At 40.1% G+C, this 63,752-nt stretch overlaps 1 long non-coding RNA gene across 1 annotated transcript; it reads left to right on the forward strand.

The window, feature by feature from the left end:
- Positions 1–2,638: 2,638 nt before the first annotated feature.
- On the forward strand, positions 2,639–29,594 carry LOC119779367. The gene is made up of 3 exons (XR_005280214.1): positions 2,639–2,832; positions 13,000–13,069; positions 28,683–29,594. It is a non-coding gene; the product is annotated as an uncharacterized LOC119779367 (long non-coding RNA).
- The last annotated feature ends 34,158 nt before the right edge of the window (positions 29,595–63,752 follow it).

The following is a 63,752-nucleotide window of genomic DNA, read 5'->3' on the forward strand; positions in this document are numbered from 1 at the left end:
ACACTACCAAGGCCTGTTGACCACACACCTCAGTTTACATTTCTTAATAAGGCTCTAAGATTTACACTGTAATAAAGCATCTGCTAACCTAGTAACATGCAGCCTAAGCCTGCCAATGGTGCTTTCATCACCACAGCGGCTCGTATTATGCAGTTTAGTTTTTTTTTTGATAAATTCAGCTCCTTAAGTGGTATTAGCTCTCTTTCTATAAGCTTCTCTCTCTGTCCTTCCTCTGCTTCTCATGGTTAGTCTTGCACATAGGTTTGTAAATTTTCAATCCTCAAATGATGACACTGTTTTCTTTATGCTGATCAACATTTTTTGATATCATGTATGGTTTGACTGTGCAGCTTTTAAGATGAGTTTGTTTCTGCCATTTTACTGCCGGATGTTTCTACCCTATAAAATCTTCAGATGATTCAATTGTTTTCTGCAGTTTGAAGTTTCTAATGACTTCCTATCACATTTTTATATGTTCTGCAGTTAATTTCAGCTTTTTTCATTCAGCAAAAGCATTCCCACTTTGATGTTTCTCCGAAACAGCTTTTTCTAGTTTAGATGGTTTTTCACTTGACAAATAATTAATATATAATTAAAAACAATGTTTTATATTTGCTGAGGTCATACAACTCTGAAGTGGGACCAAACAAAAGCAAAAACATGATGTATTTTACTTCTTACACTGCTGTGTAATGTGTAAGTTTCTCAGAATATATTTTTTACTTCTCGATAGTCGGATATTAGATTTCAGTTTAAGCTTTTAGCACTAAAGGAAAATGTTCCACTTTAATGTAGGGTGCCTGTTAGTTCCAGTACAATCATTTTACTTTATTTCTCTCTATTCTGTTGAAAATACCAGAACTCTTGAATGAATAATTTCAAGTGCTGTCCATCTTAGACCTTCACTTTGAATCCATTTATTTTCCCTTTCATTCATTGAAATCATTAATGAATAGTTTGACAAGTGAATCTTCTTCCTACTGACAAAAGAACATGTTTGTTTTAGTGTTCATCCCTCTGGTTAGCATATCGCTCTTCCCTGTATTTACAAAACACCACAGAAACACGCCTTTTCCCTTGCTCCCTTTCCCAGTGAAGTCACTTAAAGGCTGTAATATAGAGCAGTCTGTCAGAAAGCTAATTTTCTTCAAGCTAATGTTCCCTGACAAACTTCCTTAAGAATGCTTCACTAGTGATTAGCTGGCCAGCCGCTTGCTTTGGCAGAAAATGGCAACGTAAAACAAACTGAAAAGCACTTTTAATAGATGCAGGTTACAGCTACACCAGCCTAATTGCAATAACCCAAAAAATATACAGCTTGAGAGCTTCTAGACTTTTCTTCTAAACTAAAAGATGAGTATTTAAGAAACATACATCAATCTTCGATCCTTTAGCAGTGTAGCAGAGTGCTTCTGTCAGTATCTGATTAAGCATTTTATCAATCAGTTAATGGTGCACAAGGAGGCCTAAAGTTGGCTTTAGAAAGATTATCCTAATTATGACAGGAGAACTTAAAGACTCAAAGTTTTTCCTTGAAATGTAATAAACTGTTGCTTAGGTTTATTACATTTTAAGGTTAAACTCAAACTAGATCTTGTGAATTCAGTTCAGTTTACAGTTCACCATTCACCAGAATTATCTGCAGGACTCTTTAGTTTCTGTTATTGTTACTGATAAAACAGCCTAAGTGACTTCAGGTAGGTATTGCTGCAGTAGCTTGAAAAAAATTCTCAACACATTTTTCAGTAGAACCATCCATTGTCCACTGGCTGTGCATTAGGGTTATGGGGGACCTAATGTAAGGATTTAATGCAGAAAGACCCTACGCCAGGATTTGAACCCAGGACCTTCTGGCTGCAAGGCCACAGTGCTACAAAAAGCAAATCTACCAACCCATTGGGCTCTAGGGCTGGGGATGGTATTAATCAGAGAAACAGCAAAGAAGTCTGGGGAAAATCTGGAGGAGCTGCACAAAACCACCGCTCAGGTTTAGGGGACGAGATCAAAATAAAATGTTTAGGCCAAACATTACATCTCACCCTGAACATAACTTTCACATGCGAACATGGTGGTGGCAGCAGTATGCTGTGGAAATACCTTTCCTTAGCTTAGGCAAGGAAACAGATCGGAATTATGGGATGATAGATGGAGATAAATACTGAGCAATTCTGTAAAAAACCTGCTGGAGGTTAAACCAAAGATAAGAGGCTCAGGGGTTCCCCCTCCATCTGGACATCAAACTGAAACATACAGCCAGAGCTAAAATGGAATGATTTACATCATGGCATTTAATCATTTGTCATAACGGCATAGTCAAAGCTCAGACCTATATCTAGTTGGGTAGGAGAGGAAAAGTGAAGTTTACAAACATCCTCAAATTTAAGTCCCATTTTAGGTGATCATCACAAACTTAGTCGAGCCGAAAATGATTACACACTTTTCTGCATTTATATTTGTTAAACAATCTGTTTGTCATCCTTTAAAGCTACAGTAGTGATTTCAAAATAACTGTGGACTTAGCCTGAACTTTTTGAGCAAAGACACCTCCCAGATCATCCTCGGTCTCTGCTGTATTACAGTCCTTCATTCACAGCTCCTCTTTGACAAAGAAGCCTGCCGTAAAGATACATGGTAGTAAGCTAGGATAGTGATGGCGAAGGTTAACAGCTATGGAAAATTCATTGGTATGGAAGAAACAACGACATGCCTGACATTGACGCACAGCTGCAGCACACCAGTAATCTTGAGCTTGCAGTTTTCAGAGGAGGACTGTGAGCAGCGCGTACAGAAGCCTCACTGACATCGCTACGGCATTCCGTCTGGTTCTGAATGGTTGGTTCGGTTTATTTGCTCTAGTCTCAGGACAGAGTAGAAGCTTAAGTAAATAGTTGTTTGCAAAAGTTAACTACTGCACCTGTAAGATGAAAGTTTTGCGGTTTAAAATTGACGAAATGTAATATGTTTGCATGTATATTTTGCATGTATTGTATCATTGGTTTGTCTAACTGCTTAATTCCAGGTTTAGATCCATTACTGCCTGATCCACTTCATTCTCTGATGGGAACACATCCATTTATAATATTACTCTGAGTAGTCTGCCTCTCTGTCTGAGTGCTTTGTACAAGGTGGAAGCAACTAATTATGCTCTTTCTTTTCCATTTGCCTTCCATTTCTGTTAAATCCGTTATGAAGGATGTGGGAGAAGAAACAAGCAAAAAAACCATTGATAATTTCCTGACACACTACGTCCTGGTGGTTGTTGTCTTTAATCTGCGATATAGATGTTAACACTAGATATAAAATGGCCTCAGATTACTGCAGAGGAGCCAGCAGGGCAACGCCACAACCCCCATACTCCTGCAGGACCATTTTAAGGGTGTGTATGAGTTTCAAAGTCTCCACTTTGGGTTTCAATACATCCCCTTCTGCACTGAGCAGGGAAACGGTAAATGTAAATGCTTTACAGCTGTGCTCCCAGATTGCAAAAACAGATGGATTTTCAATGTGAGTGATGGGCAACCAGGAGCCTGCATGCACAGAATAGAAGAGATTGAGGAGCGGAAAGAAGCACAAAGAGCATATAGGGAGATATTGCTGATGCATGTTTTGGGGGTGCTTTTCTAAGAACCTAAAAAATTAACAGTTAAAGATTTGTGTTTGTGTTCTTTTTGTTTTTTGTTTTTTAACCAATAGTCTGCTGATGCAGGAATTTACTTATGAATCCTTCCTTCCTCAAAGATAAAAACATGTTTATTAGCTTGTGTGTGAGCGTGGTGTGTCCGAACCATTTTTTGGTTTAGAGAAGTTCAGTTTCTTTAACTCTTTGACAGCAGCAGGTTTTCTTCTGGCTTTGTTCTTTTTCACTTAAGTGTTTTTGTTTTTTTTGTTGCTTTTTCTGCATCTGTACACCCTCTGTGCCATCTACTTTCTCTGAATAATTCACATCCATGGAGGTGCTGGGTTTTGATTGCACCTCTGCTGCAGTTCAACCAGAGATAATATGCACAAATAAACTTATATGCAAGGCAGATGAAACTGAGTATAAAGATTTGTCTTTACAAGGATTTTCCTCTCTGCCTCACTGCTGCCACGATGGTAAGCAATTTGTCTCATTTGTTAGTATGCCATAGATTAAAATTTAAAGAAAGGCACAACTTGGGAGAGTTTCTGTGCTTGCTTCCATTCTCCTTATTTGCTTGAGGTCTTGTTTGCCTGCTTCTTTTTAGGTTAAAGCTTCTCCTTAAGTATATCTGGGCCTCATTATAAGCCATGCTTTTATGAAAAAACAGTAATTATTATTCATCATCTCTGCAGAGGTCAACAATTTTTTTAATAAGCAAAGACTAAATTCTGTTCAAGATTGCAACACATGCCTTTGGAGGTTATTCATATCCCTTGGTCCCCCCCCCCCCCCCCCCCCCCCCCCCCCCCCCCCCCGCCCCTCACACACACATTTTGTTGCATTATAACTAAAAAAAATGTTTCATTCAGATTTATGTTATCAATTAACATCAGGAGCTGCAAATATTATAGAATTAAAGGAGAAAAAAACATAGTTTGAGGACCCTTTAAAAGTAACATAATCTGAAAAATGTGGTGTGCATTTCTATTAAGTTCCCCTTACTCTGACACCTAAAAATAAAGACATAATTTGACATCACATCTTAAAGCTCCTTTCTATTCCATGGAATTTCAAAAAAGCTCTGACTCTGTAAAGTTCCTGTCCTGTGTTTTTTACAGTTTTCTTTGTTTTATTCAAATATTAATAATGCATTGATGATTTTATGAAAACTGTAGGCAAGGCAGGTTAATGTATATAGCACAATTCAGTACAAGGACAATTCAAAGGCCTTAAAAGGCATTAAACAATAAAAACAGAAGGAAAATAAAAGCGACTGTACGGTGGCGCATTTTTTCTCTCTGCATGTAGTTCGCATGTCCTCCCTGTGTGTGGGGGGGTTCTCTCTGGGTACTCCGGCTTCCTCCCACAGTCCAAAAACATGACTGTTAGGTTAATTGGATTCTCTAAATTGTGAGTGTGTGAGCACATGGCGCCCTGCCCATGAGCATAGGCACTGACCCCACCATGACCCTGGCAAATAAATGGTAGAAAATGGATGGATGGATGGATTTATGGATGGATGAAAGCAGAATATAATCAAGTCAAACCTTGGTTAACAATTTAACTCTTACAGTCAAAAGGCAGTTCTAAACAAATGGCTTTTAACTTGACTTAAAGAATTATAATCAAATTTTCTGCTTTTTTTAAAGTCTTCTGGGACTTTTTCCCAAATAAGTGGAGCTAAATTTTGCTTCTCCATGTTTGGTTCTAGTTCCGGGTGTATAAAGTCGGTTTGAACTTGAACAGTGGTCCTCAAGTACCACTGCTCTGCATGTTTTAGATATCTCTCTGTTGCAGCACATATGCTTTAAATGTTTGCATGAGCTCCTCAGTAGCCATCAGTGCCTGTTAATCTTCCCCTCATACAAGTCAGGTGCCGGACTTTAAAGAGATACCTAAAACTCACAGGACAGTGGTGCTTGAGGACCGGGACTGAGAATCCCTGAACTAGAGGACCTGGGTGGTCTGGGAGGTTGATGACAGCTGACAACAAATCTGTGTATTTATTTAGGTGCTGATTTATTCAATGTACAGCACTTTAATTCAGGTACAAGCTGTGTGTAAAGGGCTTTATTTAAAAAATGGACATTAACATTGACACTGGCATTGATAAAAGGCCACATGTGGCTAAAAACTACAACTTTAATTTCCCTGCAACAGATCACCTCTGTAGTGATAATTAGTGGTGGTAATGACATTATCCTTAGCTGTATCCTTTCGTCAACAGGTACAGGAAAGGTGGCTAGAGTGGAAGAAACCAATTAGAACTAAATTTAACTCTGTGAAATTTAAATTAACTTGGCTAGACTAAGTTGGCGTAGAGCAGCTGACTTTCTTGACATAGACATTGCCTTTTAAATGGCTTTAAATTAAATAATTTGCACTCTGGTATTGAGCTTTCCTCTTCTTTTTATGTTACATTTAGATCTGTTGGGTGTTTGTAGATTTTGTAACCTTATTTGGTCATTTTTTTGGTCAACTCATGTCTGTTTTGTGCAGCTGGTTGTCTAGACATAGAATATGTGGCTTTATTTAAATTCAGTGGATGGGCCTGAAGAAAAAAACAGAAACATAGAGGGACTTCCACAGTTGTAAAATAGTTATTTCACTAAACCAAAAAAAGGGAGAATATCCATGAAGACTGACACCTTAGCTCCTCCCGTATCAGCTGCTGGTTAGGTTGTATGGTTTTTCTGAATGTTCTCCGGGAACCTGACTGATTTAGAGTGTAGCTCACCTTAGGGCCCTGAGGCTGTCGGAATGTTAATATATAGCTGTCTGACATTCTGCTGCTTTCGCCACTGGATTGTGGTTGTCCACTGAGAGTAGGGTCAGGAGCTGGAAAGAGACCTAAGAGTTGCCCAGGGGTGGATGTGACAAAGAGCCAAAGACAAAGTTTGAATAGTTAGTGATGAGAACATGTGGTCGAAAAAAACAGAAAAGTTGAGTAAAGTGAATTGCTGAGGGAGGAAACAGCATAAATATGTTTGAATTTACAAGTGATGGGGGGAGTGGAGCATGTGGCTGTAACTTCAGAGCTTCAGCAGTGATGGAGGGAAATGACCTGCCTCAGACCACTGGACCAAAACCTTTACTCTGTGGAGATGTGTGTCAGTTGAATTGGAATAAAGTTTTGCTTCAGAGCCAAAGGCCTACTAGCCAAACAACTCTCGATCTCTGTTCTACTGTTACCTGCATGATAAGGTTTTTTATTATATAACAATAGTTGAAAGAGTGAACTTTGGCTTTGGTATTTTCAGACAACAAACACCGCACACATAGATTATGGACTTAATCAGCTTCTTTCAAAATACAACATAATCCATAAACTTTATGTTTAACCAACCCTAATTACATTTTCAAACTTCATAATATTTTCATAACTTTCAGATTATACGTCAATAATTAGTTAAATGACACCTCTGTCATGGCCTAAGAGGGTATGTATCACTTTCACCGAAACTAACAACAACTTTGAGAAAGGTGGCAGTAACTCTAAAAACATCTACAAATGTGCAGACTGCTTTATGCTATACCTAACTTCCCTCTTCCCCCATTTAGTTATAAAGACGGAAGCAGTGTCGAATGAATTTCTCTGAGATATTCTTGATATTCATATTTTCTTATTGACATTGTTTTGCCACAGTTAGATTCATTACGTTATCGCTATTCATCTGTCACATAGCCACTGGAAATAGAAATTTAGTTGTATCTAACCGCATGCGAGTGGGAGATCCAGATTTTACCACACATTATGCTGCTCCATATGGAAAATGCTGGAAAAATATTAACCCCTCATTACTACTGTCGTTGACTATTATGTTCTGGTTGTGGGAAAAGGATTAATGACTTGATCAACCCTTCCTAATATTGTACACTACCAAATGAGTACTAAAAGTATGTATGATTCATGCTGATATCATATTGGGTCAATGTTGCAATATTGGATATTGTATCAGGGATCAGAAAGTTTATCGGGACATCCATATAAGTTATTGTTAGGACTGTTCATGATTTGGCATTTTTTTGTCCATTGTTTGGCCTCATTGTTATCTGGCATGAGCCTCAGCGCTGATCTTTATTACATTCTTCTGCCTCAGAAAAAAACAAGTTACAGTTTTCCCCTCAGAGCACAGATGTCAAACTCCAGTCCTTGAGCCATTGTCTGGCCCAGGTTTGGGTTTAGTGTCAGGCAGCTTTTAGATGTGTCACTGTTTCAACACACTGAGCAAATAATCGGGTCATTTTAGAACTCTGGAGAACTTTACTACCTACTGAGGAGGTAAGTCACATGATGTAACTGAGTTGGACCAGGGACTTATCCAATACTTGAAGGATACAACCATAGAGGGCTTAAATTTAAAACCCCTGCTTTTAAGAATGTGGTTATTCATGTGAAATGCCTCTGGGGTAAAAGAGCTTGGAGAAGACAAAGATGCATCTTAGGGTAGACGGAAAGTCTGGTCAATTATTAAAATAAAATAATTAATTAAAATTAAAATAACTACGATAATTCAAACTCTTGCTTTTATTTTGGTGGGCAATTTACACTTTTTTAAAGATAATTTATCTAGTTTGTAAAATTAAACATGACCTGCTTCTTAAGTGAAATGGTAAAAGGTTTAAATTATGTTATTTTATGATTAAACATATTATTGTCTACTGTTGAGTTATTCATTATCTTCCTGTGTCTGGATATTGATGTATCCTTTTTATATGCTTTTATTGCCCTATTTCTGCACTAAATAATTTCTGTTTCTTTTTCCATCTTTTTCACTCTACAATCTTCACACTGTTGAACATCTGTAGGCAAACCAAGAGCAGGATGTGCAGAAAACAAAGTATTAACTATTTTCCTTCTACTTCTTTAGCAAAGCAGCCCTGCAGTTGTGCATGAGTCTGCATGTAATACCCTGATCTCAAACAGCTTTTGGGAACTAGTAGAAACTTTTCTGTTACATAATATAAATAAGTGATATTTATGTATGCTAATCCATTTTAATAGGTTATTTTGTGCAGAATGCAGGGATTTGTCAAAAATAATCTGGCACTCTCGACTCAGGAAATCTGTACCCATGTGGTTTTCGCTCTAACCACTACCACATAAGCTTTTATGGATGGCATAGAAATATGTAAATAAGAGTATTTTTAGCCACCAGGCACAGAGTAGTGTAAAAACAAAAAAACACTGCTGAAGGTGGTGTTACAAAATTTCCCTTGCATGCAGGTTTTTAAAATTGATTTAAATTCTTACAAGCCTTTTATAAAAACAGGCTGGAAGGAGTAAAAACAACATCTGAGATCATCTTGTCACTGCTAAAAAACGTGCAGACTATTTATGGATAAATACCCCTAGTGTCACGCTTCAGAGTGTGTTAAGCACAGCTGGGCTGCTTCACCTCCTGTTAACACCTAGATTCAGAAACAAATTATGTTAAGCTAAAACCAATAATAAATAAAACAATGGAGCTCAGTATGAATATGTTGGTATAGAATAAAGATTTTTCTTAAAGAACTGGAAACAGGAATAAAATAGAATAGCACTCAGAGAGCGCAGACTCTGCCAAGCACTACATTTTGCCCCATTTGGTGACTTATAACTATAGCTAAAACTCCCATATGATCTGTTTCATTACCAAATTTAAATGAATTGTTCTTTGGCATGAGGTGCACCTTTGGTAGAAATGTCCTCTTTTCACAAGTTTTCAATTGATCCTGCTAAAAAAATCATCAACCTTTTCTTTTCTTGTGTTTTTGTCTTCAGTAAAACACCTTTCGACTTTTTGAGTCCCATGCTGAGGCTGTCGATAGTCACTGCTGCCACCCTCTGGTTTAGTGTGGAACTGCTTGTTCCGCCAAATATCCCTATCTCACAATGTCATGATTCTGCCCTTTCTGGACTTTTTGTTTCAGTATAAGTTTTCTTTTTAAGTTTTCAATAATACTTTGATTTATGTCATTCTGTGTTTTCTTGGTCATTGGTGATATTTCCATTTTGTGTCATTCTAGTTGTTTTCTGGTTGTATTTGAGCACTTATGTATTTCTTGTTTATTCTCTGTTGCCCCCTTGTGCCAGTCTCCTTCTCCCAACTCCCTTCTAGAGCCTTCTGTCCACACCTACTCCCTATCAGTTGATTATTCCATTCTTTGTTCTGTTTGGGAGTTATACTCCTCCTCTGCAGTTACTGTTTGCTGGATCCTCTACATTCCTTCCTTAAAGGGGAACACCGTTTTTATTTACATTGGCCCCTTGATTTTACGTTATTACATCATGTTCTACTCACTCATATAAGTTTTGTGTCATTTGGTGCCTTTATGAAGATATTCCGTTAGGTTATATCCACTTAACGTCTTTCTATGGGCAACGAGTTGAAGGCACAAACGAAACTGTTCATAATTGATTCTTTATGGTATGCCAGCATTCATAATGTAGGCGAATCACTGTCCACCAGACAGCTACCATTTATTCATCCTGTCCGCTGAACTGCTGCTAGTTTTACTCTCATGCCGGGAAGATGTCTAGTGCTACTACCACAGATGATCTCGCTCTCCAAATGGAATTAAACGATTCAGATTAGCTAGCCGAATGAATAGAAGGAGTAGAGCGTAACCGCCTGTGGCCCGGGCTACTTATCACAACTCCAGTCCGGTGCACGGATGACGTCATACACACTCCACTTTGTTACCTAGGAAGACAATCCATTCTGATGAACAGAGTGGCTGACGATCTTGGTCTAGTGGATGGAGTTAGCTAGTTATACATCTGAAGTGTATAACTGAGGGAAGCAATAGCTTCATCAGACAACAATTTTCAAGGAAGTTTTATTTTCATCTGTCGTATCTCAGCATGCCCTCTCAACGTTCTTATGAACATGCTGTTTTCTGATTAACTAAAGAGCTTCTGACTTTCAAGTGTGTGCAAACTCTCCACACCAGACAAATATGGTATGCAGCATCCAGGTGCAAACACTGAAGGACCTGTACTTTCTTAGAAAGTACAGTTGGCTTTGTTCCTTCTTCACAGTTGTGTCTCAGGTCAAATCTTTTGTCCAGCTGAACATCAAGGTATTTATACTCCTCCACCAACTCCACTTTTCCCCCTATGATACTAATAGTGATGGAACTGCCCTCCTTTGTCCTGAAATTTGCAATCTTGTCCCTCGTTTTGTTCATATTCAGGATCAGACGAATGTTTCTACATCATGCCACAAAGTGGTTCACTGGCTTCCTGTGCTCGGCTTCATGTTCTTCTCTGATGAACCCAATTACTGCAGTCATCAAAGTTTTTCTGCAGAAGACACGTCTCTGTCTGGTGCTGCAAGTTAGAGGTGTACACAGTAAAACAAAATAGTGAGAGTACTGTCCCCTGTGGTGCTCCTGTGATGTTAAATACCTGATTCCTCCTCCCCCGTCTTCTTGATTTTCTGAAAAACAAATCAGACGGAATCATGTGAAATGCACCGGAGTAATCAAATCCTCATGGTGCTGTCTGACTGGTCTAAATGACGGTGGGTTTATTGAAGAAAGTATATGAGGGCATCTTTAACTCCAAAGCGGTAAGAAAACTGCAGGGGTTCCTGATAGCTGCTTGTTTGTGCATTTGTCATGATCTGCCCTGATAGCTGGCCTTTATTGTTAATGCCTTTCTCCTGCCTAACTCTGCCTGGTCTCCAATTATCACTTATCTAATCCACCTGCGTCTTTTACTTTATATTGGGCTCATTTCCAGCTTTCCGGGCCAGATAATTGTTTGCTGTTTGTTTGTTCCCTGTTAGATGTCTTTAGGTTCTGTTTTCATAAGTTTATGTTAGTCAAGGGTTCATCTCCCCTATTCCAGTAAGGAGATTATTCTGGCTCTAGTGTCTTCAGGCGAGTTAATTCCCTAACCAGTGGTGAGAGTGTTTCAGCCTTGCTACTGATTCTGTCTGCCTGATTCCGTTCCCTCTCATCCACTGGCCCTGTCTGTCCCCGCCTGATCTGTTCTGAACCACTTTTGCACTCCTGCTGGATTCTGCCTGTCTGTGCGTTTTTGTCTGAGCTGGTTGCTCGCACACAGGACTCTGAACCTGCCTTAGGCGGTTCCCCTGTATGCATCTGTGTGTGTCAGTCTGGGCACACTTCTGGACCTAGCTGACTCTGTACCTGCCTTCTGAGGATTCCTGGAAGCCTGGATCCCTCTGTTCCTGTTTGGGTCAGAACCTCTGATCGAGCAGAGAACTCATGGATCCCTTAACTGTTCCTGCCTGTTCTCTGGGGCTGCAGCATCAGGGGGCACTATGGGCGGCTCAGTGCTGCATCTAGTTAGCAATGCATTGGCTGATCCTGCCTATTATTGAGAGGATGGACTGAACTTTTAAACCAGGTAATGACTCACTCTGATGGTCATCTCCTGTCAGAGGATTGTGGTCACTTACCTGTGTTTCTCCCTTCTGAGTGTCAGTGATTGAGCGGTGCCCTGGCCCCCCTTCTGCAGTCACCATGATCACAGATCCACAACCCTGCGCTTCAGTTCTGTTTGTTTATGGTTTTGTTTTAATAAACTTTTTCTACTTTCCTACTGGTTGTCTCACCTTGAATACTGGGTCCATCAGTCCCATTTTATGACCGCATTAAGATGGGCCAACAGGAGTCTATCTAAGACCTCTGTGATCTGGGATGTGAGGGAACAACTGATTAGTCATTGAGGACTTGTGGCTGAGTGGTGTTGGTACTGAAACAAGGAAGGTCTTCAACAACACAGGATCAATCTATGCTCAGTTCTTCAGGAGTCTTTTAGAGATACCATCTAGACCTGGAGCCTCGTGCCTTTTCAGTCGCTCAGGTGCCTTTTTATACAACTTCTATAGACAGAGAGGTGAAAAGGGAGGCAAAGGGAGCAGCACTATTTCCAGAAGGGTCATAGCAGCGCTGGAAGACAAAACATCTGAGGCTCTGCAGTGATGCTGTTACTTGGTGCATTTTTTAAATTTCAATCTAAAATTGTAGTTCTTATGAAAACATAACATGTTTTTCCTAAAGTTAAACATGAGTTCTGAATTCTCGTGACAATTTTCAATGGATAGCAAAGCAAAACAAGAGAAGAAATTAGGTTGGTCCTCCCACCGCAGCATGATACACACATACTGATGATAGATCTTCAGAAGCTTGAAACATAACTATTTCCTCATATTTTGTTTAAAAAAATGCATTTTTCTTGTCAAAACAGCCTAATTGTTTAATCCTTAGGGTCCAAGTATGGAACCCTTACACTTTTCTTTTCATAATGTGTACATTTCAAAGATTCATTTGGGATGGGATGTGAAAAAATCTAGTTTAGACTCTAAAAAGCTATTCCTCTTCCTGTTCCCCTCTTTCTATTTCACTCTCCTCCTCTACAGGCTGATGTTCGCTCCAGAGAATACCTACGCATACACTTCCCAGCTACTGATGCATGAATAAGACACTTAGGTAAGTGACAAAAGATTCAAAGGTGTGGATTCTCACCCATACACATCACACCCATCTTTAAAAAACTAGCTGAGTGTGAGGTTTCTGTGTCACTGCTGTGATTTTGAGTCATAAAATAGGTTTAACAGAAACAGCAAGTGACTCATCAAGGACTTTTCCAAAATCCCAAAGTAAAGTCTCTACTTGTTGGCTACGATCTAAATTATTCAGATGTGATGTGGTGATTAATCCAAGTAAACTGACGCTGGAAACGGACAAAATTGAGAAATATATTTGCAATGTTGTGTATTTATTTTGTGTAGGAAAAAAAACAAAAACAAATAGGGTTATAGTCTGTAAAATAAGCAGTAGGTATGTAGTGAGAAAATAACATTTTCTGTTACATCATCAAATAAGTTTAAAAACAAAATGCAGTTTTGTGAGTTCAACCAGTTTTGCCTTGGTAACGAACCGACTTTACCTCTCTGCTGTATACTGGGTGGATTTAAGAGTTTAAGAGACTTTGACAGGTCCTCTGCATTTCCCTGCATCTTTATCTGAGTGTGGGTGGGGCAAAGGTGATCCAAGGACGTCTGGGGTTATCCAGAGATGCACAGGCTGTGAGAGAGAGAAGCATGTTAAGCTCAGAAGAACCTTTGATCCTGAGAGTCTCATCTGAAGTAACACACTGCGCTCCCCAATTTGACCCTGCCTCCCTCATTACTGATGAAAGCTGCAGACCATTAGCACGTCTGGTTCCTTCAAAAGTCTAATCATCATTCACCACATGAAGCCAAGTGTTTTCAAACATGCTTATAATCAAATCTTCATGTCTGAAGCAGAGATGATAAAATGAACTGTTAAGGTAGCACACATGGAAGCACAGGAGGCTGTACGTGCTCTTGGGTATTTCAGTGCAGTTCTTGGCAACAGAATGGCATATCCATGTGCATCTTGGAAGCTCACTGATGTGGTGAATCCTCTGGCGGAGCTTTGATCTTCCTTTCTACAAAGAGATAAAGACAGGGAGGGAGGCTTTGTGCTGAGTTGGCAGGTATAACCCGTATTTACCCTTGCTCTAACTTAACAACGCTGGAGGCACATTTGATCTGATGTACCACGCCTTAGCTGCCCCATATGATATGGTGTAGGTTTTACTTTGCGTAATGTTAACATCTTAATCTTTTCAATGGAACATTAGTTTGGCTTTTCAGCTGGACATTGCTGCTAAACAATATCAAGAGTTAAGATTTTATACTTGTATGATTCCCATTCGGAGAAAGAACAAGTCCAGAATCAAAAAATCTCTTTATTTGGATGCATATGTTGTTTTTTTAATTTACTTATATATGAATTAGAATACTTTTTTTAAATCCCAGAGAGAGCTAATGTTTATAAAATTACACCAGGCTGTGTGCAAGTTTAATGTGATGGAAATAGGAAATAAAATTATTTCAAACTACTCACAACATCAATGGATTTTTCAGTTTTTTTTATTTCATATAAGCTGTAAAAGTTAGTCATAAGTTGTATTTGTCAGATATACTTGAATCCCCTAAACAAGATTCGTTCTGTGACCAAAAAATAAGCCCTTAGACAAATTCAAGCTGTTTTTAGATAAATATGTCCTCTTGGTAGTTAGAAATAGGACACCCTGTTACATATTGGGTTGTGAGTTGGTTTTTCATCTCATATATATAAACCTAAATATGTACCCATTACTGCTAGTATTAGCTGCCTTTACAGCTGTGGTCTGTAACTTTTCATGAGATGAGAGGGGAGATTTTGAAATCCTGCCACTTACCAACACAGTGCCTTTTCCCTGTCCCCTCCTGATGGAGCTGAAAGCAATGCCTTCAATCTGTGAGTCCATAGTGCGTGAACATAGAGGATAACTGTATTGATCCGATAAAAACGATAGGTGTAACAGTGCATGGTTGAATACAGTACTGATCTGTTTCTGCATTTTTTATTTTATTTTTTCCTACTTGCTATGATTCTGTTTTATCTTCCTATATTTTAATCATGTAAAGCACTTTGCATTGTCTTTGTACTGAATTGTGCTATACAAATAAATTTTGACTTGCCTTGATCAGTTAGCCCACGTTCCCCTCCCTCCTTATCGTGCAGTTAGCTTGAAATTTAAAATCCAGACTCACATTACATGTAATGTAAATCTGGTTAGCATTCAAGTTAGCAACATAAACCCAGCCTTTTGTCATGATGTTTACATTCCCTTTCTTTCCAGGTTAGTACATCCAATTTCTTTTATTTTTTATTTCATTCACAATTTTGATAATTGGATAAATTATATTTTTATCATGTGGTAGACTTTTTAAATGATGACCTTTCAGCTCATATTATCGCACATTTTCCTGTAGTTGAAAATTGAAAGTGATGTTAAATTAGTTGTTTTGATTTTTTAACATGTTTTTATATAACATATTTGAGGGGGGAGGGTGACCAAAAATACAGTGGTTTGTACACTTACTCAAATGTTTTACAAGTGAACAAAACTTATTCTGTCTATTTTGATATTTTCAGATGGATATCTTCCTAATGTTTTAGCTTCTGCTGATTTGGTCTCTTCCTTCGGCTATTTCTGTTCAATGATTTCAGCTGTTTCTCCTCTCCTCCTGATCACACCTTCATTTAATCTTGTTTCTCATTTTTTCATGCCTGTCTCTCCTGTTGTTTTGTCTCTGACTTAGCTGTGTTCCTGTTCCTGATCCTTACACCCCTTACACTCTCAAAATGGAGGTATTCTTTTCATTGTCTACATAACTCGCGACCATGTCTCTCATTACTTTTAGTTATTTACTCGCTTGCAAATAAAAGAAACAGAGTCTCTGACCGTCAAGATAAGACTTTCTATTTTGGATTATTTCAGACACATAAACTTCTTCAGTATGATTTAAGACTGTCATAGAGGCAGAAAAAAAACTGATTCTCCTCTGTGACTGAAAGTTTAAGACAGTGTGTGACCCTTGAATGCCCCTGGGTGGTAGACAACAAGAAACTGTTTCTGTCTTTATTAGGGTAAGGACAGCACAAAAATGAAAAATGGAGCACCAAGACAGGGGATCCCAAAAATATGGATCAAGATGGAGTGAAGACGACTCTAGAGAATGAGATAAAATACAAAATAAGAGTAAAAGGAATGAGACAACAGCGTAGGAGGACAGTAATATCCTTCTTACATTCTGGATTTCATTTATTTTAATGTTGATCACTGGAAATGTCAACCAGCCATGTGATTATACTTTTAAACAGTTGTGTAAAAAGATAAACAGTTTATAAGCTGTTATGACAGGTTGAACAGCTGAGAAAGTGATAACGACAGACTACAGAGGCACATTTTGAGAGAATTGGTTACTAGAAACAGTATGGGAAAAGAAAATAGTCTGATAAATTGAATTTCTAAGTGATGTGATGCACATGACTGCCAAGGAGCAGGAGTCCAAACCTACGAGGGTTAGAGAGAAGAAAACACACCCAAAATGCTGATAGCTTGGCACATCCACAAACCATTCACTTTCAATTATAGAGACTGGTTCAATCAGCTTCATGCTGTTATACAAACTCTGCTGCCCTTTACGGAACATTTCTGAAATGTCATGGAAAATGTTGGAGAGGCGCTCGGCACAAGGTTGGGCAATGAGCTCTGCTGGGAATCAGCCTTATTAAAAACTTATGGCGGTACAAGGAAAGTGGCTTGTTGCTAGAGCTACAAGGGAGTATGACTGTTAACCAGAGAAACTCCTGTTACCCTCCATATAGTCTATCTAATTTTCCTGTTGGCTTGCTTCAAGCCTAAACTGTGGTTTTGCACAAAGTAATTATTTGTTTTTGCTTTATTGCATGCTTTTAGAAAAGAAGAGTTGAGATCTCTCTGCATCACTTAAGTTTGTTTAGCTGTGTTAGAGTTTTGCTGGTTTTCTCCCCCCTCTCCAGCTGTTCATAAAACACAGAAACACTCCCTGTTCTGTTTTATTATAAAATAAAAGCCAGCATCAGAGCGGTACAATTTTTCTCTCTTTAAGAATATCTGCAGGATGTTTCTCCATCCTTCTGTTTCTTCTTCTTATTACGCCTCATTTTACCATAACTACTTATTTCTCTCTCTCTTGCTCACCAACATGGCTTTATTTGGACTTATTAGCTCTTTGTACATATTTATCTCTGTTTTGCTTAACTCCTCCTTCATCTGGCACACATATCAAATCTTTGGCACATTCTGATTGTTTTTGAGATATAAACAGATGGATTCACTGAGGACATATTTGAGCATGTTTTTTCTTTATCTAGATCATTTTGGCATTTTTGCTGCTAATGTCCTTTTTTAGTGCTGGCTTAAAGTGTATTCATCTCGCACATCTTATACAGACATGGGGCCATAAAACAACATTCACAATGACTTGCAATGTTAATTCTTCTTAAAAACAAAACCTATAAACTGTGATGTTTATTCATAATCAGCTCCTCATACTCAGTATAACATTTTAACAGAATAACATCACAGATCAGTATTTACCAGCTTAGAGACATTTTTTATCTATTCATCTTCACAAAATGGCTCAGTCAGACCACATAAAAGCTTTCAACATCGTTTTCATATCTTTATACAAATCCTAATCTAGATTTACAGCAGAAATTTGACTGGACAGTTATAAGTGATGAATTTGCTCATATTTGAACCATTTTATTGTAGGCTCTGGCTGTATGCTTATGGCATGCTTGCGGGTAAAACATCTGTACTAAACGCTTCTACTAAGTTTTCTTTACCTGTTTTTATCTCCAGCTACATCTGCAAAGTATCTGGAAATATCTAATTGTGATGCTATCATTGAAAATTGCAATAAAAATATAGATCACTTACTAAATAGCACACATTTATCTGACCTATTCTTTTACCATTATTTAGACAAAAAGAAACATTAATGTTGAATACAACTAAGGTAAAAGTCGGCTAATGTTTTACAGTAATGTCCTTTACATGAATGATCATTCAATAAAACGTTGTTTTATGATATAAAGTAAAGAGTTTTACACCTTTTCTATTTCTTACTATCTGTTAAAAGTTGGTTTTCTGTTTCCTGGAAAACAAACTTATTTGCTGAAGAGAAGAAAAGCGAAGAAAAAGTGAATGTTAGGCATCTACTTAAATGGACGGAAAGAGGGAGAGGGCAATAGGAATAAAAGAAAAAAGCCTCTGCAGATAGAGGGAAAACTCCCTCCCCTTTGTCTGTCTCTTTATTTATTCACCCTCCCGTCTGTCTGTCTGACGCAGTGGAGGGGAAATCGCATACATTTCATCATGCCCGGCCTAATACAGAAAAACCCTCTACGCTACCTCACCTCCCTCTGCTCAGAATGCCGCCGCACGCCTCTCAACTGCTGATAAATTGCCACCCCCTGCCTCATTTTTCACCATCTCATCATCAAACACACTGACAAGAAGAACAATCGCTGAGCCCCAGGAACAGGAGACGGGATGAGAGAAAGGACAAATAGGTTGGCAGGAGGATGTGCAGCAGATAGAGAAGGGCAGCAGAAAAAAAAATGTTTTATTCTTCTAAAGAATAAAATTAACTGAAGTAAAAAAAAGCTTCATCTTGCTTTTGGTTTTAGAAGCTTAAAATATGCTGTATTTTATTTGATCAGTCCAACATCTGCAGTAGCTTCAGGTGGATATCAGCAAAGTTTGGGATTCTCGCTGTGTCACCGTTTCATATGCTGCTCAACAGCTGTGGATTTTATCTGTATCGCTGCAGGAGAATATCCACAAACAGCAGCTAAGTTACCTATTTTCTCATCTAAGTCTCTGCTGCAACCGTATCATAATCTGCAGCAGCCATGTGACTGTGAGGAGCTCACTGTGGGAGTCCTGTCAGGGAGGAAGAGTCATGATATTCAGTGCACTGATTTGTTCACTAGACTGCAGTACAGCAGAGGAAAGGTTTAGGGGGTGACATATCATGACTTCATCTATTTCTCATTGCTCTCATCATGCTTTGACCTTTGTTTTCCTGTTTTGGTCCTTTTTTCTGGCAAAGGCGGCCAAGAAGTGCGAGTATCTGAGAGTGAATATTTTATAAGCTGAAATCCTTGTAGTCATACCAGATTAATGGGATGCTTTGGCATTTTTCTAATGAAGTTTAATTGAAGGGTTTTATTTGTAGTCTTCTACCATTTCAAATAAAACTATGAAGCATTTCATTTCATTCATACTGCCTGTAGTGAACCAAAGCAACCCCATGGTATGATGCCAGCTCCAATGATCAATATGTAGGTTTTATAATGTAGGTAAAGTGCAGTATTATCATGGTTTGGTTTTTTTTGCCACAAATAGTGCTTCAGACAAACACTTGTTTTCTGAGTCTCCTTACACGGCCTGCTGCAGACTATTATTTGCCCTAATTCTTGACAGACACAAATGGGTCTACAGTACAAAATCAATGGTTATCATGTAAATACAATCCTAAACTTTGGATCTCTACTGCTCTTCCAGAATTACTATAAACCTCTTCACAGGTTTTTTGTTTAATGCCTTCCAAGTCAAGCCTTAGGTGAATGATCATGCTCTTCTAGGTCTGCAGTTGCGCCACACTCTTCTCATTATACCAGATTTGGCTGAAGTCACTCTCTAAGAACTTCATGGTGGCAAAACTGGGGGAAGATGAGATCCGTCCTGAATACCTTAGAGCTCTGGATATTTTCGGGCTGGTGTAGCGAAGATCGGAGACAGTGCCCATAAACTAGGAGGCTGAGTTGGTGGTTTCCCTGCATAAGAAGGGGGACTGGAGAGTGTGTTCCAACTGTAGGGTGACCCGTCTCAGACCCCATGGGAATGCCTACGGCTCATTACTGGACAGGAGAGTCCACCTTATGTCGAACCTCAACTTCAGGAGGAGCAGTTTGGTTTTCTTCCTGGCCATGGAACAGTGTACCAGCCTTATACTCTCTGCAAGGTGCTAAACGGTTTGTTGGAGTTTGCCCAACCAGTCCACATTTTTTGTCTATGCTGTTTCCTGGGCCCCTCTACTATGGGACAACCCATCTCTGTACAAGTAGAGCAGGAGCTTGGTCCACTTTGCAGTATGAAGTCAGACATATTCCTATTGAGTGTTGGACTCCAATAGGGCTGCCCTCTGCCAACGGTCCTGTTCATAATATTTGTAGACTGATCTTTGCGCTCATGACTGGCTTAATGGTTTATTCACCTGTCTAGCTTTGCCCAGTTTCTCATTATCATTCATCTGTGTCACCTGCTCCAGTCTCTTTTTTAACCTGTTTGCTCCCAGTCATCAGTACCAGATTATTCAAGCCTTTGATGAGAGTTCTCTAGCGTACCTGATTGTTTGCCTGATCCTGACCCAATCTGCCTTTGGACTTTTGAGCAGGCTGAAGATATTTTCAAAAAATAAAAATTTCTGAAAATTCGAAAATGTATCTATTTTTCCTTTCACATTACACATATGTAGTACTTCATGTAGGTTTCTTATAAAAAGCTTCAATAAAATATTTTTTGGTGAATGAGACAAAAGCTTTTTCTTTTTTAAACTTATAGATGATGTTGGATCCTGCTGTGTTTTTGTTAAAGAATATGATACCTGCCTTGCACTGTGGTTACCTTAAGACATGTAATAATGGCCTGCTGGAGGGTGTAATGAATGCTTGTGATCTGAACTGTAAAGATGAAACCTTCAAGTAAATGAAGTACGTTTTTGATCTAACCTGCTTGTTTCTCTGTGGTGCGTTAATTTCTAAATAACTACTTCTCAATAAAGGTGATGTGTGCATGGATTAATTTAATTGTATTTTAGTATTTCTGGTCTATTATAAACTACAGTCTCAGCTGAATAGTGATTATTTTGGTTTCATTAAAGAAAAGAAAATCTTTAACGGATTCTCCTGCTGAGGGCTCTATTTTTCACATATTCCACTTTGATGAGTCACTCATCTTCAAACACTATTTACTCCGTTTCATCTGCTTCAAAAAAAACATTCAGTCAATAAATCATCCAATTCAGATGTAGCAGATCTAATATTTTTTTGTTTTAGAATTCTGAATGCACTTTTATTTTATTTACCTGAACTTGTTGTGAATTAGTTTGAATTGCATTTTTACATCAATATTAAATTAGATATTTATGAGTTGTTTTATACTTCTTACTAGAACTGCTTTATGCAGAGCACTTTTAACTGAATAGGTGCATAAGCTATATAAGGAAATCAGCAACCAGAATAAGTTGCTGAAAATAAGCATTATTTTTTTGCATCTTAAAGCCACAGAAATTATGGGTAATCTGAACATAATTTTAGTAGTTCATGGGAAATAAAAAACAAAGTTGATCAGCACGTTGCTTCTATTGAACAATCCTTTCCCCCATAGAATCTCATATTATAATGATTCTGAGCTTTCTGGAAGTTTTGATTCTGCTTAAGACTTAGACTTAGATTTATTTTGTCATTTTGTATCCATGAGTGTATACAAAAGGAATTTTTGTTTAAAAAATCTCTAGACAATTTCATTTTGTGCAGCCTTGAAAAACATTAATTAAAACATGAAAAGAAAAATAGTAATATAAACAAATGGTTGTATATTTACAGTTCTAAAGTTTTAAGTTGAAGTTTTCTTTTTGAGTTTTTAATTACGCTTTGATTTATGTCATTCTTTGTTCTGGGTAATTGCTATCATTTCCATTTTATGTCATTCTAGTTGTTTTCTAGTTATATTTAAGCAGAGCTTGTCACATTTGGATAGACGTTTTTGAGGACCCAAAGGCAGGAATCAGGAGGCAGAGTTTAGTCTTGCAGATTTAATAGGTAACTGAGGCTGAAATACAGAATACAAAAATGCTGAGAACGAAAATATAGATAACCAAAATGTCAGGGAGAACTCACATGGGGAACCAGAGATGAGGAAGCAGCAAACAACAGACCAGTAATGCGTAACTGCAGAGGTGGTGTACATATGGGAGACTAAACCAAGACAGGCTAATCAGCCTGATTGGAAGTCTTAATAAAGTAGATAAAAAGTATAAACTAGGTAAATAGTACATAAAATGCAAGGTTTTAGACATAGCCAAAGTGGCTCCTATCAACGAGAAGCTGCATATTATCAGCCATAAGAAACTAAAAGAAGGTAGAGGGGGCACAGTCTGGAGCCATTCTATGGGACTGATAACCACTAATAACAGCAATTTAGTGGTTGATCACATCCAAAATGGCTGTATCTTACATACAAAGTGCCATCCCACTGTTGAACCACAGGGTTTGATATGATTTAGGCTAGGGATGTCAAACTGGTTCTAGAAAGGGCAGTGTGGCTGCAGGTTTTCTTTCCAACCAAGCAATAGCACACCAGACTCCAGTCATCTCATCAAGTCATCATGTTTAGACTGGACTTACTTGATGGGATGACTGGAGTCTGGTGTGCTATTTTTTGGTTGGAAAGAAAACCTGCAGCCACACGGCCCTTTCTGGGACCAGTTTCACATCCCTGATTTAGGCTGATACTATGAATCTATTACAGGTTTAACTCTCCGACACAAAGTTTAGAAGTGTTTACAGGACTGTTGACCATTCTTCCAGCATTTTTGAGGTCATACATTGATGTTGGATGAGTAGGACTGGCTTCCAGTTTCTATTGTAATTCATTCCAACTGTGTTTTGTTAGATTGAGGTCAGATGTCTGTGCAGAACTTTCTGGTTCTTCCACACCAATCTTACCAATCTGCTTATTTATGGCCATTATGTTGTGCCATAGTGTAGAGTTAAGCTGGAACAGTGAGAAACTACCACCTACTGTAACTGTTCAAAGTCGGGAGCAGGAAATTGTGCAAAAATCTTTCTGTTTTGCAACCATGACAACCAGTCAGAGCTCATAAAGATGATGTCTAGGAGTACGGCATGATACAGGGGACAAAGCCTGGATTTTGACCGACAGGGTGTCACAGAACAATCTAAGCAGCTCATTAGTGACAACAACATATACTGCAACCGTGGCAGGTTGACCAGATAACCACTCAAAGCCATTCATTCATGTTGTTAAAAACATTTTTTATACCATCAGAAATATGGACACATCTCATCTCAATCATCTAAACACAACCATAAACATTTCTTCCTAATACGGAGCCATCCCGTTTTTCAAGGGGAGATGAGAAAGTTGATGTTGAAAAATAATGAAGCAGTAATGTTTTTGAGATTGTTAGGTAGTTGTTAGAAAAGCCATTTTAATTTAGCCCTAGAAGGTGTGTTTCATGGTCCTATTTCTAGCGCAGTTACCAGCAGTTGCCTTCTGTCCTGCATCCTCACTTCGCGAGGCTTTTCTGATACCCCACTGTCATTCTTCCAACTCCAACAGTTAGACAAGGGGTTTGCCTCGGCCAGTCGTAGCGTCTCCCCCACCTTCAGATTTCTGTTTCCTTGCCAGAGTTATCAAATCTTCCAATGTGCTACTCACCTCTCCTCTTAAGCTGCCTTATTCTCCCAGTGTTCTCACACTGATTCCCCATTGGTTCTGTCTGAGCTCAGAATACAGTCTCTTTTACCTATGTTGTCTGGTTAATTACCCCTGATTTGGGCGATCTGACCAAAACAAGCTTGGAGCAAAGATACATGTCTGCTCAGAGAAAGAAACTTATACACAACACAATAACCAATGCTTGAAATCAGTTGTCTTCATAATAACCTGCTGGTTGTCGGTGGGAGCCAATCACATGAAAATCGGTTGATTTCTGAGCACTGTCGATTGACTTCACAGATGATGAAGTTGGGTCTTATGAAGCTTAATTCACATCAGTTACAGAATCCAAAATAGATGCATATCTGTTTTAAGGTAATGCCTCAAACACACTTCTTTTTGTGCAACATCAAAAATCCATCTACATTGAGACTGACTATGGCAGTGTGGTCTGTTTCATTTTAAACTATGAATTACCAGAAATAGCTCATAACTGTCTGATTATGTAATTTTAATGTGTAATATACTGAATGACAACTTTCTTCTCATGCTTTAGTAAAAATGTTTTCTATACTACTCCTTATAGAGTACTGTAACATTTTTGGGTACTAAACACACTCTGCACATAAGCACATGCTGTTATGCAGCAGGAAGCTTGTTATTTTGCCTTTACGTAAAAAAAAGTAATACAGTTTAATAACTTTTTTCTCTTTTTTTAACTGTGATCGAGGGAATAAGAGCACTTCGTATGCACACTCACGCCCACCCCTCTTGCACACATATGTCTCACTTAAAAGGACCCTCAGCCTTAAAGCTTCTCCCTGAAGCCCACCTGTAATGCTTTGTCATCCATAAGCCTTAGTGTGCTGTGAGCAGATCAACACAAGTTGTTGCATCTCATGTCCCCTGCAAGTTTCCCAAAGACACTGCAGGTAAATGTCTCACTGCCATCACATCTCATATGCATCAGAGGGATATGCTTTTTTCCTCCCGGCTATAAAAGTGTAATTTGATAAATTAAATTAGCTGAATTCTGGTTGACATTTCTTTTATTGTACTTTTAAATAATCGTTTTGTTTTTTTTTTTACAACATAATGCTTCTAAAATAGTATAATCTCCACACAGTGCTAAACCTTAGACATGAATAGAAGCAGATTTCTTGGTTCACCAATTTGTTCTAGTTGCTACACAAGTTCTCTTCAGGGACGTGATGTTCGGTTGCAAAGAGATACTTCATCTCCTCTCTGAGAGTAAAACTGATGTGAAAGAGCTTTACACGCTAGTTTGCTAGAAAAAAAAGTCATGGTCCCTGTTAGGACATCATCTCTTATCAGCCTGCATGTTTTGTTTCATTGAATTTGAAGAGTCTAGCAAAATAGGGGTAAGAAATAGTTAGCTTATTGGGAACAAGTGGACAACTATGACAGAGTATTAGGGTCAGGCAAGAGATTTTTTTTATTTTATTTTGAGAATTAAGTCATAACATTAGGAGAATAAAGTTGCAATATTACGACAATAAAGTCGTAACATTATGAGAATAAAGTTGTAATATTCTGAGATTAAAGTCGTAACATTACAAGAATAAAGTTGCAATATTACGAGAAGGAAGTTATCAAATAACAATTTGTTTCAGAGAGAAAGCTTCGAGCGCCGACCAGCATATGACGGCCAACCAGCTCCACCAAACAGCAACCTGAGTCCACTTTGACATACTGCCCAATTTGATGCTGGTGTGCCGACAGATTTTATTTGTCAAACCAGAGCCAAAGTATAACTTCATATAATGCTCGACATTCGTCATTTTAGGGAAGAAAGTGCTTCTTGTAAGAAGCTTGCTTCTTGAGTTGTGATAATATACTACTTGTATCTCTCTGTGTCTTAATATAACAACTTTATTCTCGTAATTTTATGGCTATTCTCATTGTGACTTTTTTTCTCGTAATATTACAACTTTTTTCTCGAAATACAAGAAAAAAACAACTCTAGTCTGGCACTAATACTCCGTCATAGACAACAGCTAAGTTTGTAAAACTAAGAATAAAACAGAAAGCTCTGTTAATTCAGGAATAAGAGTAGACTGGTAGTTGAATATAAAACAAGCATACTGCACATAAATGCACTCAAAGAGTGTTCTAGAAAATTTTAATAATGGCATGAAAAACTAAATTGAAGCAAGACATGAGAAGTTGCAGAGACAAAGTGAGCGTTGGATAAAGGACAATTTTGTGAGAAAGAGTTAAACTAACTGGAGTGAGAACTAAACTAGCTCTGAAAAGATTACAGAAAAGCTGAAAAAGCATTAATCAGCTGTACAAAGAAAAAACACCAAGAAATAAAACACACCATAAAAGAGCTTTTTTAGATCCAATCTATCAAACATTTCTTAATTTGAGAAGAATTACTTCTTCATTAGCTCTTAGTGAGCAGATGTTTCATACAAATTCAGACAGGTATAAACAGACACATTGTTACATTCTCATATAATTTAGAAATAATGTTTTTTAGATATCTAGAATATTTAATTCATCTGAGACTGGATAAAACAACTGACATAATTTTTCTGGATGCAAATCAACACAAACCAAATGCAGCCCCTAAAATATTACATAAAAGTCTGTTGTACAAATTGTCTGAGTCTGACAGCCATCTCAGTATTAGTCTGTTCCCTTTTCACTTCCTCTAGCTGGATAAGAGGCAGTATTAGATTTATTGCAAATAATTCCTCTTGGGTAAGGAGCCTGTGGGCTTTAGCAGGCAAGATGTTGATGTTATCACTGCCAGCAACACTCTGTGCTCTCTGCTGCTCACTTTGAGTTTGATATATGGGGAGGAAATCCCTCAAAGTCTCCCCAGGTCTAGCTCTTTGGGAATATTTATTTCTTATACTGCCTTTAACCGATGATAGTATGATATGTCACACAATGATCATAACCAATTTAACCCTAAAAGGTCACATTCAAATCCAGATTGATGCAGTTTTTTAGAGATTAAATGCATTTATATTCTTTAAATTTAAGTCAAATTAAATAACCTAAATAAAAAATGCTCAAATTTAATTTATTTAACTTTCCTCGTGCTTCTGGCATGAGATTTCCTAGAGAATAGTTTCTCCAGCCTCGCAGTAGGAAGAAGGCTGCTCTGGTTGAGTCACTTGGTTGTGGGCAACCCCAGTGCAGATGTTTAGAAAAACTTCTGCACAGGATGGAGACACGCAGGCCTCTCTCAGGGCAGCAGATGGACCAGCGTTTTGTGGTGGTTCTCTAAAAGAGTTCTATAAAAGCTGAAAAAGATAGATTTAACTGGGTTACAGTAAAACTCTGAGTTTACACACTGAAGCTTCCCTCTCCGGTTCTTTTCCTGAGAGGAAATCACTCGGGAGAAATTTTTTAAATAATACTTCATAATATATATGTATTAAATAACCATGAAACATGACAGCAGATTATGACAGAAATTGTAATCTTACTCAGACCAGAAAAGTTGCTTTGAGTTACAGAAGGCAGGGCTTACCAACCAGGCTCACATCTCATTGAAGTGGCCTCTTATTACAGTTAAAGAAGCATTTTATACAGCTCCAGTATGCCACATCATTACTTCATTACTTCATATACGTTCTTATGAGGAGACATCTATGGCTCCAGCCTTATCAAACTATTACAGTGAGTTAGATAAAAACACAAAGAACTCGCTGTTAAGAATAATCCACTCTGTCTGTGTCCTCATTTCTTTCCCATATCTTTGTTATGTACATAATAAACATGATAACACAGAAGAACTGCCCTAATTATATAAACTGCTTGGGAAAACATTAGTTCTGACACCTAACAGGCAGGTATCGTTAGAGTTTAGCAAACTTACTGTACACATCATCAATAAGAATAATCTGTCAGGGTTTGGTTAAGGTTTGTTGACCGGAAAGCAGAGGCAGGAAGGCAGAGGTGAGATTTCTTGGTGATTTAATGAAAGTGAACAGAAAACAGAGGCAGGTAATCCAAAATATGAAAACAAAGTCCAAATAAATGGCAAAACCGGGAATCCAAAAATCCAAAATGAAAACAAAGTCAAACCATACCAAAAACCATGGAGACATCAGGGAACAGACATCACTGTAACAAGGAGGAAGGCTCAGAGAGACGAGTTGGAGGAAGTTAGACGAGGACCCAGCCAAGAAGAGAGAGAGCATTTATAGAAGACAGAAACAAAGAGAGGGCTAATGAGCAGATTGGGAACAGGTGAGGAGAGAGCAGAACAGAAAGGGAGCCAGGGAAAAAGGAGAACACAAGAGGGCAGCAAATAAAAACCTGGAAGACTGAAAAACACAACGAAATAGGAATTAAACCCCCAAGACTATAAAAACATGGAGCAAAGAAAAACACTCAAAAGAAAACATAAGAGAACCAAGACTAAGACAGTAACTAAAACTATATAACTACTATAACTTTATGTCTCAACTTCCCCCATTATGAATGCTAGATGCACTAATCTGCTGATCACAATTTTAAGATTTGTCTGTGATTGGTAACAACAAGCCATCCTTCATCTTGGATCCAAATGTGCAGTAGTAAGGTCTAGCTGTCCAGCAAGTGTCCAACCATCACATATGGCCAACAGCTTCCAGCTGGGTAACTATGGCTGCAAAGATAAAGTCTGGGTGGTGAGGAAGGGTTTTCTCAGGGGACCAATAGCGTCACAAGAATACGTCTCCTTTGGAGATGTTGCAAATGTTAGCTGCAAGATTAAACTGAATTCCTGTTTATTATATTGATTTCATTTACTGCTAGGCCCAACACAGTCTAATCCAATTTTAGTTTTAATTTTAGTCATAATTCAGATTATTAGAATTGGATTTAGAAGAACATAATGTGCAAAACAGTCACAACTAAATGAAAATGTATGAATGTTAAGCATGTAGTTCCCAGAGGTAAAAGGTCTCCATCATCTCATTCATATTGAATGCAGTGGGTAGCCTACTAATACTCCATTCCCACTGATGCTTCTCCTCCAAGTTTCTGTCATAAATATTTGCCCAAAATGTCAACTTCCATAAAATTTGTTGTTGCTGTCATTTTGAATCATGAAGTTTGAACATGCTCTGCCTCTGAGTTTGACTTGCAGCCTGTCACCAGATGTTGCTCATAATTTTCTCTCTCTTCAAAATTAAGTCACAGGGTTTGCTTCGAGAGGATGCATCACCTGAGGGCTGCCTTGGCACAGAGGAACTTGCTCCGTCACCGTAACATGTCTTCATCAGTCAGGACACAGTCTGCGTCACAGAGAGCTGGCCCCACACATGATACTGAAACCTCTCATGCACTCCAAGTTCTTTTTTTTATGTATCTAGGACGACCCTTTAGCTGTCCCTTTGCTTTAATCTGATATTTCAAAGAGCTGATCAGACATGTCCTCATCATCATCATCTCATGCATAAACCAACTCAAGAATGCTGAATCTTTTTCATCACCTCAGAGATTTTAAAAGCAGAAATGTTGGAACTCAACATTAGTCAGGCTTATTAAGTAAATTCAGCTGTTTTATATAACTGCGTTACGTGTATGGATTCTGATTAGATTTTTACTGTGGTGATAACAACTGTAGCCCCTGTTTTGTCTTTAAATATGCTGTTTTGTGAACAGATACAACATGCTACAACATACTTGTGACCCTTAAATGCAACTTTTTCTGAATGAGCCTTGGAGACTGTTTTTTTTCCTTTTTTTTAACCTTTCTTACATCCAAATCATAGGGTTTTCAACATTTTGTCTCCGCACTGAACACATTTAACCAAATTACACCCTAAATCGCAGGGTGGCCTCCTGTACATACATTGTCAGTAGAAACTATGTTAACTGTAATAGAGAAGATACAGTTTTAAACTTGCTAGCTGTAAATAAGGACTTTTTGGGATGTTTAAGAAATAGAGGACAAGAGTAGTAATATGCAAATAATAAAAAAAGTATATTTTTGTCAAATATTTATGACTGGAGAAAGAAGGGCTCTTTGTATTTTTGTGGCATTCTTTACAGTAGGATTTCTTGGTGTAAAATAATCTCAATATAAAAATATTTGATGTAAAACTGAGCATTTTCTTCTGTGAGTTTCATGGTGGTAAGATGAACCTTAGTCTTCATCCAGCCTGATTTGGCAGTTTGCCGAATGTCAAGCATTGCACTGATTACAGATAACTCCCACTAATCTTTCTCTGTTAAATGGCATGTTGTTTTCTTTTGTTTAGTTTTCCATTTTGAAGAGTTTCTCAAATATATTATCTTCTGTGTCACACCACAAAAGTTCAAAACTTTTTTTTTTCCCAAGAAAAAGTTTCTCAAAAATCTGAACAATTTACAGAAGTCAACTTAATTGTTAAATTGAATCACTCAGCTTGGGACTTGTGTTTAAAAAAAAAAAAAAAAAAAAAAAAAAACATTTGGAGGATTTTTTTTGCAACTAGGTAAATGTACTCCATGGTGGAGATTTTTCTACCTTATTTGAATTTTGTAACTATGCTGCTGCTGCCAATACATTCATCATAATTTTTTTAAATAACTATAAAATACCAGATGCAAATAAATATTCTCAATATTAATATAAACTCTTCTAAATGTTTTTAATTTGCATGTCATAAAAGTCTTAAAAACAACTAATTTCTTGTCTACCTCATGTCTGAACCTGTGTAAGTTCATCTGCATAAAAAAGCTCTGCAGCACCTCTGATTATATTAGAAAAAAAGAACCTTGGCCTTTTGTCTTCACCTCAAATAAACACACACGCTTGAGGATCATAAAGGCCAGCCTTCGCAGGGCACTTCCGAGATCTCTCCTCTCTCACACACACATTGACCCGGTTCACCATGATTCATCTTCTTGGCAGCGTAAAGTGTAAAAGAGATTATTACCAGTGAAGGGCTGGAGATCTACTGCTCTCCTCCTGCCCTGCAGAGGAAATGGGAAAATATTGCTAATGTTTACATCCCTGTGAGTGTGCGTGCACGGGTTAATGTTATGGGCACTTGACGATGCTTGAAGCCTGACCAGCATGGCAAATCAACCTGGAAGCTAGTTCAGCATCAAGAATTGTGCTGACTTCAGGGAGTTTGGTGTATATGTCTTTCTCTAGAACATGGTGATATGTTTGGGATGGGAGGGGCTGGGGGTCATAGGTTTGTCATCTAATGGAAATTTATTTATGTATATTAATAAGTCCAGGTGCTGGTTCTTGTTAGACCCTAAAACAGGATTTTTGTTTAGTGTCTCTTTAAATATCACACATTACTGGCCACATGTTTACACATTTCATTGAGGGGGGAGTGGTGGCCTAGTGGGAAGGACATTGTGCTTAGATCCCAGAGGTTCTGAGTTCAAGCCCCACTCCCACAGACTGCCGCTCTGGGTCCCTGAGCAAAGACCTTTAACCACCGAAGTGCTCCCTTGGCACCGCACAATGGCAGCCCACTGCTGCCCAAAGGTATGGGTTAAATCCAGAGAGTAAATTTTGTTGCTTTGTACTTGTGACAGTGAAATGACAATAAAGTTGAATTCTATTCTACTCTACATTATATAATGAGTGGTCTTTAACCAGACCAATAAAATCTCAGTTTCTCATGGAATGTGAATAAGTTATCATTTTCATTAATTTGTAATAAGTTTTAGGTACAGTATATAAAGAATCTGAAGTTTCACTTCTTCTCAGGTTAATAAAAATAAATAAGATCAATAAATAAGAAGACATTGCCTTTTCAAACCATTTTGGATATTACAGAATGCTCTTTAAGCTTCTTTTTAGTACATTAGACAGTGTTCCTAAAGGCTGATTTATACTTTGAAACTAGGTTGTCTGCGTATGTGTCGTAGTGAACAAAAAGACTCAGCAGACACTCTGCTGCACCTTTCCCAAATTGTAGGTGACCGCAGACAGGAGGCCAGCTTGTTTTGTTTGTATTACCTCCATTGTGGAAAACAACTCGTGAAGTTGGACCACCTAGAAGAGCAAGGTGCGCGAGAACGCTGGGACCCTTTTTCCACCTGGATCCCAGCACTTTTTTGCCATCATGTCCCTCCGTTGTCGGACAAACTTGCCCCCACTTCCTTACCATCTCGGCCGTATCTAGACCCACAGCGCCTACAGCGTTAAGCATCGAGTTTGATTCATGTATGTTGCAGGTTAGGCATGTCTAAGTTCCCACTCATTTAGGTCATGGCAACCAGAATGTAGGGAAAATTGGAGGCAGCTGGACTTTTTTCTGTTTTTTCTGAAGACGTTTCAGTACCTATCTATGACTCTCTTTCAGTGTTGTCGCCTTGCATCAGAGCATGTTTTTAAACAGCATGGAGGTCTGTCCTTCTTTGCACATTCTAACTTAGATACAAATCAATGACCAACCCAGTGTCCGCCAAGGTTGTTGGGGTCTCTTAGTTGTGTATGGGGTATGTGTTAGGCCAAGGATGGGAAACTTAATTTCTTCTTGTGAAACAGTCTTGATGCCTTTGCATACATCCATGCTCCAACACCTGAAACAAAAGGCAAAATTACCTCCTTGGCATGTCGGTTAGTTTAGCAGGGGCGTGGCCATTAACAATTCATTTGGTTAGTGGCAACCCTTCTTCAACATCCCACAGGTGTGTTGAAGAAGGGTTGCATGCTAACGCAGTAGGATGGTGGCACTCGAGGATCAACATTGCCTATCCTGTTTTAGACCTTTTGAGTCAAACTGAATTCTTCATGGTTAAAGCTACAGTGTGTAATTTTCAGCGACATCTAACGTCCAGACTGCAGACCGCAGCAACATGAACATCTCCCCCCCACCGCGTCTCCCCCCCAACAGTACGGCGAGCGTTACGGGACAAAATGTCTTCTACGACGTCCGCATCACCTACCTTCTCAAGTGATGAGGTTTGTTTACATAGATAATTTTACAGATAGTATTTCATTAGTCTGTGTAGGGTATAGATTTCATGTAGACTTAAGATAATAAATATACCCGTTATTTTTTCTACATCGTTGTGACGTTTTGGCGAGCTGCTTAGCATGGTGATATAAACAGACGAAGTAATTGTAGTCATTAGTTTAACAGCGAGATTGTGTTCGCTGGAAGCGAAGGACTCTGTAAACGGGGAATATATATTCCCCGTTTACAGAGTCCAAGTCTTGTTTGTGGCACGGGGGTTACAAGGCGAGGAAGAGGGAGAGGAAGAGGGCGAGGAAGAGGGCAGAGAGGCCGGGGTGGGCGTGCAGCCAGGGCCAGGCGAGGGAAAGGTGCCAGCGGGGTGACTAGAGCAGAGGAGGAAAGGCTTGAAGATCTCCAAAGGAGCCGGTGAGAAGTAACCGAGGTATATATCCAGAAAATTATTTTACAGAAAATTACTGAATCATTACTTGTGAAACGTCAGGGACGTTGCTGAATAAGTATACTGGAGAGTAACAGCATGTTATTGTAATGGGCGATCTCGCAATCGCTAGTTTGTTGGCTCTGCGCTGCCGTAGCGCAAAGATGTCTGCCTCCATGGCTGCGAGACCCGCTCCTATGTAATTATAAATAACGAATTCTAAGGCAACGCAAATATTAAGGTTAAGAGGCTGAGCTCGTAGATGATGATAAATAACATAGTTATGTATAATATATTACATTTCTGACTGTATATCCCTGTAATTATTACACACTGTAGCTTTAAGTACATATAAAAATATTTTAAAAAGTATTAATACATACATACATTGCCTTATTGTTAGTATATTATGTGGCATATAATGAAATATTTGTCTCTTTAAAAGAGATCCTAACATTCATATTAAAAGTTCCTCAACCTTCCCTCATTTCTCATTTTCACCACACAATCACAAAAACAAGCCCTTACTATAACTCCTCCATCGGTTGTTTGTTCAGTCCAAAACAAAAAGTGGTCCATTTAGGCTATTTTCTAATACATATAACTATCTTATTGCTATATGGGGTAATGTGACAGCAACCTTATTTTGCTGTCAAAAACTACTAGATAACTGCATCACAGTAAAGTTAAGGCTAGGACAGATACACCAGCTAGTTGCACATATTCTAATATTTCTATAGCCAGTTCAGTTGGATTTTGCTCATAAGGGGCTTAAGAATGCTACAACATTCCAATTTCATATAATTGAGTTTCTATTAAAGTACAGATAACATAGTTAAAACAAATACTCAAGCATGGAATTGAAAGACATCTGTTCTCAGCAACACTTACCTGTCTAATGGTCTGACAGAAAATTGTAGCCCTGCTGATCCTTTCTGCATCTCTCCCATCTGTCAAATTTTAATGCCAGATGCAGTCTTGATTAAATCACTCAATTACACAATTAGGATTAGTTTGATTTGTAAATGTTGACAGTTTGGGCTACAGCTTTGAAATTATACTCATAGAGACAGGCATGATTTGAACATACTGTAATGTGCTTGTTTTTTGCACTGTTGATTATTATGAGGGCTATGGTAAATCGAACCGAAATTCCTCTTTAAAGATGACTCTGGTATAAAGTGAAGCCGGGGGCCTTATAGTTAAGTCTAACCTGAAGGGAAAAGCAAACATTAAGCTGGATCCTTACAAGACAGAAAAAACCATGCAGGAGCCAGTGGATGTCAACCTGTGGATTGCATGAACATACAGCATGTCAAAGCTTCTGCATTTATAAAAGCTATGGACAAAGTTGCATAAGTCACAGGAGCAGCATGTAAGTAGTCTAAAGAAGGCAACATATAAAACTAAAGCCATTAATTTTATAGTATGCAGGAATGGTGTATCAGCAGAACTGAAACATTAAGGTCCGTTCCAACATGAAGAGAGTCTAAACACGCTGTGCATGCTAACTATCATTTGGCTTTGCATAACAATATTTGTTTGCAGTCGGTCTAACAAAGACTGATCCGTTAGGATTCCCAGATGTTAGAAACTTGTTTGTTGAATTTCTCTGATTTTCTGCCCCAAAGATCCAAATATATTCACAGAACAGTTTACAGATGCAGCTGGTGATTAGTTGGCTGATGAGAGTATTTTGTAGAAACATATCCAGCCACTGCCCAGGTGGATGAAAATGAGGATAAATTATGAGTTTGAGTCTGTTGGAAGGAAAAAAATCTTTGTGTGTCTGCTAAAAAGCTTAAACTGTAGAGATATTTTTGAGGTAGATATTAAAGTTCTGTTACAGACCAGCTGTAATCAAATAGAACATTTAACAGAGGAAATGTGGTGTCTGATAAATAAGTGTGCAAAAGTGATTAGTGATTAGATTCTATCCACTAACCAGTTTTTACCATAGAGATACATTTTATATGCTATTATAATCTTATATTCATATATTATATTAAGCTTTGGAATTAGAGTTTTATATTAAAAAACGTTTAGTTTATTTCTCTATATCTCTTGACAGGAATGTTTTTTTACTGGAGATCACAATCAAGGATTTATTTGAGGTAAAAAATAAAAATTAAACTGATGACTTCAATGTTTTCTTCTTTTTCTGTTATTTCAGTGATTCCATCTTTTCTCTTCTTGATCTGCCCCTCTGAGCTTCTACTTAAACCTCAGTACCTGCAGTAGCTGCTGTTCTGCTGACCTAAGGGACTGAGGAGGCAAGTAGGGGTGAAGAAGCTTTGAGAGGTAAGATGGGCCAAGGTCATTTAGGCACTTACAAAGATAAGAATTTTAAAATCAACTCTATAATGCACAGGCAGCCAATGGAGTGAGGCCAGGAAAGGAGTGAATATGATCATATTTTGGAACATGGACGAACATTTCAGAAGTGGGGGTGTGCAAAAATTTTCAAATATATTTTTATCAGTTCAGAACGATTTCTAGTAGATCCTCTGTGTTTCTCTGCTATCCCTTTCCTGACAAAATATATGGGTGCATGGCGAGCAACTGGACAATTCGGGGTGTAACAATCCATGTACATCAAAAACACATAGCTTTACAATAATGTGCTTGGATATATAAAATCACATTCATAGATTGTATTTTTTCCTTTTATGATTATCATAATATATAACAATAGTACATATTATTTATCAGCACTTTTAATTAAAATCAAATACACTTAACAAGGTTATTGAAAGCTTTATTATTCTGAGGGGGATCTTGAACTGTAGATGCTGCTTTACGATGCCAGTGTTGTAGGAGTTGTGTTACAGGGTTCTTTGAATATAACTTATCCTTTGACTTTTAAAGAAGTCTCTTTTGTCTCTGTTTCTCAGACATCCTGGCTGAGGGTCTAATAACGAAACACACAAACACACGCTCACACATGAGACCAATTCAATGATTTGTGTAATTTAAACATCTGAGATTACATAACTCCTGGATTATGTGACCAAAGTGAAGAAAAGTGGCCAATTTAAAGTACCAGATTCCCCTTACCTTTTATTTGCTGATTCACATTATTATCCAAGACCATGAGAACATGGAGACATAGGACTTCAGCAGTGCTGTGACCATCTAATCACAGACCCGATTCAGTGGCTCATCAGATGTTTGTAAAGTGACCTTCTCAGGAGTGACAGCAGTGACGGCCAATCACTCAAGAAAAGATGGAGGGCCAATCAGGAGCTTGTGGGTGGACTAAATGGACGAGCAGCTACATTTTGCCACATCTCTAAAAAACTGACACAAACAACATAGAGTTTGTTACAGTAATCCAATCAAGATGAAATAAAACCATGGGTAACTGTTTCAAAGTGCTGCAGGCTTTTAGTTTTGCCAATTGCCTTAACTTATAAAAGCAAGATCAGGCAATTGCTCCAATTTGCTTTCCCAAATTAAAATCACTGTCCATGTTAAAACCGAAAATGACGGTCGATTTAAATTATGGTGTCAGGGATCCTAGGTCTGTATTAGTGGAGTGACATGGGTCATTTGGCCCAAACACTTTCACCTCTGTTTTTCCTATCATTCAAATTTAAAAAGTTAAGGGCCAGCCAGGCTTTAGTGTCATCTAAACAGTTCAGTAAAGACTTAATGGAAAAACCAACTCTCCGCTTTAGGGGTAAACAGATTTGGCAGACATCAGCATAAAAGAGGGAATTGATCCCATGTCTTCTCAGTATGGAACCAAGTGGCAGCAAATACAGAGAAATGAACAGGGGCCCTAAAACTGAGCCTTGTGAGACCCCGTAGAATAGAGAAGCACTAGATGATCCGGCATTGCCAATTTTGACACATAAGGAGCGGTTGGTCTGATATTTGACCTCAGCTGCTGGTGACCTTTTAAGGCTCCAACATCGAGAGCCTGTTGACCTACGCTGTAACAGTGTGGCACTCCAGCTGCACAGAGGCCGACATTAAGCGACTGCAGAGGGTGACAAACACTGCACAAAAAATCATCGGCTGCCCTCTGCCCTCTTTGACTGCCATCTACCACTACCGTTGTCTCAGTAGGGCCAGAAACATCCTGAGGGATACCACCCACCCCGGCTTCCATCTCTTCAACCTGTTGCCCTCAGGCAGGCGCTTCAGGTCAATACGGACCAGAACAAACAGACTCAGGGATAGCTTCTTTCCTAAAGCTGTCACCATACTCAACCTACGTTCGGACTTGCATTAATGTATTGTATATGTATGTATGTGTTATTTATGTGTGCACCTTTGCGGAGCTGCTCTCCAAATCTAATTGTATTGTGTATAATGACAATAAAGGCTTTCAACTTCAACTTCATAAGGTTACATTTTTAAATAAATAACCCACTCTTGAAAAGTTAGGTTTACAGAAATGATTTACCTTACCAATATGTGTCTTCTGGGGATGGATGGATGGATGGATGGATGGATGGATGGATGGATGGAGGACTCAATTCAAATACATACTTATAATGTATGTATATGCATACAAATACTATATACATAATAACTCGTAAATAAATGCCTACTTATTTGTCTTTAATTTTCTAATTTAAGCCAGCAGTAGTATTTAACGTTATCCCCCACAATAATATATGCGGCCATAATCCCTTCGTACCTCCTCAACTCCCCTAACTGGGATCACCTCTGGATAATCTGGTAGACTGACCGACATCGACGCTGGAGGTTGTTTGGCTTTTCAAAGTAAATAAAGCACTGTGACAGACTCCATGTCTGCCCTGTTGAGTAGAAATCCACAGCCAGCACATATTGGAGCCTTTCACGTGCCTTGCCAATTTGCTCGTTGAGCTAATAGCTGTTGCTGGATTCATGTTCGATTTAAATGCACCTTTGTAGTAGAAATGGGAGGACCAGTGTCATACTGAACCTATTGATTCAGAATTTTATGTCCCTTAAGTTCATATTTGAGTCAAGGCAGGTCAAGAAATTCATTAGGCAATATATCATACATTCTGTGAACGCCTTGTTTTTTTCTATTTCAAGTTATGTCATTGAAACTTTTATCAAAATGTATGTATAAAGTAAGAAAATGTATTTTTTATAATTGTATCTCTACTGTGGTATGTTTTTGTACTCAAACTTGGCCTGTTTGGATAAGAAAATATTAACCATCTGCAAAAACAAAGTTCAATCTTAGAGGTGCTTCAGTTCAGAGTGCATATCTTCAAAACAGCCTCTGCCAGGACACTTTGGACCAGCATCTTTGTACTTCTCTGCCAGTTGTTTACCCTGAGTTTTTATTTCATTTCAGAGGTAACCCATAGCAACAGCATCAATAATTTGGAACTCAGATTTCCGCTTCCTTCATCCTTCAAAGACCTGGAGGCTTTCCTTTCAGAAGGATGATAAAATATTGCTTGACACAAAGCTGCTGGTGTGTCTGGAAGCGCAGCAAGAAGGGCCAAAGCAAAGAAACACAAAGACACTGTGCTGAACATAACAGATTTTTCATTTTTTACTCTTTATTGCTGTGCTTCATTGGGACATTGACATTTGTGTGTTTGGCTTTGCATCTACTTCGAACATGTCGATAGGACATATATTGGTGCATTTTTGTGATTCTGCATCCATCTAATTATAAATGATCCATAATAGCCTATTAAAGTAGAAGCACTCAACTCTAATTGTGTTAGTCATAAACTATCAAAGCTTTTCTTGAAAGATGTTGGCTCCCGCTCATTTCTCTTTCATCAACCATAACCTTTTGATAGACAACAGAGTCAATGTCAAAATGTATCACAGCAGGAAAGAGTTACCATTAAAGAGAAGGGAACACTGAATGATGTTGATTGCTGTCTATTAAAAGAGGCTTGTAAGGAAGTAATATTTTCAGGAGGACATAAGAGCCTTTTATTTTACTGTATATTAGAGTACATCGCAGTATGTTCATTGTATTCTATCAGATCAGATACAGAGCCACATAACTTACTGCATTTCTTAAGGTCAATTAAATAGGTTTGAAAGTGACGTTATAAAATAGTCACTTTAAAACATTATTACATAAAGTTTTAAAATTTGATTTATACTCTGGTTTGTCCGTTTACAACTAGCAAGCAATTTGCTTAAGTCGTAGGCCAACATTTATATGTTTTTTTTATGACTTATTGTATGTATTTTACGTGGATGAATTTAATTTAGTTTTACACAAAACTACAGGAAAAACTTACTCTCCTGCAGTGTTTCCCTTTAACACCACCGTTTTTGGCGGTGTATTCACACCGGCCACATTTATTTGCTTTAAGAGAGTCAATTTCCACTGATTGATCCATACCGTTTATCAGTGTTTATGAAGGACAGGAATTGGTCCAGACCAAACAATCAGACTGAAAGCCCCTTTTTGAGGGGCAGTCACAAAATGAAAAATAAAATGTCCTAAAACCTACATTGAATTAGGTGATTTAGAGACAATCGCTTTGCAGCTGTAATAAAAGTATAAATATTTAATTATGTCAATAATTTGAATATCTTAGAAGACGGAGCAAGTGATTCAAGAACATGTAGAATGCAGTTCCCACAGAAAATTTATTTGAGGATATATAGTGTCAAATTTAATTCTCGGTATAAAAGCTTAACTATAAAATGTGATCAGTCGCACTGGAACCAATATTGTGTGGTCAATTTGTGGTTTGTATTTTATTTTGACTTGAACAGTAACACTACTAGTGCTGTTGTCATATTTTGTATATTGTTCAAGATGTTTGTTTAAACTGCTAACATTTTAATAAATATATTTGGGGGGAAAAAAAGCATAAATATGCAAAACAGAGGTGCACTCTTAAAGTGAACTAACTTATGGCTAGCTGAATGGGTAAGTCACCAGAGCTGCCAGTGTGGGTTCTTAGGCAAGACCCTTCATGCTAATGTCTGCTTTGGGGAGTGGCGGTTAGGGCGTTAGGAATCCTGAGGTTCTGAATTCAAGCCCCACTCACATAGACTGCCACTCTGGGTACCTGAGCAAAGAACCTTTACCCTCACACTGCTCCCCGGCGCTGCACCGTGGCAGCCAACTGCTCCCCAAGGGGATGGGTTAAATGCAGAGAGTTCATTTTGTACCTCTGTACTTGTGGTTGGCTTCATTGGGAGTTAGAATTCTCTTGCAAAAAGGACAATTTTAATACAAGCCAGTCTTGACGAAAATGAAAATAGAGATTTTTCTTGTGTGAACAGAGCAGGGTTTAACTCACCAGAATATCAGATGAGAAAGCCAGGCAATTTAGTTTCACTTTTACTCATCATGCAATGAAAGCATTATTGTTGGATTGGCAAAATATGGCTGAAAGTCAAATGCAAAATTAGTCATACCCATGTTAGATTTTTATTTCAAGTTATTTCTACCCAACTAAAATTTTTTTGATGAGGAATTATTTAGGGGTCCGTTTCTATAAGCATGTTTAACAAACTCAGATTTAAATCCTCAACTCTATATTGATCTAGCCTAAGGTTGGAAACTGATTTGTTTGTCTTTTTAGTAAGTTAGTTAAATCAACTCTAATTAGGTTCATTTAGACTTGAGCATGTGCGTAACAAGTATGAAAAGCCATTATCAGTGGAGCCCCGATTCGATGAGTCACTATGGCAACAGACAACAGGAAGTGCCAATTTTACCCCACTGGAACTGCAGATTTTAATGCAGATAAATAAAATAAAATAAAAAAAACAGAGAAATTGCAAAGGAGAAATTTGTTGCACGAGTTAATGTGTACTGTATGTTTTTTTGGCAGCCAGTTTTAACATTTATTAAAAGCACTCTCTACTGTTTTGTTTCATTTGTAGATAACTAAAACAGGATACTTTCTGGTCAAAAAAACAAAAACAAAATTGTACTCGTAAGAATCAAGTTCTATATACCTAGAGATTTATCAATTTGACTCAAAATGTATTTATGATATCTGAAATACATTTTTTCATAATAATACAAATGCTTACCACTAACAATAGGGATATGGGGATCTGAAATTTATTTCTAGACATCCGGAATTTTCAAGATGTGAAGAATGTCATTTTGTTTGAAATGGTCCTTTTGACAAGGATAATTATCTGGCAGCAGGTGAAGATGGAGAAGAAAAATGTTCTAATAGATTCCTCCTCAGTTTGATTCCGTCTTCCATTACGCAGTAGATAATAAGTGGCTGTTTGTAGCCGCTTTGGATGTTATCATCCCAATAAATGGTCGCTTTTAGCAGTTATCAGTCCACTGGATTGGCTTCAGATTGTGTCAGTAGGCTCATATCAGCTCAGTAGCCCAGTCTTTGTTCTGTCTCCCATATATGCTCCTCATGTGCATATCCTCAGTGCTGTTTTCTCTTCTTTACCTTACTCCTTATGTGTGTATCTCCCTGGCATCTCCTGTTTTTTTGGTTTCCTGTTTATTATTTTTGGATTTATGCTTGTTTTGCTGTTTGTTTCTAAATTAAATCTGCAAGAACTCATCTTTGCCTCCACATCTCTGCATTTGGGTCCTCAACCAACCTCCACCCTACCTTGACACATTAACTAGAACATACTTATTCAAACAAAAGCCATTAGATGAAAAAGCATATCAGAGCAGTACCTATGCCAAAAAGGTGTTTTTCACTATGTGAGCGATTAATAGTAGAAATAATTGACAGATTAATTCATTTCCAAATATATTTATATATGTTGTTAATCTGCCACTGCAGTCATTTTAAGTGACTAGGAAACAACAACTGTCTCTAGCCTTCCTTTCTGTATAAGGGCCTCCATTTTGCTTGATAGTCAGTGACATAATTTAATAGGCAGAAACAGGATAAGTCCTGAAAGATTGTATTTAACTCTGCTTACTGTGTGTTTATCAGTTAAGAAAAGTTTAATCTGTGAGAACCCTTTTCTCCAAATCTACCTGAAAAATTAAGCGCACACCAGTTCTCTCTCTTAAGGCTATGTTTTTCTATCAGTGTTTGATTCATCATTACATTCTCAAACAATTTTGCAGGGAACTATATAGCCAACAGCAAAATAAATACAACTCCTCATAATCCTCTTATATGACCCAAAGTGTCCATATCTGTGATTTATGATGTAATGTTATGTTAACATTAAAGGCCTTCTAGCTGCTGTGGACACAATCAGTCTCCCTAGTTTGGTTTCTCTTTATTGTCAATCCTGGGTCAGCTTCTTGTTATGTTGGCTTTCTTCCCATTAGAGCTCTATGAGGTGGTCCTTTTATGGACCATTTAACATGTTGTCCGGAGCTGTGGTTGACTACAACACGATAGCAGCTCTCAGTCTTCCCATTCCTTTCCTCCCTTCCTTTAAATGCCTTTTTAGCACATGCTCAGATTGCATTTTCTCCCTATCGCCCTGCTGCTCACTGTTGCTCTCCTATAGTTTACTTGACAATGCTGATTGCTTCTGTAATGCACTGAAAACATCTTTGGTGGCCTTTCAAAGCAAAGTGCTTCATGTCATGTTACTACAGGGCCTAAATTAACTCGACTGAGCAGACATGCAGCGGTCGACACAATTAGAGACATTAATGGGTAGCTGTTCTTGGCCAACATTTGTAGCTTGGTATTTGTGCAATGCTATGTAAAAACACTGTGGGGTACCTACTAATTGCATAATGTGCTAATTTCTGTCAGGTGTTCTGCTCCATTATATTTTCTACTGTAATGTACAGAAACTTTGCAGATTTGATATCTGCTGTCTAGAACTAAAATCTGCCAATTTTCTTGGCTGAAGTTCCAACATTTTCAGAGTTGTAAAGTGGAAGAAGATGTCACTTTTCAGTTGTCAACATGTCTTTGTATTTATATCTCTGAGTTTTAACAAGAAGAGATTATGGAAGGCTATAAGCTTTGCCCATAGGTACATGATTCATCCTCTTTAAAGTCATTAAGAATCAGGTCCATCAATATATTTCAAGAGGAATTAATCTTTTCTCTCTCTGTTTTTATTTGACAATACTCTCATTTATCCTAACTTACCACTTCTAAAATTACCACTTATCCAAACTTACCACTGCTAGGATTACCACTGCTAAAATCTTTTCAGCAGTGGTAATCCTGCTTACATTATGATATTATGTTCATAATACATTTAATAAGATATTTATTTTGTTTGATTGCATAATGTTAACACATGCTTTATTAAAAAGGCCTTAAGCAACTACCCAAGGACTCATAGCCAGCAATTCCCTGCATTTACCAGTAGCATCCATACAAAATACTAATTTGAATATTGTAATATATACAGTATATGGCAAGAGATGCGATCATGGAAAAATATCCTTTTTAATTTTTACTAAGTGGTTGATTAAAAGTTTCCATCTGCAAAAGACTTTGAAAATTGGAGAGGCCAATTTCAGATTTTCCAAAAATAATTCCTACTTTTTGAATATAAGCTTAACACTGTCTCAGAGCTCCACTAACGCCTTAGTTGAAATAAAATGATTCCTTTTAAATCCCAGGATTGAAATGTCTAGGATTCTTTTTTAACCCTGTCAATAAAATCCCAGGGAATTTAAATGGTTTCTGTTTAGAAAGGCTGTGGAATATTTCTTTATATTGGTTTAGTGCCATTTACAAAAGCTGTGCAGAATAAAGAACTGCACATACAGGTGCTGGTCATAAAATTAGAATATCATGAAAAAGTAGATTGATTTCAGTAATTCCATTTAAAAAGTGAAACTTGTATATTATATTCATACATTACATACAAACTCATATATTTCAGATGTTTATTTTGTTTAATTTTGATGATTACAAATGACAACAAATGAAAATCTCAAATTCATCATATCAGAAAATTAGAATATTGTGAAAAGGTTCAAAATTGATGGCCCCTGGTGCCACACTCTAATCAGCTAATTAACTCAAACCACCTGCAAAAGCCTTTAAATGGTCTTTCAGTCTAGTTCTATAGGCTACACAATCATGGGGAAGACTGCTGACTTGACAGTTGTCCAAAAGACGACCATCGACACCTTGCACAAGGAGGGCAAGACACAAAAGGTCATCGCTAAAGAGGCTGGCTGTTCACAGAGCTCAGTGTCCAAGCACATTAATAGAGAGGCGAAGGGAAGGAAAAGATGTGGTCGAAAAAAGTGTACAAGCAAGAGAGATAACCGCACCCTGGAGAGGATTGTGAAACAAAACCCCTTCAAAAATGTGGGGGAGATTCACAAAGAGTGGACTGCAGCTGGAGTGAGTGCTTCAAGAACCACCACACACAGACGTATGAAAGACATGGGTTTCTGCTGTCGCATTCCTTGTGTCAAGCCACTCTTGAACCACAGACAGCGTCAGAAGCGTCTAAAGAGAAACAGGACTGGACTGCTGGTGAGTGGTCCAAAGTCATGTTCTCTGATGAAAGTAAATTTTGCATTTCCTTTGGAAATCAAGGTCCCAGAGTCTGGAGGAAAAGAAGAGAGGCACTTCATCCACGTTGCTTGAAGTCCAGTGTAAAGTTTCCACAGTCAGTGATGGTTTGGGGTGCCATGTCATCTGCTGGTGTTGGTCCATTGTGTTTTCTGAGGTCCAGGGTCAACGCAGCCACATACCAGGAAGTTTTAGAGCACTTCATGCTTCCTGCAGCTGACCAACTTTTTGGAGATGCAGATTTCATTTTCCAACAGGACTTGGCACCTGCACACAGTGCCAAAGCTACCAGTACCTGGTTGAAGGACCATGGTATCCCTGTTCTTAATTGGCCAGCAAACTCTCCTGACCTTAACCCCATAGAAAATCGATGGGGTATTGTGAAGAAGAAGATGCAATACACCAGACCCAACAATTCAGAAGAGCTAAAAGCCACTATTAGAGCAACCTGGGCTATCATAACACCTGAGCAGTGCCACAGACTGATCGACTCCATGCCACGCCGCATTGCTGCAGTAATACAGGCCAAAGGAGGCCCAACTAAATACTGAGTGCTGTACATGCTCATACTTTTCATGTTCATACTTTTCAGTTGGCCAACATTTCTATAAATCCTTTGTTTTTATTGGTCTTCAGTAATATTCTAATTTTCTGATATGATGAATTGGAGATTTTCATTTGTTGTCATTTGTAATCATCAAAATTAAACAAAATAAACATCTGAAATATATGAGTTTGTATGTAATGTATGAATATAATATACAAGTTTCACTTTTTAAATGGAATTACTGAAATCAATCTACTTTTTCATGATATTCTAATTTTATGACCAGCACCTGTACAGTGTCTGTTTTCTTAAATTTATATTTGATGTCAACTTTATCTGTAACAAATGTTCAGCATGAAGACGTAATGGCAAAAATAGGGGATTTGCATTTTTTATTTCAACAAACCTCTTAAAATCAACTCTCCTGGATGACGGAAATAATTTTTTGAATTATGTGTTGCTGCTGTATGAGTCCAACCACTAATGGTCCATTGAGATATTACTTCCGGCTTTATTTATTAGAAACATATACAGTTAATTTACTAACTTAAGCTGAGTTCCAAATTGATTTTTTTTATTGTTTTATAAATCCATCAGTATTCTTGATTAAATGTAATCAAAGTGTGTCAACCTGCAAAAAATCGATTCAAAACATCAAAATGTCATATGTGTCACAATCTGCCCTGATAGCTGACCTTTCATTCACCTGCCTAAATCTGCCCGGCTCCTAATCATGACTCATCTTATCCACCCGCATCTGCTGCTTTATATTCGGCTCAGCCCAGCTATCGGGGCCAAATAAATGTTTGATGTAGGTTGTATGTTTGTTCTGTTAGTTTGAGTTAAGTCCAAGGTTTGTGTTCCCGTTCTCGGAGGCCAGTGGGTTGAGTGGTTTTCAGTGTTTGTCTTGTCTCATGATCGTGTCCTGGCTCCTAGGTGGAGACCAGTTTAAAGTTCTACAGATATCCTAGTACCATGTCTTGTCTTTGTTCCTCAGCTGGTGAGCCTGCCTGTCTGCATCTGTGCATTTCTGTCTGAGCTTGTTGCTCAAATCATGGACCTCTGAACCTGCCTTCACGCTCTGTGGATTCCTGGAACCGTGGATCTGTCCGTTTCTGTGTGGATCGGAACCCCAGCCCGGGCTGCAAGCTCCTGGATTCCAGAACTGTTCCTGTCTGATCTGTATCCCTGACCTGGATCAGTCTCCTGCCTGCTCACTAAGGTTGCTGCACGGGGACATTCTTGGCCGTTCTGTGCAGCAGCTCATTTGGCAGTCCATCGGCTGGATCCTGCTTCCCTTGGCGAGGATAGACTGAACTGTTGAACCAGGAAAGAGACTTACATGGATAATCATCTCCTGTCGGTTGATCCTGGTCACTTACCTGTGTTTCTCCCTCCAGGGTGTCAGTGATTGGGTAGTACCCCGCAATCCCACTGAAGCCGCTGTGGCCAACAGATACACAGCTCCACGTCTTATGTTTTTGTGTAATAAACTTTTTGAACTTTCCAACTGTCTGTTTCACCATTAATACTGGGTCCATCTGTCCCGTTTCATGACAATATGATGAATATGTCAACAGTTGACACATGTAGACAGTCTCAAAGAGACTTTTACTGCCACTTTAAATTTACCTAAAGTTTCTACTTTACTTCTTTGGTGTATGTCAGAGATACTTGATAAACAGCTACTCTGGCAGAACTTTGCTCATATGAATTGTTGGGATCCTCAGGCTTGCCCACCAGAGGGCGCCGAGGATCCTCTTCTGCTCTTTGTTTTTCTCTTAGGTTTGGAGTTACTGTGGGGATCTGGAGATTACCCTCTGTCTCCAGCAGGATGCGCTGTGGGTCTTCTGGTGCTGGAACCTTCCTGCACACCTGTTCCTAATCCTCTTATCAGAAGACCTCCCCTTTATAAGCTCCTGCCTGTCCTTGATCCCACGCCGCAGTGTTGATCTTAGTTGGTTAGCTTCCTGAACCTTCTGCTATAGAGTCTTGGTTGTTCCTAGGTCGGGACCAGATTCTAATATCTTCTTTATCTCTGCCTCACAGGAATCCTGTCCCTCGTGAAAGCTCTGGATGAGCTTAACCTCCTGTATCTTCGTGAAAGCTCTGGATGAGCTTAACCTCCTGTATCCTCGTGAAAGCTCTGGATGAGCTTAGCCTCCTGTCTCCTTGTGAAGCTCCCTCATTGGAACCCTGTCTCTGGTCTGCAGCTCTGGGAGAGCTGCGTCATAGGAAACCAGTCTCAAGCCAGAAGCTCTTGGAAAGTCCAACCTGCAATCTGCCCTGGTGAGCCAACCCGCAGATCCCTACGTGGAAGAAACCTGAGAACTTCTTTGACGAGTTCCCCAGAGGTTCCCATGTGGATTTCCCCTGTTGTTCCCTACGGTGAGCTGGAAGCTCAGCCTGAAAGATCCCTCGTGTTTTCCCCTGTTGCTTTCTGAAGTAAGCTGGAAGCTAAAACCCAGGACTGCCAGGCTAAGCCAAAGCTAGATGCTTAGCCTAACCTGAACTCAGCTACCAGCCATCTCCCTTTTCCTGCACAGGCCCCAGTGAACCAGCCCCCTGTCAGAACCTGTTCCGGTTTAATATTCATGTGCTTGTGCTCCTTTAATAAACTCTTTGGACTTTTACCTGTCTATCCGTGTGTGTTCTGCATCTTGGGCTTCACTCAGAGAAAACCCATCATGACAGAACACTGCGGCCAAAACACAAGCCCAGCAGAACACCTCCGTCGGTGGATTAAGGAACGGGACGCTTAGATCCAAGGACAGACACAACCCTCCGTGAGTTTAACTCTAGTTTTATTTGTTTAAACTAACGTTTCTGGATTCTACGGACTTCGAGGGAATCATAAGATGGCGCCTGCTCAACTTCCGGTTCCGGAGCCAAACCCGCCCCCTAGGTCAGAACCAGTCCCGTCATTTCCGGTTTTCCGCCCGTCACTTCCTGAAAGGTTTTCTGGCATTCCTAGTAGATTAAACGGTTTTCTTTATCAGTGCAAAATATTTCTTGAACTCTCCTCCTCTAGTTTTTCTAATGACAGGGAAAAAATAGACTTTATTATTTCACGATTATCCGGAAAAGCCCGCAAATGGGCAAAGACCTGTTTTTCTCCTGAATCCAGTATTTCTTCTACCTTTGAACGTTTTTTAAAGGAATTCTCTCTAGCCTTTTCTGACTCAACCAAATCTCAGGGTCTTGCTGATTTAAAACAGGGGAATAGAACTGTAAAAGATTTTATAATTGATTTCCGGGTCAGAGCCTCCACTTCCGGTTGGACTAATGCCATGCTCAAAAACATTTTCTTGAATGCTTTAAATGTTGAGATTAAAGATGAGCTGGCAAAAATCGATGAACCTGCAACTTTGGAGGAACTCTTCTGTTTAGCTAGCTATCTGGATCACAGATTACGAACCAGAGTTAGGTGCAGATCTTGGAACCCAGTCCAGTCCAGCTTAGTTCAGTCCAGTCCTTTCCGTTCCAGTTCAGTCCAGTCCGTTTCTGCCCAGCACCGTCCAGTTCAGCTCAGTTCTGTCCAGTCCTGTCCAGACCAGTCCAGCCCCATACAGTCCTGTACAGCCCTGTTCAGTCAACTTCCGTACAGTACTATCCAGTTCAGCCATCACCTACATGACCATCAGTTAGTACCATCCACTAAGAAACTTAAAATAATACCACAGCTCCATACCCGAACAGTCAGAGCACCTGAAATCGAAGAATCCGATCTCTGGAATTTTTTCTATGGGGATAGAGATGATCTCTTCCCCTTCTTGTCACCTCGTTCATCTCCCAACCAACCAACTAGTTTAGCGTCTGAATCCACTAGCACACCTGCTTACCTTTTGTCTCAGTCAGTCTCCGCATCTATTGGCCCTGTTTCCATTAATTCCCGACGTATGAAACGGCGTCGCTTTAAGCCAGCTCTGAGCCATCTAGAAACCCCCGAGTCAGTTCTTAGTCGTCTAGAGACCCCTGAGTCAGTTCTGTGCCGTCCAGAGACCCCTGAGCAGACTTTAGAAGAGGTGTCAGAATGTGGGGTGTGTGATTTGATTCTTCCTAGAGTCTATCTGCAGAAACCTCAGGCCTCCAAGAACTCCCTGCTGGCCCTTCAAGCCACCTCAGAGACCGAACATGAGCCCCCATGGGTGTTTTCTCCTGTCCCTGAGGGGGAACCACAGTCGATGGCCTCCCCTGTTCCTGAGGCGGACCCACAGTCGGTGGGTTCACATGTTCCTGAGGCGGATCCACAGTCGGTGGGTTCGCATGTTCCTGAGGCGGATCCACAGTCGGTGGGTTCGCATGTTCCTGAGGCGGATCCACGGTCGGTGGGTTCGCATGTTCCTGAGGTGGATCCACGGTCGGTGGGTTCGCATGTTCCTGAGGCGGATCCACAGTCGGTGGGTTCGCATGTCCCTGAGGTGGAGCCACAGTCGGTGGCCTCCCCAGTTCCTGAGACTGAACCACAGTCGGTGATCCCGCATGTTCCAGACCGGGAGCCGCAATCGGCGGGCTCCCCTGTTCCAGACCGGGAGCCGCAATCAATGGGCTCTCCTGTTCCTGATCGGGAGCCGCAGTCGGCGGGCTCCCCTGTTCCTGATCGGGAGCCGCAGTCGGCGGGCTCCCCTGTTCCTGATTGGGAGCCGCAGTCGGCGGGCTCCCCTGTTCCTGATTGGGAGCCGCAGTCGGCGGGCTCCCCTGTTCCTGATTGGGAGCCGCAGTCGGCGGGCTCCCCTGTTCCTGATTGGGAGCCGCAGTCGGCGGGCTCCCCTGTTCCTGATTGGGAGCCGCAGTCGGCGGGCTCCCCTGTTCCTGATTGGGAGTCGCAATCGGCGGGCTCCCCTGCTCCTGAACCGCAGTCGGCTGCCTCCTCAGAGCCTCCTCCAGAGCCGCAGTCGGCGGCCTCCTCAGAGCCTCCTCCAGAGCCGCAGTCGGCGGCCTCTTCAGAGCCTCCTCCAGAGCCGCAGTCGGCGGCCTCTTCAGAGCCTCCTCCAGAGCCGCAGTCGGCGGCCTCTTCAGAGCCTCCTCCAGAGCCGCACTCGATGGTCTCCCCAGAGCCTCCTCCAGAGCCGCACTCGATGGTCTCCCCACAGCCTCCTCCAGAGCCGCACTCGATGGTCTCCCCAGAGCCTCCTCCAGAGCCGCACTCGATGGTCTCCCCAGAGCCTCCTCCAGAGCCGCAGTCGGCGGCCGCTTCTGAGACTGTTCCTGAGCTGCCGAGAAGGGGACGGGGTACCCCGTGGGGGTACCTACTGAAGCTTGGGCGTCATCCTCCTGATAAGCTGCTTCGCCTTCGGCCTCGCGGCAGCCCTCCTGAGCGTCAGCTTCACCTCCGGCCCCGTGGCAGACCCCCGGAGCGTCTTCTTCATCGTCGACCCCGTGGCAGACCCCCAGAGTGTCAGCGTCGCCTTCGACCCCGCTGCCGGCCATCTAAGACTCTGCTCCGTTGCCGGATTGTAGGCCGGTCATCTGAACTTCAACCGTGTCCCCGGCCCGGCGGTGGTCCCCCTAAGACGCTGCTCCTACATCATCTCAACAGTCGACCTCCTGAGCAGCAACTACGCCTCCGCCGTCGGCCCCACGGTAGGCCACCTGAAAGTGTGTCCTGCTGCCGGCCCCATGCCAGGCCACATGAGACTGTGTCCTGCTGCCGGCCCCATGCCAGGCCACATGAGACTGTGTCCTGCTGCCGGCCCCATGCCAGGCCACATGAGACTGTGTCCTGCTGCCGGCCCCATGCCAGGCCACATGAGACTGTGTCCTGCAGCCGGCCCCACGGCAGGCCACCTGAGACTGTGTCCTGCAGCCGGCCCCACGGCAGGCCACCTGAGACTGTGTCCTGCAGCCGGCCCCACGGCAGGCCACCTGAGACTGTGTCCTGCAGCCGGCCCCACGGCAGGCCACCTGAGACTGTGTCCTGCAGCCGGCCCCACGGCAGGCCACCTGAGACTGTGTCCTGCAGCCGGCCCCACGGCAGGCCACCTGAGACTGTGTCCTGCAGCCGGCCCCACGGCAGGCCACCTGAGACTGTGTCCTGCAGTCGGCCCCACGGCAGGCCACCAGAGAATCTGTCCCGCTGCCGGTCCCTCGGCCGGCCACCAGAGACTGTGCCCAAGAAAGTTTTTGGGTTTTCCTTTGCTGTCGTCCACCATAAGTGGATCGTTTTTTGTTCTGGACTCTGTTTTTGTTTTCTGCCCTCCTGGCCTGTTTTCCCCTTCGCCCACCCTGGTTGGGTTGTTTTTTGTTTGTTGGACCTTTTTTTCTGTTGGTTCTGGCCCTCCTCGCCCTAGTGCCCCCTCCGCCCGCCCTGGGTGGGTTGTTTTTGTTTTCTGGACTCTATTTTCTGTTGTCTCTGGCCCTCCTCACCCTAGTGCCCCCTCCGCCCACCCTGAGTGGGTTGTTTTTTGTTGTTTTTTTGACTTTTTTTTCAGGGGGCGTCTGGAATCCGCCCTTGAGGGGGGGGCTCTGTTGGGATCCTCAGGCTTGCCCACCAGAGGGCGCCGAGGATCCTCTTCTGCTCTTTGTTTTTCTCTTAGGTTTGGAGTTACTGTGGGGATCTGGAGATTACCCTCTGTCTCCAGCAGGATGCGCTGTGGGTCTTCTGGAGCTGGAACCTTCCTGCACACCTGTTCCTAATCCTCTTATCAGAAGACCTCCCCTTTATAAGCTCCTGCCTGTCCTTGATCCCACGCCGCAGTGTTGATCTTAGTTGGAATCCTGTCCCTCATGAAAGCTCTGGATGAGCTTAACCTCCTGTATCTTCGTGAAAGCTCTGGATGAGCTTAACCTCCTGTATCCTTGTGAAAGCTCTGGATGAGCTTAGCCTCCTGTCTCCTTGTGAAGCTCCCTCATTGGAACCCTGTCTCTGGTCTGCAGCTCTGGGAGAGCTGCGTCATAGGAAACCAGTCTCAAGCCAGAAGCTCTTGGAAAGTCCAACCTGCAATCTGCCCTGGTGAGCCAACCCGCAGATCCCTACGTGGAAGAAACCTGAGAACTTCTTTGACGAGTTCCCCAGAGGTTCCCATGTGGATTTCCCCTGTTGTTCCCTACGGTGAGCTGGAAGCTCAGCCTGAAAGATCCCTCGTGTTTTCCCCTGTTGCTTTCTGAAGTAAGCTGGAAGCTAAAACCCAGGACTGCCAGGCTAAGCCAAAGCTAGATGCTTAGCCTAACCTGAACTCAGCTACCAGCCATCTCCCTTTTCCTGCACAGGCCCCAGTGAACCAGCCCCCTGTCAGAAGTGTTCCGGTTTCATATTCATGTGCTTGTGCTCCTTTAATAAACTCTTTGGACTTTTACCTATCTATCCGTGTGTGTTCTGCATCTTGGGCTTCACTCAGAGAAAACCCATCATGACATGAATCTTAGCTGAGTGGATCCTCTGAATGCTAAATGGCTGCTTTTTCTCACATTACCATCAGTGTTTAGGGGCCTAAACACTTTAAAATTAAGGTTTAAAATTTAGTTTTTTTCTGACCAATTAGAAAATATTAAAGGGGTCATAGAATGATTATATAGGATATTTGGTGCTGCTACTTCAGTTCTCTGGATAGGGTGTGTAACATTGGTTGGGCTGAAAATGGCATATTTGCTGTTCCATGAGCCCTATTGCAAGCCTGGTTAAAAGCCGATGGGTGACACAACGGGTTTTCGTCCTTTTATGGTATGCTCATGAATATTTAGATGAGCTGTGCACTGATTGGTTGGTTTACAACGAGCAAAGTTTCTGAGCAAAGACACATCATAGCAACAAGCATTCAGTCCCTGAAACATCGAAATTGTTGATATGGTAGATTAACCAGACGCCCCCCTTTTCCCGCACATGTCTTACTTTTCATACCTAAAAAAACGTCTGGGGGGAATTTCAGAATCGTCCAGGATTTTGGTCAACTACAGTGCAGCAGAACCGAGCCGTGAGCTCTGGGGCGCTGGTCCGGGAACTCCGGCGGACGGGGGCAGGGAGCCAGTGGGGGATGGTGCGACCGAACCCGGCCCGGTGACGGTAGCCTGGACACATGTTGCCCTGTGCTTCCCCCTGCCTGCCTTACTGGCCCCCATCCCCCCTCCTCCAGCCGAGGACGGGCAGCTCATGGCTCTCTGCTGTCAGCAGTCCAGCAGTCCACGCCTCATACTCGCCCCGCCAGGGCTTGAAAAAAGTACAGGCTAGAACCAAATAAGGCAACATCCCCGAGTTTACGTCAGCTCAGGACTTCGTGTGAATTTTCCCGTTTTATGGTGGAAGTTTAGAATTGAGAGATTTGCAGAAAGAGGAGGTGTTGATGGGGTTTGAACTTCTCTGTACGTTCATTTCACCCACTGAACTATGGTTATTCATCTATGACAATGTAAACTTGGTTTTGCATTCTATGACCCCTTTAAATATCCTACATACTCTACTAAATCATTTGTACGTTCTCTCCTCTCTTATGCCAAGTTGCGGATGCTGCAGTTAAGGATCAGAAGAGAAAGAGCAGCAGTCCCTGAAGACCCCTTAAAGGTCCATCCCTTTGTTTTTATGTGAACGGTAACTTTTAAAAGAACGGCTGTTTTACCCTGGACCTAGAAGGAACTGAGATTAACTGAGTCTTTTTTATGCACTCATTCCATTTTTAAGCTGGATATGGGTCAAACTGGATCTTTTTATATTCAGTTCTCATTATAATTTTGGGTCACTCAGCTTTTTTGCTCAGGCAGCTCCTGAAATAAATCAGAAAAGCCCCTGATCTGTCACAGAGAACTGGTCATTTGTTAATGCCTGTAAGGAAGAAGGACTAGGGTTTGTGTGGATTGTTACAGAAAGGTATACCAGCTGCACATGGGACCACTCTGCTACATGAACATCAAAGTTGTCCACTCTTATAGGGTATCTCTTTAAATGCGTCAGACTAGGCTGTGCACGTTGCTGTGCCAGCTGGTCTCAGAGAGGGAAGCGGAAAAGAGAGGCGGGGGGGAAGGGGTCAGAATCTGCAGGGGTGGCGTCCAGGAATAGAAGTGGTCAGATGGGGTAGCATTGATAAGCAGGAGAGGTCATCGGATCAGCTGATGGAGACCACAGGTGGCTCTGAGCCATGCACACATCTATAAACACTGAATAAACACTGTGCTGCGGCAAAACTAGAAAAAAAAGATTGATACACCTGATTAAGTAATGCAGCTTTGGTTTCAGTCAATACGAGAGTGCTGCTGAAATGTCACATCTTGATGAGGTGATCACATGTTAGCTAAAAGTGAAGCTCAAAGTATGCATTATTTTTTATATACTTTTATATATGTTTATATAATTCAACTTTCGTTTCAAAATTCATAAAACCACTGGAATAGGATATCCATCAACAAGCTGCTGCATTGTCTGTGCCTGTATCTAGAAAAGTAACTAAAGAATTTTAAAGAAAAGTCTATATTTTAGAAAGAATGGTATACACATACCTCAAAACACTTTAAGTTTTTAAGTTAATGGTGTAGATTAATTAGAAGAAATTTGTGCCAAAATTTTGCACTTTCAGCACTAACCAACAGGGTAGAGATAGATAATCTTTTTACTTACTGAAAGCCTTTTTGTGTTTGTTTTTTTCCCTGTTACCTGCTTGTCTGTTGTTCATTTTAATGAGCATTTTAATGATGTCCTTCATCTAAAGATGTAAACATAAGCTATATTTTGACCTAAGCAGGTTTTTTTTTTTAAGCCACTTTAAAATGTACCCTTCATCAATTCTCATCAAAACTAACAGGGATATCAGAGGCTAAATTGAATTGAACAGGATCATAATTTATTTCCTAAACTATGTGCAGTAGAAAAATGTTTTTAGCATCAAAAGGAGGATAAGGGGCAGGTTTGCAGCACTGAAAAGTGCTTGTTTTTTTTATATATATTCTCTAAGTTTAATTCTAGTCTCTCTCAGTCAGCCCCTCTGAGTTTAATCTCCTGATAGCTTGTAAAAGGTTTTCGTAACTTAATCAACAGGGGAGTGAGCTGGGGTGAAAGAGAGAAAGCAGCAACAAAGCCGAGATTCAAAGTAATAAACTGTTTATCTCTGATTAATTCACATAGGTTATGTCCTCAGGCTTGTTTTACTGCTTTGTGTCTGTGTAACTCAAAATAGCGACCAGCAGAGAGGCCTCATTTTAGACTTAAATTCGCCTAATCTGCACTGCTCACACATCCTAGACACTACGGGCTTGATCTTGAAAGATTTCAAATAAAAGCTGAATTGCTTGCAGGTGATCTACAACCATTGCTCAAGCAAATGTTAAGATGTGAGAACCGGTTTGGTTTCGCCGTATTAAAATGAGCAGATTGCATGAGCTACTTACAGTTTGAAGGTGGCCATAAAGGAAAAGATCAAGTTCTGAGTCTTTTAGTTGGAGATTATAATTATGATCATTTTTAAAGGTCATAGCTACCAGCTTTTCATCACAACGATTAATTTTTCCAAAAACAATACAGCCACGCAAGGTCTGCAGTGGTGCAGAATAAAATAATTTTTTTCTGCAGCATAAATTATAAATTATAGTTTTAAAAGATGTAAGGGTCCTGAATATACCAATATTTACTTTTGATAATGATGACTAAATCGACATAAAAGGATTCTCCTCCAATAGGAATTGCCATTAATGGAATTGTAATAAATTGAAGTCATGTGAGTGGGGCTTAAGTCTTGTCAGGTCCTAGGAGCTTTGAGAGAGCTTTGAAAAAAATCTCTTCTGAAAAAAAGCAAAACGAGAATGAGCATCGGTCAGCTTTTGAGCACACAGAGATTCTTCTGAACTGGTAATTTAAATGATTGGTTTGGTTAGGATAAGCCAAGACGAACCTGCCAACTGGCTGGCTAATAGTATAGAAATGGGCACGAATGAGTACACCACTTTCTGGCTGGGAGGAGTTAGCAGCAATAACATTAATTATTAGCAGTGTTGCAATTAACATAGTATTTCAAAGAGCTACAAGCAACAGTAAAAGGATAAAAATAACAAAGGTTAGCTTATGATTAAAAAAAAACTGTGGGCAGAGTGTTTTTAAATATGGCTTTGTGTGTGTTAAGGGTTTACATTTGCATAGTCTTCTCCCATGATTTTGCATGTTTTGGTCATTAGAATATGGGGATAATAATAAAGGCACACAAGGACAAAGTTTATATGCGCTGTCTGCTGAGTTGCACAGGCTAAATACTTTGCCGATCTGCTCTGCATATGCTAAGAAGTTTGCACAAGTTTTAATATGTGCAAACCCTTTAAAGATCTGGCCCTAACTGTTTAGAATATGACACATATTTGTTAAAAAAAAAAAGGTCTCATCCTCCGATGATAAAATAACAATTTTTAAATCTATATAATGCAAGTTTGCTCATATTCCGCCTTGTTTTCTGTTCTGGTAAAATACTGTATTCCAAATTAACAGGAAAACAAACAAGTTTGTTCTCCCCTCCAAATGTTTTTATGATTATCTTTACAATGATAGGTAAACCAGTTGAACCCCATGTTTGTCTGCATACACCTCAGCTAATAAAGCTGATTCTGACTACCCCACAGAATGGCTCTGAGCTATCCATCCATCTAACGCCTACTGTTTGTCCATCAGCTTACCTCCAGCATATGGTTAAAAGGGAGAAACACACTCAACATGTTGCCCGTCCATCACTTACACATACAACCATTTACACCTAAGTGCAATTTAGACGTACCAGTAAACCTAACAGTTGTGTTTGGACTGGGGGAGGAAGCTGTGGTACCCGGAGAGAACCCACACATACACAGGCAGAAAATGCAAACTCCATACAGAAATTACCTAGACCAGACAACAAACCAGGACCTTCTTGCTGTAACTGGGAAATTTGAATTTCTGTGGTTTTCATCTACTGTTGACTTTAGAATCCCAACATTATTCACAAGTTATAAAAGGTAAGAATTAAGCAGCCTTGATGCTGCAGGTTTAAGTCTTCAGGGGTTGATTCAGTTCAGCCTCGCTGGTCTGTGAGGAACTGACACTCTGAGAGACAGTCTGACAGCTTTTTACTCTGAAGCAACTCTGTTTGTGCAGCACTTTTCCCACCTGCAATCACTACATCTTCTCCGCCATCTATCCTCCCATCCTCTGAGCTACAGAGGCTCAGAGCTGTTGAAACATAGGTGGATAGCCTTTCCTGTCTGTTTTGTAGAGCCTGAGGTCCCTGATGGAGGTCGGCGATCCCGGTGCTCTCTGACAGCTCCAATACTTTTTGCCCGTCTTCTTGTTTAGATGTTGAAAGTTTTCCCTCAGCTTTGAAATCCACCCTGTTCACTTAAAGTGTTTTTCTGCAAAAAGAACATCAAGTTTCTAATAAAGTGCAGATTTGTGTTAGAGCTACATAGAAAGGCAGATGGATGAGAAATAATATGGTTCAGCTAGACCAACAACTTCAGTACAAAAAAATAAAAAATAAGAAGCCAGTGTAGCAGGAAACAAACTTGTCACAGTATGGGGCAAAATACACAGGAACCAAATGTGAAAAAATAGGTGATAGCAAAGGAAAGATTGAGGCACATGTACAGAGGAAAGGAAATGGCCAAGCAGCTTAGAAGTGTGTTAACTATTGGCTGTCACTGCCTTGCTCCAAATCTAAGAGGGGAGAGATGACTAAAGGAATTCAGAAAACAAAGCAAGAACACAAAAGAAAGAGCCTCTAAGCATTAAGGAGATGCTCAAAGATTCAGCATGAAAGACCTATGACCAATTACCATCATACATTTTTCTGAATTTATGTTTTCTTGTTCTTGTGCTAAAATTAGGTGTAAAACAAGAATGATGCAGAATCAAGCAATAGAAACGGTAATAATTATTTGCCTCAGTCGACAACTCTTACTATATTAAATATCAAACATGTTCCATAATTTGGGAGTAAAACAGATTTCAGCATTTGAAAGCTGTGGTGTTAAACCTTGTTTCTTTGCAGTGTGTAGAGTATACAACAATTTGGAATTTGCTTTTATATTTCCTAATTTCTAATAAGTTTGGAAACAAGTCTACTGTAGAAAACGGTTTGGTTTCCATATTTTTTACTATTTCTAATTATCTCTGTTCGTTTCTAAGAGCGTTTATGATCACAGAATTGGAGTAAGTGGCACTGGCGTCTAAGGCAGGAACCTCTGGTCTCATAGTTCAGTCCGAATCCAGAGAGAGAGGATGGTTCCAGACGGCTAATTGTCAATGCGGCGAGGCGGTCTCCACACAGAGAGTCTCAGACACTGATGTATCGGAGGTCAGGAGATCAGAACCAAGCTGAGGAATGTAGGCAGGAAGATCCGGAGGGCGAAGCCAAAGCCGATGTCAGTCGCGTGGTCAGTTGTCAGAGCCAGGAGGTCAGAGATACGGTGAGGTGCTGAAGGGGAATCAAGGACAGAGTCAGGTCACAGTTCCAGGTACAGTAAACGGTACAACTTACAGGCTGGATGAGGACAGGCAGGCTCAGTGGTCAGGAAACGGTTCTGGTCGGTACACAAGCAGGCAGAAATCAGGCAGGAGTCAGAAGACAGTGTCAGGGAAACAAATCAGATGCGAACAGACAGGCTCAGAGGTTGAGAGGCAGAACAGCTCAGGATTAGGTAGTCAGAGCACAAGAACGCTGAAATAAGTCTCACCAAAGGCCTAAAAAAATCTGGTTCTGATGACTGGTCTGAAGGCTGTTTAAATAGTGACTGATACAGGTGGAAAAGATGAGCGGGTCATAAGAACTGGGCGGAGCTTAGCAAGTGTGTGAAATGTGTGATCAGACCAGTTTTTACCCAAAGAATAAAAGGATGTTTTACATTTTGAAAGATGAAATATTTGCTAAGAGCCTTATACATTGAAAGTATAAAATGAATTAAATGAAGAAAGCTTGTCTTTCATAATTTTGAACGTAACTTGATTATGAATTATTCACATCTAAAGGAAATAAAGAGGTTATTGGGTTTTATCTCAAGAGTTCTGTTAAGCTGCAAGTAGTTATGTGTAAACAAACTTTACGAAAACTAGGCAGTCTAAACTAGGATGACCCAATCATAATACAGAGAATAGACTAAATAGTCATAAGCCCTGAGGCCTCCTCCTTTTACTAAATCTCATCCTAAATGGTTCACGTCTACTTCTGCCAAAGTTAGTGAAGCTTAAAGTTTAGGGTGATATCAGGACTTATTATGTTAAATAACCTCCACACTGTAAAAACGACAACTCAAAATTGTTCACCTTACTAAGATTTTTGCATTCACTGACAATAAAATTGCCAGTTGGAACTTGAATTGTCTTTTGTGAGCCAGTTGAACTCACTTTCATAAGTTTCTGATGAAAAGTTCATCTTATTCAATAAATTAAGTTGAGTTTACTTAGAAGTTGTAGTTGACACCCAGTCCGAGCGAGGTCAACTTATCTGCGCATGCTCATTTCAAATTTGTCATGGCAACCGGCTGCTACAGGGTTTTCATGGATTTTCCCAGGAGCTCCCTTCTAAAGTTTGGTTCAGCCATCTGGTCACTCTGCTGGCGGTAACTTTCCCTGAGGACTCGTCCAAGAGAAGACTAAGGCACTAGTTTCCTGTCATCTCTGGCAATATTGCATTATTTGTAAGGTTTTAACAGGAGTTGGAAAGTAAAAAAAATATGTGCAAAAACCTGATTTGCTTTAAGCATAAGATTACTTGTTTACATTGTGGAATTGTAAACCTGTTTTTGCCAAAGTGGTTCAAATAAACATGCAATATTTAACTGGATTACTGTCAGGGCTGCTCGGTGGCGCAGTGGGTAGCACTGCTGCCTTGCAGCAAGAAGGTTCTGGGTTCGATTCCTGGCCTGGGGTCTTTCTGCATGGAGTTTGCATGTTCTCCCTGAGCATGTGTGGGTCCTCTCTGGGTACTCCGGCCTCCTCCAAAAACATGACCGTTAGGTTGATTGGCTTCTCTAAATTGTTGAGTGTGTGCATGAATGGTTGTTAGTCCTGTGTGTCTGGTGAACTTTTTCGTTTTTACAGTGCATATGTTTTCAGTTGAGTTAAACTTTTGTGATGTGCCTAAATTAAAAAATTTAATTTCCGTTAGTTGTCAAAAAAAAAAAAATGCTTGAAAAAGAGGAAACACCCTTTAAAGAAAATCCAAGAAAGAATAAAAAGCAAGTTTGTGAAAATGGTCCGCCACTCCGTTTGCAATCAATTATGATGAAATAGGAGCTTGAATCCTTGAAATAAACTAATTCTCAAACTCATTAGACTTGAATTTTCAAACAAAAATGTTTTGAATAAGTCTTTCAGTCGGCACGTCTGTGTAAGTTCAGGACAAAAAGACAAAAGATTGGATGTGACATTGACATTGAGGCCACAGTGTTCTGTACAGCGAGAAAGACCTTTTCATGTCTGTATTGACTTTAGCTGAAAGCATCCAGTCGATGTCTGTCTGCAGATACTGTATGCCCTTCAGCAAAGTGAGCAGTTTAAAGAAAGGTAACTAAGAGGGATGAAGAAAAAAAGAACTTTAAGACAAAAGTCAACCAATCAGTGTACTACATAGTTTGCTTTAGTTAAATATATATATTTTTAAACAGTTTAATTGATTATACAGAATTAGAGATCAAGCATTGGCACCTCAATGTTGGCAGGAACTTCAGTCCTGTACTATACATTGCAGCAAGGCTTATCTCTGACCTTTCTACCTTACATTTCTTCTATAGGCGAAGTACACTTATTTGTTTAACCTCAGAGCACTTAGTAACTTTAATCCCAAGGTAAACCAAGTTGACTCTCTGTGGAAACAAACACCTTGGCTTCTCTTTCACCCCTATAGTTTTTAACAGGGTCTGAGGACTGATGTAGCCATGCAACAATTTTGATTTGAAGTCATTTCTGTATTATAATATGACTATTTTCTGACGCCATTTAAGTTTTCTAGAAATGTTCAACAGCTCTCTCTTCAAAATCACTTTGAACTAACATCAAAAGTTCATGGATAACAAAAACAAAAAGTAAACATTTTCCACGTCTAATAATGTCATAGATCAATAAGTATTATCTTGGGCTAAAAATAGAAATAATTGGACTAAAAGTAGAAATAATGTAGAATGAGGTATACTATTCTTATATAGTGTCTGTAGTCCATTGAGATATTGCAGTAGCGATATCTCACCTAATATTCCAGGTGGGATTTTCCCATCAGTTGTGTGCTAAAAAGGTGGGGAAACATTTTAGAGTGGCACTACTTCAAAAAATACTTTTACAGAAGTGATGTAAAATGTGTCCATCCAAAAGAATTACTCAAGTAAGAGTAGAAATGTGTTCGGCAATAAAGCCCATCAAGGACTGACTTACTTAGAGAATTGGCTGATAAAAACGAGAAAATATAACATAAAAGGAAAAATCTGGTTAAAACAAAAATAGAATTTAGAAATAATACCAACAAATAGAAGGAAAACTTTTCCAAGTCAACTTTCTTTCAACATTAAACCAATGAAATCTGTACTTTTAATAATCAGTGTAAATACAATATGCCATGTCAGAACCAGTGATGGGAGTAACGGCGTTACTAACGCCGCTACCTTTTTTTAGTAACGAGTAATCAAAATGATTACTCTTACTGTAATTATAACGCAGTTGCAATTGCCAACACCCTGCTACTGCACGTTACTCAGGTCGCACAATTAACCTTTTTTCATGATAGGACTCGTGCGCGCGTCATGAGAGAGGGGAGGATAGAGAGTGAGGAGGACTCCAGTGGCAAAACAGCGCTTTTCAGATGGAAATACTGGTGTTACGTCGAGCTGCGTTTCCCCATCAGATACGGTTTCCCCCACTTGCGCGGTGGCACGATTCACAGCACAAGCGACAGGAAACGCGCATGCTAGCTAAAGGCGCATAACAGCCGCCCTGTGCTCGCGCCACAGGGGAACTACGGAGAGAGTGAACGATCATTAGCCTATATGGAGAAAGAGAGAAATATGGATGGAGGGATGGATGGATGGATGGATGGATGGATGGAATAGATAGATATAGCTACATATTGCAGTATCTATAACAACCCAAGCACAGGATTTCAGAATTAGACATCCCCAGTTATTAATTTCATACACTCGCAAAAGTAACGCAATAGCTACTTTTACTAGTAACTAGTTACTTTTATTGTAGAGTAACTCAGTTACTAACTCAGTTACTTTTTGGGAGAAGTAACTATAACTAATTACTTTTTCAAAGTAACTTGCCCAAAACTGGTCAGAACTCAGAATAGAAGGATCCATTAATTTGAGGTGGACAAACAGATTTCTCAGATGTCTCTGCAGGTCGAGACCTAAGGTTAGTGAGCACCTCTCTCTCTGGAAGTGGATGACCACAAATGAGATTCACTTACCTGGTCTTAAAGTTCTGTCTAAGTCCAGAGGTAAAGGGTTCAGGCTGGATGCAGCGCAGTGGTTGCCACACGGCCAGTCCCAGATGCAGGTGCATCGGAGGTCAGAGGACAGGCAGGAGATCAAAACCAAGCAGACGGATTTAAGCAGGATTATCCAAAGGGCAAAGCCAAAGCCAATGTCGGAGACGTGATTGGTTCTCAGAGTCAGGAGGTAAGAGATACAATGAGGTGCCAAAGGAGAATCCAAAACGGAGTCAGGTCTTTTTAGGTTGGGTTTTATATCAACTTTCTCCCTTGGATATTGATTTTTATTTTTAAATCGAGAGAAAAAATATGTTCATAAATAGATCCAGAGTCTTGAAGTTAAAACCTTGGTCAGTTAAGCTACAAACAGCTATAAAACCTGGAGCAGCTTTGGGTGACATTTAATGTCATAAAAAAAAAAAAAATCAAGGAAAGTTGATCTGAGGTTTCCTCTGGTTAACAAGCAGGAACAAAACGTGATTTCTTTATTTCCTGCTTGGTTTAATGTGTTTTCCATAAATAATAATAATAAAAAGAACATATTTTTGATATGTAATTGACATACCGTATTTTCACGACCATAAGGCGCACCGGACTAAAAGGCGCAGTCTCAGTTATGTGTGCCATTTCTGTATTTAACACACACATAAGGCGCACCGGACTATAGGGCGCGTTTTTTATATACAGGTACATGTCCTCTCAGGTGGATTTTCCCACTTAAAAACATATTAAAACTACTTTATTCCCACTGATCACAGCAAATAAAGCTGCAAGGTGTATTTATTACAAAGTATTATTCAAACCTGGGAACCGGCCGTGAGAGACACATCGCTGATGACACAGGGCTGTGATTACTCCTCTGATACAGTTTATTGACGCATAAATTAACTTAAAACATAGGCAGGATAATAATCTGGATGAACTGACTGCAATGATTAAATTTTCAGGTGGACTTTCTCACTTAAAAAGATTTAGATTATTTAGATGAAAAAACACCTGCGGAGGTGAGCCCGGATGCGCCGCGGCCCAGAGGCTGCTGTTGAATTAAGTTTTCAGGTAGAAAAATAGAGCTGGAGCAAAACTGAGTATGATTGTGCTTTATTCAAGTATTTATTACAGAGTATTAATCAAACCCCTCAAAGTCATCATCCTCTGTTTCTGAATTAAACAGCTGCGCTAAATCCGACATGCCAGTTTCCCCTTCTTCTTCGCTGTCAGAGTCACTTTCCGTGCCGGGCGGCTCCTTGGAAATGATGCCGGCTTTTGCGAAAGCTCCAACAACAGTCCCAGCAGAAACGTTAGTCCAAGCATCTACAATCCATCCGCAAACGGTGGCGTAACTTGCCCGGCGCTGCCTTCCACTTTTAGTGAAACTGTGCTCTCCATCTGTCATCCATCGCTCCCACGCCGCTCGCAGCCTTACTTTGAACGGCCGGTTCACACCGATGTCGAGCGGTTGAAGTTCCTTTGTCAGACCTCCCGGAATAACAGCAAGCACAGCGTTCATTTCTTTGACCTTTTTTTTCACATCGGCTGTGAGATGGGCACGCATGGAGTCACAAATTAACAGAGATGGTGATGCGTGGAAAAAAACACCTGGTCTCCTTACATACACCTC

The sequence above is a fragment of the Cyprinodon tularosa genome, unplaced genomic scaffold (genome assembly GCF_016077235.1).
Source record: "Cyprinodon tularosa strain WSP-4 unplaced genomic scaffold, ASM1607723v1 ctg146, whole genome shotgun sequence".
Taxonomy (NCBI): domain Eukaryota; kingdom Metazoa; phylum Chordata; class Actinopteri; order Cyprinodontiformes; family Cyprinodontidae; genus Cyprinodon; species Cyprinodon tularosa.